Genomic DNA, 53,342 nt, shown 5'->3' with positions numbered 1-53,342 from the left:
TGATAAAGGTAGCTGTAAAACACAAACTAACTGACGCAGCACGTTCAAATTTTGACAGGAGTCAACTGACAGATGCCTGTTGACAGGAGCAGTATTTCTTTTTCAGTAAAGAGGTAAGAAATACAAAAAGTCACGGACTTATTGGTCCGCCCTCGTATGTATATATATTTATATATATAGTTGGCGCGTGAACACTATTTTTGGATATCTGGCCAAGCTCCTCATCCTATTTGTGGTGTGTGTCTTGATGTTCCAGAAATGGAGGGACCTACAGTTTCAAATCGACTCCAAACGGTAGATATTATTTGTGCGGAGCTTTTTCGTGGTAGAAATACAGTTGGAGGTTTGCCATTGCCTGCCGAGGGGCGACCGCTATTGGAAAAAACTGTTTCTTCATTTCGGTGTTTCACGGAGATTCGGACCTACATTCTTTCCGAATTCCGAATGGTAGTCATGCACCAATCCACTCGGCAACGGCGGTCGTATTCATTTGGGTCAGGACAATCCCTTCCAAAATCCTTTACGAGCTTTTTAAGAAACAAAATCAAAATCGGTCAAAAACTGCCTTCTCTAAAAATTTTTCAAAAAATCCTCTTTGTAAGGGGGTTTGAAATTTCGGTTTAACATATAAAAAGTGGGCATCGCTTTTATCCGATCTCAGTAATAGTTGGAGTTACATACGTCCAGCAGCGCCAAAAATGAGCTAAAAGAAAAACTGTTTTTAGAAGGGATAATAACAGAAATAAATGTAAAAAAATTTTATATGTTGTTTACGGGTTGGTGTCGAAATTCTGTATGTACAAAATTATAAAAACAAAATTCTGCTTTTTAAAATTCTGCTTTTTAAAATTCTGCTTTTTTAAAATTCTGCTTTTTTTAAATTCTGCTTTCTAAAATTCTGTATTACAAAATTCTGTATTAAAATATAATGTTAACAATGTTAAAGAGGGAATGTAATTATTTAATTTATTATTATTATTATTTTTTATTATTATTCGAGATATTAAATAAAAAAAAAAAATAATAATTTTTCCTTCAGTTTCGATAGAATCCACAGTATTTTTGCGTAGAACTTCTTTTCGCGTGGGCGGCCTTCGGCCCGCTTCAAAAAAATAACCCTCATCAGTCCAACTCCGGCTACGCAATACACAGTATTTTTGCGTAGAACTCTTCTGGAATAAATGTTTATTTTGTTACTTCTTGTATGACGAAAATCACAAAACTTAAATAAAACCGAATTTTTCGCGTTAAACATGCAGAATTTTGAAAAAGCAGAATTTTAGAAAGCAGAATTTTAAAAATCAGAATTTTAAAAAAGCAGAATTTTAAAAAGCAGGATTTTTTTGCAACTTACAGAATTTTGTCACCCAGAATTTTGTAATACAGAATAATGACACGCTCCCGTTGTTTACTAGTACTTAAACTTTATACAAAAATTTATTTGAATTTTTCTGTACAAAAATTAGTATATAAAAAATCACATGACACAAAGTACAATGAAAAAAAAGTACAATGAAAAAACTTTCTCTACGGTCTCCATTATTTCTCATTGAAATGTTGATCGATCTGTAAACATTAAAAAAATTCTTGTAAAATAAACTTGTAGTTATCGTTGTCGAGCCAGATTTTTGAATTTCGAAAAATTTAGCAATTTACGGCATTTTAAAAAAGTTTTCGTTTTACATCGTAAATGTGGCACTTTAGTTATGTTTATAAAATTTAATAATACAAATATCAGAAATCAAATCTATAGAGGAAATACTTTCGAATATTTAAAAAAACCGCATCAAAAAATATTATGACTTATCATGGAAATCGTGCCGGAAAAAGTAGTTTCGAGAAATACGAGTTTTAAGTTTTAAGTACAGGAGTGCGCGGATAGTTCACAGTATATTCCTAAGATATCGATTTTTTTGAAAATTCTGGACGCATGTAACCCCTGAAGTTCAATTTATATTAAAAACTTTACGACTAAGTTTGCGAGTAATGCATCTACTGCTCGTGTACTTCCACTCGAGAATTCATTAACCAATTCCGGCTGGCTTGATGTCCCTTTATCTAGATTTAGTTCTGCAAAAAAAATTTAAATTTAGTTGCTGAATATTTTATTCATAGTTATTGCTTATATTGCAGTTGTCAATTTTTGTTGGTTTTTTCTTCCCAATTTTGTCCAGTCGGTAAGGTGATTCGTACTGTAGATTATTAAAATGAAATAATTAAATTTATTTGGCCCCGATGAATTCAAGCAATTATATCTTGAAACTGTTTCTCCTTTTAAATCAGCCTGTTATTTACTGACGGATCTACAACCGATACCTGTACTTCATTTGCCGTAACAAACGAAATAGGTACCACTATAACCGTTGGAGCTTTACTAAGTTACTACTCAATTTTCCCAGCCGAAACTGCTGCGTTACTTGAAGCGATGCACTTCGTTTCCCAAAAAAACCATCAATATATAATATGCAGTGACAGCAAATCAACAATTGAGGCTATTCTGAACCCAGCTAATAACTCTCCAGCAATCACAAAAATGCGCAACATGCTCACACAAAAAAAAGGTTCAATCAAACTTATGTGGGTCCCGGGTAACAGTAGCATCAAAGGTAACGAATAGTAGAGCTAAGGAGGCAACGAGAGAGGCATTGTACATGTTCGTATACACTCTTCCAGAAGATATAAACAAGCTGGTACGGCGTACCAATTATAAAAGTTCCCTGAACAAATGGAACCAGTACCAACATCACTGCAAATCCTTCAATCTCTCGAGATCGAAAAAACAATACCCGCCAAATTCAGCATGCCGGAATATTAAGACCATTGTTCGTCTGAGAATTGGACATACAATTTCAACCCACTCGTTGTTGTTGTTGTTGATGTTGAAGTGGTTGAACATTTCTTAGCTGAAACGCTCCTAATTAGTGACCAGCACCGTTTTAACACCACTATCTCGTGAAATGATGAGTTTTTTTTTTTTTTTTTTTTTTTTTTTTTTTTGTTTTGTTTTTTTTTGGTGTTTCCGAGTCAGATCCATTTAGTGAGGTCCAAGTATAGAAGCAAATCCTTTATCTCGATGACTGAGATCTCCTTAATTTGCTGTAGGAAAGGCTTACCGAAGGATCGGAGTCGTGCCCTGGCTAGTCCCGGACATTCACATAAATAGTGGAACAGACTTTCCTTCACCCCTTCCGCTTGACAGCTTCTACAGATAGGATTGAAGGGTAGGTTGAGTCTAGCTGCATGATCCCCTACTTTCCAATGTCCTGTAAAGGTTGCAGTGATACGTGAAATGTTTGGCCGAGAACATCCTAACAGGTCATTCGTCCTTTGGATTTTATATGACGGCCATGTGTTTTTTGTTCTGATACATGTAGGTATTTGCTTCCATCTTCTTTCGGCTAAAGCATGATAGTGTGAAGCAATAGTTGCTTTTAGTGTGTTCAGTGGGGTGGAAACTGCCACCGCCTCTGCTATTTCTAGTGTCGAGCCTTTTCTTGCTAGCTCATCCCTATCTCATTAGCCCGTATGTTCCTATGACTGGGAACCCATATCAGGGTAATTTCAAGCCAATGGCTGAGCAGTTTCAGCTTCTCTCTACACTGTAGGACCAGTTTGGATGAAATGTAGTTGGAGTCTAAGGCCTTAATAGCTGCTTGACTGTCTGAGAAGATAGCTACTCTTGCACCAACTACCTTGTAGAGTTCTAGGGATTTGCATGCTTCTCTGATCGCTAAAAGTTCTGCCTGGAACACGGTGGCATAATCAGGAAGACGAATTGATTGAGATATATTACGTTGAGTGGCTCCGAATGGAAGCCAGCTCCCACACCACAGTTCATCTTAGAACCATCGGTATAAATTTCGATGTCGTGTCTTCCAATCACCTCTCCTTTGCTCCACTCGGCTCTCGGTGGAAAACGTACCGTAAAGCCTTTCTTGAAGTTGAGGTCGGGGACTGTGTAGTCTGATCCGTTTTTGAGCAGCGGGGGTCCCTGTAGGAGGATCTTGCTGTGACCGTACGACCTTGTTGTCCAGCTTCCTATGTCTCTGAGTCTCACCGCGCTGCAAGTAGCTATTGTTTTAATGTGTAAATCTAATGGCAATAGATGTGTTAGTACATTGAGCGCTTCAGTAGGACTGGTGCTAAGCGCTCCTGTAGTCAAGATACACGCTGTTCTTTGTATCTTGTTCAGCTTAGTTTTGTTGTATTTCCTTTCTGTTGCAGGCCACCAAACTAGTGCCGCATATGTTAGTATTGGCACAATGGCTGTGTAGGACCAGTTGGATAATTTTGGTTGGATACCCCATTTTTTTCCCAACATTCGCTTACATGTGTAAAGTGCTATGTTCGCTTTCTTTACCCTGTACTCTACGTTGGACTTCCAGCTGAGTTTGGGGTCCAGGATAACCCCTAGGTATTTTGCCTGTTTGGTTAGCGTGAGGTTGACGCCGTTTAGTTTTGGGAGATTAAAGTTTGGCACCTTGGTTTTCTTGGTGAATAGCATCAGTTCCGTTTTACTCGGGTTTACACTTAAACTACAGTCCGTGGCCCAATTGCTGAGTAATACCAGAGCTCCTTCCATAATCTCACTGATTGTGGTTGGAAACATTCCTGAAACCCTAAGTACTATGTCGTCCGCGTACGCCACCACTTTAATTCCTTTTTGGTTAAATTTGGTGAGGATGTTGTTGGCGACTAGTAACCATAACAGAGGGGATAAGACTCCTCCCTGAGGGGTTCCCCTGTTGACAGAGCGTTTTATCGTGCTGCTGCCTACCTCACCGATGATTATTCTAGTTTTGAGCATATTCTCTATCCATTCGTTGAGACCCATGTCTATGCCTAACATGTTAAGAGCCTCAATTATAGATCTTGTGGTAACATTGTTGAAGGCCCCCTCTATGTCGAGAAAAGCGACTAGTGAGTATTGCTTGTATTCTATGCTCCTCTCAATCTCACTTACAACCTCATGAAGAGCTGTCTCTGTAGATTTTCCTTTGAGATAGGCATGTTGAGATGGTGAAATCGTTGAGTTTGTAATCTTTTCCCTGAGATATACATCCAACAATCGCTCGAGAGTTTTGAGGATGAAGGAGGATAAGCTGATGGGTCTGAAATCTTTCGCTGTATCATGACCGCGTCTACCAGCTTTAGGGATAAAGATTACCTTAACCCTCCTCCAGCTTTTTGGTATGTGCCCCAGCGTAAGGCTTTTCCTGAAAAAGACCTCCAGCCAAGGAATCGTCGTTTCTCGAGTGTTCCACAGCATGGCTGGGAATATCCCATCTGGACCGGCTGCCTTATATGGTTCAAAGTTTTTTATCGCCCATAATATTCTATCTTGGGATACGATGTGGTTGATTATAATGGGTGATATTTTGGATGTTTGAACACTGTCAGTATTGTTCTCAATGTATTCTGTGTTGCCTGGGAAGTGTGTATTTATAAGATGTTCTAGTGTGTCGGCCGATGATTTTGTCCACTCTCCGGTGTCTTTCTTCAAGAAGGAACCCACTCGTATTTGCTAAATGGTTTGTCGAAACCCTCGTGCCCGTTTTGTGGATTCAGCGAGTTCACTTGTTTACCAAGTTTGGGTGAGTTTTATTAAATAGTTTACAATTACCTAAAACACGGTGTGTTACCTTCCTTTTTTAAGACATTGTTTTCATTTTTTCCGAGCTTATTATTTGTACTAAAATTATTAATTTTGCTTCATTTATATTAGAGACATCGCATTATTTTTATTTCTGATAACTACCGTTATGTGGGAGTGGTTATTAATCTACTGTGTTCACTTCCCATTCATACAACAATTCATTGGCAAAGAGCAATTTGTGCACCAAGTAGATATCATATTTAAATTTTTGATGGAGTTATCGTGCGCACATATGGGCAGACATGGCTAAATCGACTTCAATGTGTATATCTATATAAATTATTTTATGCTGTTACATACAGCTGTTATGTGACTAAATTTTAATGCCCATGGGTAGAAGTGTGCGTGGGTATAAAAACGCTATGTAGTAGTGATATTCTTGGTGTCTGGTACATCATAAACGAAATAAAATAAGCAAAATATGTTTTTTTCGGTATATTATATCTGTAGCTGAAAGGGTTTGTGAGTGATTGTAAATGAAACAGAAAACTTTTCTAATAGCGGCTATCTCTCGGCAGGCAATAGCAAGCCCACGAATGAATTTCTGCCATGGAAAAGTTCCGCATAAAAAACCATCGACATAAATCAGTAGACTCTGTCATTTAGGGAATAACATTGAGACACGTGCCACAACATTTTGAAATGTTGAATATTTACTTCGAAAGTTCATCTTGTTTTGTCTAAGTAGTGCGAGTTTCAACAAATTTTTGCACCCATCGCGCCTTTCAAACAAATTTGTAAAAAAAAATTGATGAGATTAGCTTACTATTTGACTCCAAAAGCTGATGTTTCTCAAAGGATTCAAGCACTCAAACGCGATATTTTTCACTATATTGTTTATATAAGAAGCAAAATCAGCTTTAAAAAATGTTCTGCATTTGTTATATGGAGAAAAAGCACAACACCATCACGGAAAAAATTATAAAATACGGTGTTTAGGATTATTTCAACAGAAATTTAAAATTTGCGCTTTATTGCACTAAAATTTAATACGATATATTATAAAACTGGATAACACAATTGTTTTTAAGAAATTCTAATTAAAAACCGTATAGCTTGGAGGGAAAGTTTGTCGAATTTTTCTAGTTTAACATTTAAAAATTGGATTAATAAGGTTAGGGGTAGTAAGAATTTTCAAAAAATTAGATTTTTTGTGCATTTTCTTAAAGTATAAAAGCTTAAAAATATTGTGTGAAAAATTGAAGTAAGCCCGACAAATACTTTTCGAGTTATTCAACAATCAACAAAGGGCGCTCGGGCGCTCCGGAGCAAAACTTTAACCTTTAAATGCATTTTTCTCAAAACTATGTTTTTGAACTGGTGATCACTGTAACTTAAAGGCCGCTTGGTAGATTTCAATAAAATTTATACAGATTTTGAAAAATATAAAAAACTCGTGCCCGATTGAAGGTTTTTTTCAAAAGTTCGATTTTTTTAAACAATTAATTGTCGGTTTTTTCATCGAAAATCTGAAAAATATTTCCGGAGGCCGCCTTCGAATTTCCAAGGGCTTGTGATGACTACCGCAAGGGAAGAATCGGGCTCCACACAAACAGCGATAACTTTTACAATTATTAATGATTTTTGAAATTTTGCTAAGGTCAAGTCGAAACATGATGTACTAATCTTATGTATTTATTTTTGTAAAATAAACTAATTGACTAGCAAAAAAAAATTGTTGAAAATCTTCATTCATCAATTATCAAAGAGTGAATTGGCCTTGTTTCATTATGTGCTAACAACCACATTGACTCGGCGAAACAAAAAACAAAAAAAGAATCAGCTGATTTACCGATACCACCTTTAATTGATTCCCCTGGAATTATGTAGTTATTTATTGCCATAGTTTATTAGACAATGAGGTATAAAAATTATCAAAACTTCCAAAAATGTTGTTGTGCTATCGTTTGTAGCAAACTGTTCGTACTTGTACTACAAATAATCCGAAGATTTACTCTTCCTATTAATAAACTAATAAAGAGTAAAATCACTGAAAAATATTGAACTGTTTTTTGTAGCATTTGAAAAAGGAATTAGTCGATTAAACACCCTTTAGAACTCGATGTGTCTTCTTAATATCACTTAATTTATATTCATTTTAAGGGTTGCTTACTTACGGCTTGGTTTAAAAAATTGAATTTAAATGGACTATAGATAGGAAGTGCAAGGCTTCACACTCACTGAATTTACAAATTTAATTATTAATTTTCTGATTACATAAGCAGGATAAATCAGGAAAAATCGAGAAAGAGAATGGAAAAATTTCACAGGAGGAGTGAGAATTATTTACATTGCCAGCAGAATTAATTGAAAAACTTTGCACCGAACGCCAATATTACAGTTAAATCAATAAAGTGACCAAAAGAAGGGAATAAAAGTTGCTTACTTGTGTGGAGATACTAAAGGGTTTTCCAATAAGATGTGTTATTTTGATATTCAAAGAAAAATGCCAATTTTTAATATAAATGATCGGATGTTTATTTTATTATAAGGAAGAAGGTATGCCGTTAATAGTGAAAAATAACATCAGGAATATGACCACCACGACCACGCGTCCAGGACAATATCATTTTCATGAAATTTTCCATAACCGAATTCCAAGGTGGCTGCCCCATGCCCTCGATAGCCTCATGAATTCCATATTTGAAGTCTTGAATTGACCCGGGGATGTTGCTGTTGGCGTAGACCTTCTCTTTCACGTGGCCCCAAATAAAAAAGTTACAAGGTATTAAATCACAAGATCTCGGTGGCCAATTCTGATCCCCTCTTCGAGAGATAATACGTCACGGTAACTTTTCTCGTAAAAGATCAATGGTTTCGTTGCTTGTGTGGCACGTAGCGCCGTCTTGTTGAAAATAAACGTTGTCCAGATCAATGCCATCCAATTCCGGCCATAAAAAATCGTTAATCATCTCATCCAAAATAACACCTGCTATTGGAAACCCCTTTATAAACAAAAGGAAAACGGAAAAATAAAAGGTTAGCTGCTTCAACTTTTGCTTTAGTACCAAACGATTTTGCTTCAGAAAACAATAGCAAAGGCTGATAAGTGGACAAAAAGGAGTATAAAAAAAGAATCAAAAATCGATATAAAGGGTATTTCAAAAGAATTCCCGTACGGTACCTTTTTATATGTCATCTATGACATTTCTCTAGTAGGTGTGCAAGTTGTTTTTTTTTCTGATTATTTTATTAACGCATCTTATACAATTCGCAGAGACAAGCAATTTGAATTTAATTTTTTTTAATTTTAAGTAGGAGCCTTTTATATTTTAAATACTTGTACAAACGACATGTAAGTTAAAAATAATATTTATTCTACTCGCACCTGTTATGCGCTTTAGCCGTAGTGAAGTCAGATGAGCCTGGATGCAGCCTCGTTGCCATGGTTTTGCAGGCGCTGTTAGAGAGCTAAAGTTCGTCGCATCAGTGACAGTTAACATGCCAAGATCACAGTGAGTATCACTGTCTCCTATGTAGTTTGCCTGGCGTTGAATAGAAAAGGAGTTCCCGCTAAGGTAATCCGCCTCATCAGAGCCTTTTACGAGAACTCTGAACTGGCAGTCCTTCACAATGGAACATCAGCGACCCATTCACCACCAACGCATGCGTAGAGCAAGGTTGTTCCCTGTCGCCCATTCTCTTCGGCATCGTCATAGACGACGTTATGAGCTAATTGAATCTGCACAAAAGAGGCATCGCATGAAATTTCATCAGACATCTTGAGAACCTGGACTTTGCCGACGACAGCTGGCTCCTCTCTCTAACGATCTCACTGACATGCAAGTGAGGGCGGACAGACAAGTCACGGTGTAATGCACTGTCGGGGTGGAGGTCAACATCGCTAAGGCAAAGAATATGATGTCAACCACAATAAAGTAAGACCTATACTGCTTGACGGGTGTCTGGTCGAAATTTGTCGTTAGCTTCTGCTACCTCGGCTGCACTATTACGACAGACGATGGAGCAGATGAAGATGTGATCTGCAGGCTAAACAAAGCAAGAGCGGCATTCGAGCGCATGCATACAGTATGGGCTGGTTCGCAAATCTCCAGGCGGAGTAAACTGCAAATATTCAGCTCATGTGTGAAGTGTTTATTGTTGTACGGAAGTGAAACAGGGCTGGTCTCCAACGTCATCACACAGAGGCTACAATCTTTCGTTGCCTCCGCTTCATCTGCAGAATATTCTGACCGAACACCATCAGCAACGACGCGCTCTGGAGATCAACGAATGAGGAATCCATCTTATGGCAAATCAAACGCAGAAAGTGGCGATGGATAGGTGACACGTTGAGAAAACCACCAGATAACATCACGAAAACGCCACTGAGCTGGAACTCGAAAGGCAGCAGAGGTCACGATCGGCCAGGGATCACTTGGCGAAGGTCGATGTTGCGCGATCTAGCAGATGCCAACATCACATGGGACGGCCCAAAAACAACAGCCCAGAACCATGTATGATGAAAAAGTCTTGTCCAGGCCCTATGCTCTCGAGCGGAGTAAGCAAGGACATATAAAAATGGCGCATTTACCATGTTCCGAAAATTTTTTTTTTGTAGGCGTTGAGTGGAAGTTGTGTACTTTCTGCTGGCACATCCCTAGAATTGGATGCCATAGGTCCAGACAGGCTTTAAAATTTGTTTGTAGATAAGTAATTTATTGAAAGTTGATAATTTAGAGCACCGTTCAATTGGGTAATGTAGTTTTTTGAGTTTCAAATCGAACTCGTCACATTTTTGTTTTCACGTACGCTTTCCTGCGCATTGTAGCCTCGAGTGCAATACCTAAGTATTTTGCTTCATTGACCTATGAAATCGTCGATTCATCCGAAAAGATTGCTTTGTATTGTGTATTTTTCAGAGAAGAAACTATGTAGGCTGGTTTAATCTTATTTATTACACTTTTGGGGACATGAGGCAACCTGGTTGACAGCATCTTGCAGCTTTGTGACAACACCTTGAATTCTATCGTAGCGCAGTGCCATCCGCAAATGTTGCAGTTACACACTGGTTTGCCGATGGTAGGTCTTGTGGGTGCTTGTGGGACGTCAAGAAAAACGTCGGACCATACCTACAACGATGGTTTTGAGTGGTTTTTTTTTTAACCAAATTGATGAAAGGAATTAAATGATTGTTTTCGATAACACGGTGCTACAGTGAATCAGAACTTTTGAAGTGACATAATGAGCACTGTAAATCTAGCCGAGAACGACGCGGAACCGTGTTTAAAAAATTTTTAATACCCTCAAATGTTATCGTTTATCGTATATTTATCGTTAAAAAACCGATCTTGGGTGTTTTCCGACACTTAAAAATTCGTAGCTCGTCTGCATTTTATCTAATTTCTAATCATGAAACAGTTTTTTTGAGGTAAATATTAGTCCTTCTGACGTATGTCTTCTATTTTTCACGCTAAGTAAAAATAACCCCTGATTTTTCAACACAAAACTTAAATTGTAGTCAATTTTTCCAATTTTTCCAATTTTTCCAAGTTTAATGAGATGTTGTCGATAATATTGAAATGAAAAGTTTATTTATTAGTAGAAAGTCTTATAGCTGTGTCTATTCCGAATGCAAAAAGCATTTAATTTCAAAAATCGATCAAAATGTGTCGAAGTAACGGATTTTTTTGTAAGACAAAAAAATCAGTAATCTGCAAGTTTTCTTCACTACTTTCATATTTGCAAATTTAATGCGGTTCTCCGTGTTATAAATCGCGAAATACGTGTAGAATTAAGTATATTTACTCATACCTGTGTCCATTCCGAATCTAGCAAGCATTATTTCATTAAAATTGATAAAAAATTTTCCAAGTGAAGAACGTCTTTGTAGAAATAATATAAAAACTGAACATTATCGAGCTGAACAGAGACCGTAGAAGAATATTATAACATAAAAAAAAAACAAAAATAATGCAAAACGTAACGCAATTTGCTGACTTACTTCTACAATTTTCTGACTTACCCGGACGTAGTATTACCTAACTAAACCTTACCTAACCTAACGTTATCGAAATCAATCCAACCGTACACAATGTGAGACAATCGAACCCATTGTGCTGCTTTTCTGCATTGCAATTGCAATTAGTTTGCAATGCCAACATATCCAAACTCGAATTAACCTTGAATAACTTATCCTAATCCCACTTCACTAAATAGAACCCTACGTAACACAATTGAACCGATTGCATTGTACTTCTATGTGTACTCGATTCAAAACATTTACAAATAAACGTAACGTATCTTTACCTAGCATAACACTGAATAACATAACCTTACAGGAAATTCGTAACTAAAATCAACCTAACCAAACTTCATTAACCTGAACGAATCTAACGCAACCTGAGTTGAGTTTTTTCCATGCAATACAAGAGTGGCTAATTTGAACATAAAATACTGTTAAAAAATTAAACATTTTTGAATTAAATGGTTTTATTAAAATTTACATTTTTAATTCAAAAATTAAAATTACAATCTCAGAAATGTTTACTTGATCGTCTACGTTTGTGAGACGTATCATTTATTTCACGTACAAGTGACCAGCAGTAATTTGACAACATTCTAATTTGGCTTTTTCCTTCGAAACGCTTTGCCATTGCCAATATCTCTTGGTGAAATCTTTCTCCCTGTTAGGTGTTTTTGTAGGTTTGGATACGAAAATGTTATATCTGGGTTGAATTTGGTGCGCATCAATCAATGTGGGGTTTTTCACACTCATTAAATTGTACAAGCAAATTGCAAGCTTCGGTTAACCAGTTTGGATTAGGTAAGCTTGGGTTATAATGAGTTTTGATATGTTAGATGTATTCATAGTTATGTGAACTTATTGCTGTCTTTCAAAATTAGCCACAATGAGCTGTAAAGCACTATCGGTCATGCGGTATTCTCTCGCAGTCTCGGTTCAGCTGGATTTTTAAAAATGTGGGAAAAACCTTTTTTAAAAAAAATCGTAACTTTTACAGTTTTCAATGTATGAAGATAAAAAAATAGCTTTATTCGAGCACATTTTATTGGAGTTTAAAAATGTGTATATATTTGTGGTGCTCGTTGGAGAATAGTGGCCAAAAAATTGCATCACATTATCACATTTAAAAAAACGTTATTGAAAATTTCTTTTGAACGTCAATCGTTCAATCTTAGAATTATATACATTCACAACGCACACTCTTCAACGTACACTCTCCTTCCCAAGACCATATTGAAATAATTAATTAGGTATGTATTTTTACTTCATCAAAAGCACCATAAATCGATTTTTTAACAATAAATAAAAAATTTGAGGGTGTTTTGAATTTTCTAAACACAGTTTTGTGTTGTACTGGTCTTGACCTAAAACGTGCACTATATCACTTGAAGATTTCTTTCGATTTTTTTTATTTTGTAGCACCGTGTAATTGGCAATAACCGCGCCAGTAGTATTTTTTCAAATAGTTTTAACATTATTGTTAGCAGCGATATAGGTCTAAATGAAGAGGCTTCGCAAGGAGACTTTCCAGGCTGGGATATCATTATAATTTCCTCGAATTTTGGGTATATTGGCACATATCTTAAGCTCAAGTGTTTAATAAGTTTATTAAGTAAGCTGGTCAAGTAAATTACCCATTTGGGAGATTTCGTAGCACTTCAACGGTTATTAAATCAAAACCAGGACTTTTTCAACTTCATTTTATTGATTTATTTGTCAATTCCTTTTGGTATAGCTGAAGTAATGTGAACATCGCATTCATGCAAGCTTTTTGTTCCTTCGATTACGACTTTGTTTGGGCCAGAAGTTTTCTCAAGATGCTCAGCAACTATTTTCGCTTTTTGCTAACTCGTTTTGGCCCAGTGCCTTTCGTTAATTTTAATCGGAACATAGTGGAGTAAAGCGGATGGATGTAAAAGTTTCTAAAACCTTGTTCTGGCGGGGATAGAAAAATGACTGGCAGACCAAAAACTGTACATTCTGTTGAGAATTCCGTTGTTGTAGCGCAAAGTGTCGCTGAATAACCTTCACATCGATATCTCATTGTTTTCAACGAGCAAGCTTTAATGAATAGACTCTGCCAGATTTTACCTGTGGACGCTGATGGTGAGCATTTTAATGGTGTGACTTTTCCATTTAATTGTTAAGCGTCGTATTTGGTATTTTGAATAAAAATAACGAAACCTGAAAGAATCTAAATTTTTATGTATTCTATTTTAAAACAACATCTAGATGCGTCTTTTGAAGGACCCTTTACTTATACAATGATGGTGATTTATTTTATTATTTGGCTTAGGTCTTCGTAGCTGAAGTTATATGCTTAAATTTTTCTTCGATGAGGAATAAAAAAAAATGTATAATTGACACGAATTTCCGGCTGCTGCTCAAAGCTGTAATGTTGCAGTTAATTAAGTCCAAAAAGAAACAAGTACCAAAACAATTTACGAAAATGGCTTATAATTTATTTATACAAAGTACATACAAACAAATGGGTATAATAAATAATTAAGCTACGGCTAGTGGGATATGCACTCAATGCAACACTTAGAAATTGAGCAATTAAATTATATACAAATCCAACTGTCGATGAAAACACGCACAAGCGTACAACAAATTCAATGAAAATAACAAAAACTGATAATAAATAAAAAACAAAAACAGAATCAAAAACACCTGCACACTCTCCGAACAGGCGTGCGGGTAAGATGGCAACGACTTCTCCTTCAACTTTTGCCTTAACTCTTCTGCTCACTCTGTATATCCTTGCCGGTACTGCGGCCATAATATCCCGAATAAGCCGCTTGATGAGCATCACCAAAGCTCACTGAGTTACTAACACCGCCACCACCTCCACTAGCACTTGTTTGGTAATTTTTGCTGTAATAATCTGTGTATGGCTTCGAAAAGGCAGGATCCTGCCGATAAAATGGTGAACTACCAGCGCCGTCGTAGTGCTCATGATGATGATAGTAAGTGGCTGAGCCCACACCTTGTGGCGAGTATTCGGGAATGGTGTTCTTGCTGCCAAAGAGGCCAGAGAAAGCGCCACCGCCAAAGCCGGGACCACCTGGTGGGCGACACAGTTTGAAATAGGCGAATAAGCCGGGCAATATAATCGCAGCCAAGCCAAGTATTTTCTTAAGACCAGCAATGCCGAGGATGAAAGGCAGAAAGAGCAACAATTTCAGCTTGAAGATTTTCAATACCAACAGCAGGGGGATGATCATCTTCTTCAACTTCTTGCGTGCTATTTTTTTTGTTTGGGAAATGTAAAAAATGTACCATTAATTTCAATTCCAATTTGGATAATATAAAAACGATTTGAAAAAGTATTTACATGTTTTGGAGCGCGACTTACTGAAGAGGGGCGCATGCTTGTCCTCAATGACATCCAATTCGCTATCAATGTCGTTTCCTATGAAGCGCGCCGAATAACGGCCCGCTTCGGTGAGCTCCTCGGGCACATCAACTTCCAAAGCTGTGGACTTGACGAAACTGCAAGAGAGGCAAAGGGTGAGAAAAGATTATGAGTTGTAGAATGAGAAAATGAAAGAAGGTGCAATAAACTAAAATCGATTTTTTTAAGAGAAAGAAAATTAGGAAATTTCACAAGGAAGGTAAAAGATCAGCGTGAGCAAATATCTATAGAAATAAATCATAACTTTTAAGGAGATAAAGGGGTAGTCGAGTCCTGTAAATCCAGGCTGAACTATATCGGTAGACATAATAGCCTGATGCTAACGTGGGTCCCGGGACACATGGATAAGGTAGGCATCTCAGGCAATCCACTCTGCCCAGCTTCCTGTGCGTCTGCCTCGCCATCGCTCGAATCAGGCTGAGATCTTTGGCACTGATATGTTAAGAAGCGAACACCTTGACTCCATAGCACCACAAGATCTACTCAGATTTCGTCGGAGGTCGGGTAGATTTAAAGATAATTAAAAGGGAATCCGAGTGCAGTACAATGGACTTAATTGCATCTGAGTGCTGTACTTGATAGTTGTCCCGACCAAAAAATCAAAGATACATTTACGGCGGGTCACCGAAGACGAAAAGCTCTTACGGGTTAAGATAATTGTGTTGCGAACACTTATCACATTGCATAGCACTCGGCTGAGTATTGCACAAAATCAATATTTTTTAAGAGATTGAGTAAAAATTAATATTAAAATTTTTCCGATTCCGATGAGGCCTCGAATTTCGAAATTAGGGCTTTAGTAAAAAATTATTATTATGTATTTAAGTAACTTAAACAAAAAAAAAAAAAAAATTGGTCGTGATTTGCCCGTTTCAATCTCTTAAAAAATTTGTTTGGTGTAATACCCAGAAATAAAGTGGATTTTACAGGATAGCGTTACGATATCTAAATAGTGATAAATTCACGGTAAAAAGTTTAGAGTTGTGGAGTTTTTAGTTCTTGATAAAAATCATCCAAAATAGCAATGAAAAACTGCCTTCACGTGGTACGATCCAACTAAGAATGATTTTAAAACGCAATAATTTTATGTATAAGTACTCCCAATTCTACATACAAGTGGGTCACTTTTGAGGCCACATATGATGATTTTATTTTATGAATAAGTGAATGATTCTATTATCCAAGTGAACTATTGTCCTTATGTCCTTATCTGTGTGTTCGTTCAAGTGAAGTTCTAATAGCTATGACTTTGAAAAAAATACTTCTCAGGCTCGTAAGAATATATCACTTTGAAATAACTACTTTCTTAATCTCATATGACGTGTTAAGTAGCCCAGATTGTGACCAAACGTTTTTAAATTTTTGCTTGTCTCTCTGAGTCTATTGTTTATATTTTTCGAAACAGAAATTTCGCTGGCATAGATATATAAATACATAGATTACTTATCAAAGCCTGCTATCCGTTTTTGCATAAAATGTTAACAACCTTTAACCATCTCATTTTTTTATGCAATGTTGAGCATTCTTTCCATACAAAAGACTACTGCACGTAAGCGGCATATGAAGGAAAATAGTCAGTATCGTATGCAAAAAAAATTTCAAAAACCAACTCAATTTTTAAGCAACTTCAGTCCTACACTTTGAAAACAAATTGAATGAGCTACAAAACTGCATACTGCTTCTAAAAATTCTGATAAAAAATTGTAAATTCTATAAGAATTTTTTTTTATGAAAGAAGTATATTGAATTTTTGAGAATTTCGAAATCTTAATCTACGCGCCTAATTATATAGTAAGAACTAAATTTTTATAATTTTAATTTTACTAGAACCTATCCCCGAACTGTAGCTTGAGTGACTCCTAAAATTCGCGAACAGTACGAACATCTTGAGTGCTACATATTTTTGCTAAAGAACACAAAAAAAGGATTCTAATCTGGTATCGTTATGGACTAAAATGCGAGGGTTCGGCCAGCCAATGTAATTTAATCTTACCTATATTTTTATATGTGATAGAAAACGTTTTCTGTAGACTCTGCAAAGAGGCCCAAGAAACAGCAGAACCTGTTCTGTGGACTGCCCAGCAAGGGGCTATAGATCCAAACCTCCTAGCGGAAATTAAGCCTATACCAGTTTTAGGATTTATTAACTGCCTAAAACTGTTCGAGTAGGCTACATGGCTGCACAATAGATCTCTTCAGGTCACAGTGCACAAGCAGCCAATCAATAATAATACTAAAAGAAGCTTGACCGCCATAACTTGGAAACTATTTGACCAATTTGATTCTAACTGCATTGCATGGGATTTTAATATTTAATATACGCAATAAAATTTATATTCATCATCGTTAGCTATAATGGCTTCACATCATCGAGTCATACTTTGTGTTAATCTCTACTCAAGTGGTGGAGGTAATCGGCTACATATTAGCAGAATTGGTTTTGATAACCTCTTTACCATCTGTATTTATTTCCCTTTGAGTTTTTGTTTAACTCTTGCCCTAACATTTTCAATAGGGTTGGCATCAGGCGAACATTTCAATTCCATTTTGCAGTTTCCACTCTAGACACCTTCGGTTTCGATGCTTGGGATCTTTTTCTTCAATTCAAGGATGGCTTTCACATGACACCGACCCAACTAGGAACGATTTTATGATTGAGTAATTTTATGCACACACACAAATCACTTTGGAGCTCGTTTATCAACATTTTTTTTTTTTTTTAACAAATGAGTGCTTTTCTAATTCAAGTGAACTGCTGCACGCTTAACGATTGTCTACATATACGTTCAAGTGAAATGAAAATACCTATGATTTGGAAACAATTGCTTTCTTAAGCTCATATGACCTGGTATGCAGCCCAAAACGTAAGGGAGGTTTTTTAAATTTATCTGCGCAACTGACGGTAATAATGCGTTTTGGTAAATTTTATTCATGATAACTGCATTATTGAGGGTAAACACAAATAAACGGCCAAATTATTATTGTAGAAACAGCTCCAAACTTGGTATTTAAGTGAATTAACAATTAAGGCCTGTAATATTATCCATAGTGCATTCTGAGCTACAGGTATTAAATCCCTTTAGGTATTGATAATTTAATAATTTATTTATCTAAGGATTACTATGGGTTACCTTTCAATGATTACTAAGAATGTTTAAAAAACTCACTCTTTCGTTAAAATCATTCAGTAAAGAACCATCGTTAATTAAAATCCCTCGCTGCTACCCACCTGTAGTAAATACCTAAGTATGTATATATGTAAGTACGCACTAAATATTCTCTTAAATGTAAAATTTTTCCCACATTCTACCCCTGTGTATCTCTCACATTCTCTACTCAGACTCACCGTTCGGCCCGCCTCAATGCGTATTTAACCAATTGATCCCAATCGCTGTCCTCGTTAAGCGGCTCCTGCGAGTACTCGAATGGCTCTTGTAAGAGCGAACGTTGTTGCGTTTCGGGCAAACGAATGACGCGTGCAAAATCAGACAAGCTACAATAACAGCAACAATAACAAAATATTAAATTAATGCAAACGAATGCAAATGAATTTAAAGTGGATTTTGCCAGAAGAAAAGTATATGAAAATAATATTCATTTGCCGCTTACGCGTATTGATCACGATAAAAAATTTCATCAAAGCTGGTTAGCGCCTGTGTCTTGAAACACTCTGATAAATCGCCGCTCACACAGTTTTGATTGGTGCGCGCCAGATAGGGGTCGTTGTCCTGCTGCAGACCAATTAAGCTTAAGAAAGCGGAGCCCAGGCCGCGCTCCTGGCCATAATTTACAGCAGGCGATTGCTGCGGCACCTGCTGTTGTTGTTGTTGTGGTTGCTGTTGTTGCAATTGTGGTTGTTGTGGCACGAAAATCTGTTGAACATTTTGTTGCTGCTGCGGCTGTTGCTGCTGCTGTTGTTGGGGTTGCTGGTCGGGCAAACGTAAACCCTGGCCAGCCACAACTGCCAAGCAGCAGGTCCAGGTGAGTAAAAGCGTAGGCCAAGTGGATTGTTGATGTTTTCGAGTGCGTGCTGCCATCGCTTGAAATGAAAAAGAAAACAAAGTAAAATAAGTAAATGGCAAAAGAAATAAGTTTGTTTGAAAAATGTTGATTGGCACGATTGGGGGTAAATAAAATTCTTCAATATTTGCATACATTTCACAAACAAATTTCACACTCTCTCTTTACGCGCGTACTTTTATCGAAAACAGCATCAACTCTGAAGACTGGAAACACTTGTCAAGCACGCACGATTTTCCCGCGCAATATCAACTTTATTGCTCGCAAATAAATAAACAACAGATGTACTCTGCACGTATGGACATACATATATTGAAGCCAAAACTCGCTTGCACAAATATTGATTTCGAGCCGCTGCAGTCGCGCAACGCTTTGACCAAAAATTGCTAGTAGCTTAAAACATACGCAGCCGGCAACAGCTAACGCCGATGCTGCTACCAACGCAAAGCAGCCTTTTCACTTTACGGTGACTGAGTACACTCGGCTACATCACAGTTTGAGTGTTGCGAAAATACAACAATAATGAATAAAAAAAATCAACGAAAAAAGCTGCAAAAAATCACAGCATGAAAGCTTTTCGAAAAAACTAATAAAGCGAAAAACTATTGCTGTGAGCAGAGTTCAATTTTAACAGTTTTTCACTTTTAGACTTTTTCACGAATACAATACAATTTTGACGGCTTTGTTACGATTAAATGTAGCGCCATTACAACGGCCAATGGCATTTCGCCTTCCGGCTGTGTTGAGTTGATGACCGCATTTAACTTTATGTACATCGCGGGCAGAGTGGAAATTGTGTAGTGGAATCGCTCTGACATCTGACATACTTTTGGGAGCCGCGCCAATTGCGACAAGATTAACTGCAGCAGCGATAGCAGCCGGAATGTAAATGCGTGAATGCGCCATTAGTGCGCATGCGCAGCAGCCAGCACATAAGTAAGCGCATGCGTACGCGACAAAGCAGCCCGATGAGCCAAATATACATTCTGTCCAAAAAGTACCGATAGTTGATCTTTTAAAAGAGGTATTTGAAGGAATTTTTAAAATTCATTCGCCTGACTTATTTAATTTTTTTTAATACTCAAATTACTACGTCAATGCTTCTGCTTTCAGTCGATTGCTAAAGTAGAGAGATATCGGAATTGATGCCGGAAAATGTGTTCGAAAAACTTTCAATAATTTGGAAGAGAAAAAAGCTCAATTTGAAGGCGATACAAAAAATTTATTTAAAATAAAAAATATATATTTTATATTTTTATTTAAAATAAAAAATAAATATTTTATACTTTTATTTAAAATAAATAAATATTTAATATTTCTATATTGTCCTTTTCTCGATACTTTTTTGACAAGTAGCTGTTACAGTTGTTTCAATTTTTACTTTTTTTGGTTTACTAACAATGCACTCATTACACTTGTTGTTTTTTTTTCTTTTGCTGTTATTTAGCTGCACTTTGAAACTGCGCTTTCTGCTGTTCACCTTTGCTGGTGCAGATCCCTCTCTCCGAAACACTGCCATCGGCCAGCCAGTTAAGCAGCGTTTCATTTCGATTTAAAATGCGGGACAAACCATAAATAAAACAAAAGTAAATTTCACTTTGATGTGAGTTGTTTGTTGTTTGCCACTTTTGTTGTCATTGTTTTGCTTTTGTTATTGCTGTAAAACTTGTAGGCGCTGCGCTATGGAAGCGCACGCTTGCTATTCATACAAACATGTAAACACACATAGATACACACATACACACATACATATATGCTATGAAAATCTGGCGATGCTCTGCTTCAGCGCTCGCTTGACTGGTTTTTGCCTGCTTTGCTGCCTCTTGCCGCCACTTTGTTTGGGTTAGTGTGCGTGCTTTTGATTTTTACTTATTTGTCTTTAATTTTCTATTCAAATTTGGTGTAAAATATGACTAATAAAGTCCAAGTCATTATGTGGATAGAAATTGGTGGGGTAGATAAAATTTTGAATGGACGATCCCTTGGTGGCCATTGCCAATAAAATAAAATGTGAATTATGTCTTGGAAAATTATTTGAAGCTTTGATTAAATTGTTTCAGTAGATGTTTAGGTTTGAGTATAATGTGAAGTTAAGTTGAAAGATAATTCGCTTTTTTAGTCGCTTACTTTGATTCATAACAGAAGCTACGTCAAAAAATCATTACTTTCTCGACACACGAGCTATTTTTCCGTCGGTATGTTAAACTACAACAATAAAGTTCACGACGCTTTAAGCCTCTTTTGAAAATGGATAGAGGGTTTCAGCCGCATTTAAGGTACTACATAGGCACTTTTGCTCTATCCTGCGCAAAACTGCATGTGAATTCTTTGGAGGGATCATGGCACCTGATTGTAAATATCTTTTGATGGAGTTTAGAAATCATGCGAATCAAAATTCATATACGCGAACATTTGCTATAAAATGGTTTTTATTTCATTCAATGAGATTCACTACGTACAGAGGTTCGTGCAAGCTACTGGGCAGCGCTAGCTTTGTAAAGAGAGAGTGATGCGCTGGTGCGCATGCGTGCATTTGATTTGCGTGGGACCCGCTAGTAGCTACATAAGTAAGTATATGAAGTGAAATGAATAAATAGATAGCAGGCATTTATGTGAAAACTTTATATAATTGCAAGCAATTCTTTGGCTGAACGCGCTTAAAGGAAAATTTTATATTAATAAAAAAAATTAAAAAAAAAAAAATTAAAAGAAAAACAAATAAAAAAAAATTTTTTAAAGAAAAAAAAATTAAAAAAAAAGAAAAATTACAAGCAAAAAAAAATGGGATAAAAAAAAAACGTTAATAACATGAAACTATTTGCACATTAGACGCATAGAGGTAAAAATTAAAAAAAATTAATTTGGAGCAAACAAAATAATAAATAAAAATTGTATAATGGAAATTTATAATAGATGCTAAATTATATATATATACACCCTTTTTTTGGGTATTTTGCCTCCTATTTGTTGTGTGCGTCTTGATTTTGTTCCATAAATGGAGGGACCTGCAGTTTCAAGCCGACTCCGAACGGCTGATATTTTTTTTATGAGGAGGTTTTTCATGGCAGAAATACACTTGGAGGTGTGTCTTTGCCTGTCGAGGGACGACCGCTAATTATCTAAATGAAGTATTGTATAAAGATTTCAAATTAGAAAAAGAGGGCAAATGATGTAACCACAGCTTTTAAAATACGGGCAATTCAAATATAAAATATTAAATTGTCAAGTCTTCTTCTTCTCCTTCATCATTTATAGTAAAACATGATAAACAAATATATGACAAAAAAACCAGCTGCCGAAATTATTGAATTATTGAGCAATTATGAAAAAAATTAAAACTTTTTAACGCCGCTAAATCAGATATGCCAAATAAATAATTATTCCACTATTTTCATTTTCTAATGATTTTTATCTCGCATAAATTTTTGTTTTGGTTTTTGCTCAAAACACTTTCGAATTCCTACACAAATGCACTAATCACGTCTGTCGAAAATATTCGTTTTCACTTCTTTGTGCATATACATACACAGGCACATACATATAAATCCACTATTTTATCTTCGTGTATCTTTTTTTTTAAATACATTGCGACTAAAAACTATGTATGGCGACGAATATTTTGTATGAATATTTCACTATTTTGGTCCTTCACCTGAACAGGCGGCCGCACCTTTGTGCCGCATTTTCACAAACGAAACTCAGCCAATGTTTGGCGGGCACATTTCTCTTTTACGCTTGCCATTGACTTTTGGCGCTCAACTGAATGCCGCAGCGCCGACAAACAACGGGACGATAAACAGCCCAGCTAAGGCAAAGTAAAGAAACAAAAAACCAACTACAATCTGTGGTCTGGCTTTAGTTGTTACTGATGCTGTTATTGTTGCTTGCGTTGCTGCTGCGCTGTCGCCGTTGGCCGTGGCTTACTGTGGCTATGGCTTGTGTGCGCAAACTCACGGCACTCATTGCTATTTCGCGTTGCTGGCTAAGGCAAGAGCAGCCAAGTAAAATACCTAACCATTGAATTATTTATTGAATAACTGAAATTTAGGCAGAGTGCAAGTATTGAAATAAATAAAACAAATTTTAATTGTCATTCAATTGTGCGTAAATTGTGATAATTCGCGGTAATTAATTTGTTTAATTTCACAGAATTTATTTCAGGAGCTGGAATAATTTGAAGCATGAAATATATAATTTTATTTTACTCAAAATATTTTTATTTTTATTTAATTTTGTCATAGATATGACTAGTCTGATATCCATTGCTATTGTAATATTTAATAATAATTTAATAAACTTTTTCGTATAAAAATTTATTTTACTAAAAAAAAAATGTTTCATAAAAATATAATACATAATTAATTTTAATAAAAAAAAGAAAATTATTGGCATACAAATTTCCAGCTTCTACTCGCTTGAACAATGCTAGCAATCATATTTTTTTATGCTTCAGATAATTTTCATACTCAAAGTCAGATTTTATTTTTTAAATATCATCATCGGACATGTCACTGGACTAATCCAGGAACCAAAAGACGTTTGTACGAGAAGTGTACTTATAAGGCGAGTTTCAGCCCTTGGTAAAGTTCAACGGATGTTTCCGATATTAAAAAAAAAAAATAGGAAAAACTGAATTTTTATGTCATTATAACAGCAATAATGAAGCCTTTCTGAGAAATATATTTCAAGCAAAATTCTTCTGCTTAAAGATCAACGAAAACAAAACGAAGTACCTCACAAGACTTAACACGTGGCGAAAAGCGCCAGATCTTAGAATTGGCGGTCATGAATTGGAAAGCGTGGATAAAATTAAACACCTCGGACTGCTGCTCAGTAGAACAGATGATAAAATGATTGGTATCCAAGACCGTGAACAGACTGCAAACATACCATATTTTTCCCACGTTAAACTGTTAAAAGCAAGCTCTTGAGTAGGAGAAAGAAAAAAAGGGTAAAACACTAATTCGACTAGTGGCAACGAAGGGATGCGAAGCGGGGACACTGAAAGAGGATACAATTAATGCAAATGTCTTTAGCAATAGCTTTGCAGACTTGTGAGCTACTTATTTTTTTTTTTTAAGAAAATTGTAAGAGTCGCGAATAAAAAATGCCGTAATGAAGCCACCTGCAGGATCGCCCCACAACAGGCCACTATCAATGTTAAACGCACAGAATCTTTGCTAGGCCAAAATAAGCAGGTGGCAGGGCATACAAGCACTTGACTCTGCAGCAGCTATCTAAGTAAGGAAGATGAGACTGCCTTCCACCTTTTATGCCATTGTATTGCACTAGTAAGACGTAGATTCACACTTAAGGTAGACAATGTTTTAATGAATTCGAAGAATTTAGTATCGTGAAATCAGGGGTTTTCTAAAATTTGTGAAAATCTCCACGCGACAACACAATGGGCTATGAGCCTGAGTGTGTTCATTAGGGGAGAACTGCTTCAACCTAACCTAATCTACCCACATTCAGGTGAACCCATAGAACAACAATTGTTGGCATTTTAATTTCAAATTGAATTTCAAATTTTGAATTTTTTATAAAAATATGGCTCATTTGTTAATAAAACCCGTATGAGTGAGTATGCTAAACTTTGCACAAAATGCAAAAAGATTTAGTAAATTTTCAGCAAAATTTCTGATGTTTTAATCAACATTTTTAGACCAATTTTGAGTATGCAGTTGTTTTCAAGAAATAAAGTGAAAGTTTGAAGTGCCTCAAATCCGCGTTGGATTAAAAAAATACTTTTTGGTTGATGGTATTATGCAAATATGCTTATAAAACACGTATACAACACTCAACACCGTAAGTAAAAAAAAATTAAAATTGTTCAAAACAAAAGCAACTAAAGCGTTTTTCAGTAAGAGCGCTTCAACTTTTTTTTTTGAATAAAACACAATCGGTTTGACTTTTTTAACTAATTTTTTTTTTATTATCGAGTTTGAACATATACATTTAAGTATGAAATTCGATTTCTTTTGCATGACCACCGCGTGCACGTTTTACGAAGTCCAATCGTTGAACCCAATTTTCGACCACTTTTGCATAAATCGGCCGAAATTCCAGCAATTTCGCGTTCAATCTTGGCTCTGAGCTCACAAATCGTCGCCGGCTTGTTACTGTAGACCAATGACTTCACATAACCCCAAAGAAAATAGTCTAGAGGCGCCAAATCACACGAGCGCGGCGGGCATTCGACCGGTCCATTTCTGGAAATAATGCGCTCATCGAACTTACTCTTCAACTAATCAATTGTAGCGTGTGCTGTGTGACTTGTGGCCCCGTCCTGTTGAAACCACATGTCGTCTAAGTCCATACCATTCAATTGCGGCCAAAAATAATCGTTTATCATGTCGCGGTATCGATTTCCATTCACAGTAACATGGCGATCGTTCTCGTCAACGAAAAAATATGGGCCAATTACGCCGCCGGCATGTAAACCGCACCAAACAGTGATTTTTTCGGGATGCAACGGTGCCTCATGAATCACGTGTGGATTGCTTTCTGCCCAGTAACGCATATTTTGCTTGTTGACAAAGCCATTGAGCCAAAAGTGAGCTTCATCACTGAAGATGATTTTTCGACTTTAAACTTTCTTAACAGAACACGCATTTTTATAATAAAATTCAATGATTTGCAAGCGTTGCTCAAGTGTGTAGCGTTCCATGATGAAATGTATACTAATGAAGTTTACAAATGACAAGCGAAAAATAAAAAATATTGCGTCGTTCGCCCTCCCTATCGGAAAAAAGTTGAAGCGCACCTATTGAAAAACGCTTTACTTGCTTAAATTACCTGCTTTCTAGAAACTCTAATTAAAAAGTGGTGCCCAAAAACAAAAGCTGACTTGTCAGATCAAGCAGCTGCTCACTAGAATGGTCCATAAAATAAAGCGAGCGTAAATAGGTTCATTACGTACAATATGGTTTAGAGCGTAAAATACAAGATGGCACAAAATTAGTCACCTTATCGGAAGATTTATAATTTTTGCAAATATCGTCGTTCATCAATCACATTTGGCACTTGTGAACTGAACAGCTGCAGTATACAAACAGACAAGCGTTGGAGCGCGTGAAGGTAAAAATAAAGATTTTCATCACCAAAATAATTTTTATTATTTAGTACGAAAACATTTTTTTTTACTAAAATAATTTTTTTATTTAGTAAAAAATTATTCTTTTTGGTAAAAAAGTTATTTGAAAACAAATTTGGATGATTAATTTTGCACATACAGCAAACATATTAGTTTTATTTTTAAGCTTAACATTTCAGATTATCTTCGACAATGCCGCATATTTTAATTTCCACTATATTCCGTAGTTGTTTTTTTTTATTCCTGTCCGAGTACACTTGAAGCTTTTTAGGCATTTTGAATAAATCAAAGTTAGACATAGAGAAATTCGGCCATACTTCATTCACCCAAATTGAACTCTCAAATGAAATGCTTCAATCCATAATTATAAAGTGCCACTCCAACTTCACTCCACTTTATGATACAGGAAAATTCTATTTAATTTAAAAATTTATATTCAGATATTTCAGCATTTCATTATTTTTCCCTTATTAAAGTAACGCATAATTAAATTTGATGCGTTGTGACAGAAATAGGAAAATGGTTTCTATGATTAAACAAGAAATGTTCCTTTCCTTTTATTCGCAGTCGGCTTTAGTTGAAAAAATACCACAGCTATCAACTTTGCTGCTTCTGTGCCAAATCTAGCTGGTGTTCGTTTCAATTGCTTTGTGCTTTGAGATGCCCCCAACAGTTAAGCAATGCTCACTTTTATTTATGACATGGGCGTGGATTCTCTTCTCCCTCTCCTTTTTTTCCTTAATAAAAATGACCATTAAGTTACTTGAATGAATAATATTTTTCTATGTTTTGTCTTCTGCTTTTTGCCTTCTAAATATATAATAAGTAGGGTGTCTTTCGTTATATTTTACAGCGTCAGCTACTTAAAACTAGGTAGTATTGACAAGTGAAAAAATAAAAAAAAAAATTATAAAAATGAAAAAGAAATGAGGATAAAAAGCAAAAACAGAGAAATTTTAATAAATGTACGCGATTTGTTTTATGTTCGCGTGGTTTTTGCTTTCGTTTAGCTGTCTGGAGCAATTCACGTTTTTATTGGCTCTATAAAGTTCGACTCCAAGGATGCTTTCATTTCGCGTTTTCTTCTAATTGCACTTTTTTAGGTTTAATTTAATTTTCTTGCTGATACTTTTTGGTGGATTAAGTTTCCATTATTTTTTTATTTTTTTTTAAGATTATTAACACTTGCAGAAAAATTTTGAAGTTTCTACTGAAATTTTTGTATTCATGTCTGAAATTTCAGTTTCGGACAGCTAAGCGAGTTAGTAAGTCTCTACGCTTTAAAAATTGCGGCTAAGGCCAATTCATGGGCAATTTCATTTCCTTGAACCCCGCGCCGGCCTGGCTGTCTGTTTGTATACTGCAGTTCTCTACTTCACAAGTGACAAATATGAGAGACATACAACGCTATTGCAAAAATTATAAATCTTCCGGTAGGGTGATTAATTTTGTGCCACCTTGGATTATATATAATTGGTGCTTACATTATTTTTGGGTGTTTAGACGAGGTGTGCGTTTTCGTGTTGTTCCGCAAATGGAGGGACCTACAGATTTACGGCGACTCTAAACGGCAGAAGATTTTTTATGAGAAGCTTTTTCATGGCAGAAATACACATTAGAAATGTTATAAGTAGAAGTAATCGGATTTATAACTTTAGCGAAAATTATTTGGAAACATTTACAGATATCAACCGACAATTTGCTTCTGATGCTCCATTTGGATAGATTGGCTGAATCAATTTGTAATAGCGAAATATCCGAGTTTCAGGTAGTCCCGCTGAAAATTTAGGATCATCAGCATAGAGCAGAAATTTAGAATGACTAAAATAAACACGAAAGTTGTTGATAAAAAGCACAAATAATGTATGTATATTTATCAGTTTGCAGTTATTATTTCAAAATGCCAAAATCAAAAAGCTCGATATTTCAAATACTAAACGCGAGATAAAGTGGTATAATCGTACTCTTATCAGCTGTGGTTGATACTGAGGATGGATTGAAATGATGGGTGATACTGGTTAGCACAGCTTAGCAAAAGCTATTTTTTCACATTAAACTTTTCAATGAAGTTCTTCAAATCGTTTTCAACAAAGCCTGCTTACTTAAATAGTTCCTATGTTCTCCAGTGCCTTACAAACTCAGACTAACTCTCACTACCTACAGCCTAGTTTTCTGTTGCAATGGTTATCCTGCATTGAGTAGGAGCTACTTTCTCACAAGTACCTCGTTTAATACAATTTTATTTAAAGTTTTAGAGTATTTGTATTGGCAAAAAATAATTTTGTGCTTGAGTGAAGAAACTGCGAACTGAAATCTTAACTAATTGCATTATCCAACATTATCCTGTTGAAGACATCGCCTTCAGCCTATGTACCTAGCGCTGCGCTCTCTAATTCGTATGACAATTTTGTTTTTATTACTGAGTTTTGTTAAATTAAAAACTGAATATCGCCTTCAAATTACACACAAAACCAAAGTAAAAGGTATCTTTAAGCCATAATGGCTACCTGAGTATCAATGCTTTTGGCTACTAACTTAGAAAATTACGCCAAGATTTTAGGTGTGATTTGTTTGAAATTACACAAATTAACAAATTACTCTCATTTGCACAGTTGTAGGGTTGGATATCTGTATTATTTTCCTCATAAATTAGGGTGCCTGTCAGCATATACGAGTATAACTGTTATTTATGAAAGCAGGGTAGGCTGGAAGCGCTTCGACTAAAGAGTCAGAGGAAATTGTGTTTCGCAAGAAAAGCGCGCTGAGCGGTAAGTTGTGGGAAGTTCGGTCAGCAAAGAAAGCAATACCTTGATAGATGTGGAAAATTGGAATGAGTTGGCAAGTTAAAGCAGATATTTGTAGCATTTTTAAGCCATAAGTTGGTGAATTATGTTTCAAAAAGCTTATTTTGCCTGGTTAATTATTTTTCTGGGTTGGTTAGTGAACTCGACAAAAGTGGAGTAAAATGTTTGTGCTGTAAAATTTACTGATGCTCATAAAACTACGAGCGCTGACAGGTAATATTTTATAATAAGGAACTTTTTATTCTTTATTAACCCTTTTAGAGCCTGATGAATCAATTGTACTTGTTGGTTAAATTTGATATAAAGGGTCTTTCGAAATTTACGCATAGATGTCGTTTTAAAGTATTATAAAATATGCAAAAATTCAGATTTTTCACGTTTTTGAAGTAGACAGCTTTAGTATACAAATAGACAAACAACGGAGCGCATAAAAGTCAAAATAAAGATTTCCATCACTCAAAATCATATTTTTTTTATTTAGTAAAAAATTTATTCAGAAACGAAATTGGCGGATGAATAATTTTTCGCCACCTGTTATTACAAGTAAAATTTCCAGAAAATTTTTTTTGGTGTTTTCTCTTTATTGAAAGAAATTGTAGTTTCGCGTGAATTTTCATAAAATGAGCCAATTTTATTAATTCTCTAAAATAATGAAGGACCTATTGTGGACCCAATTCAGAGTATAATAATGCTTTAGGCAAATAGAAAAAATTTAACTTGTAAAATTTTCACAATTTTTTTTTTTAAATATGGGTCTGACGGTTAATAATTAAAAGAGTATTGCTTTGGTAAAATGTTCACCACATAAAAATACAGTCCATACCGCATAGGAAAAGGCAAGAAATATACTCGTATATTAAAAAAAATGGTTAAGAGAATTTCAAGAGAATTTTTCTGAGCCAAATTTTTATGAATAAATTTTTAGACAAATTTTCTAGAGATGATTCACGCGGCTCAAGAAATTAACTACGCTTTCTACTAACTTATTTTGCAAGTTTATAGAGAATAGTCAAGAAAGAGACTCTGATTCGGCATGTTACTGCTATTCGATACGAGCCGGGATCTCGAAGATCGTCTGCGGACGTGAAACATGAATTAATAGAAAAATACTTTTTATATTTAATTGCTGTCCCCTCTCGGCAGGCAACGGCAAACCTACGAGTATGTTTTTGCCAGGAAAAAAGCTTCTCATAAAAAAAAATTATCTGCTGTACGAAGGCGACATACAACTGCAGGTTCCTTCAACATCAAGACGCGCACCACAAATTAAAGTAGGAACTCGACTAAGCGTGGAACGCTTTGATGTGCGCGCTAACTTTATATAGCACAGTGTTACGTATGTTAGCTGGACACCTCCCTTGAGTGAAAATTTGTTTCTGTACAAAATGCCATGTGTCGGCAGGAGTTACCTTCTTATGAGTGAACACCGCTCTTGGACGGATAAAAGCTAATTGACTGTGAATGTCCGCCTAAGGGAGATTTCACTGTAATACGAATTTCGGTAAATAAATGTTGCCAGATTAACAAATATTTTAAAATTAAAAAAAATATATATTCCTTATTTTTTGGAAAAAAGTTACAGTTTCTTTATTTAAAAATATTTATGATATTTTTCGTGGTTTTTGTTTTGTTTTTGGTTTTGGTTTTTTTTTTTTTATTTATTTATTTACCTACAAATATTTTTTTTTTTTGTGGTTTTTGTTTTTTTATTTATTTATTTATTTTTTGTTTTTGAGAGAGAAATATATCTTGTGAAAGTTATATCTATTGCAGATTTATTATAAATTATAAAATTATTATACTTTTTTCAAAGCGAGTATACTCATACTCAGCATAGCTTTCCCCTCTATGGCAGCCCAATATTATAAGTAATTGCCTATGTTAGGTTAAGTTAACTAAACTGATCAACAATGATCCCACATACACTACAACTGGTCTCTAGTCTACCCAAAATAGTCCATGGATGCATAGGTTTCAGATCCTGCTCGTGATATACTCCTGAGGCTTGCAAAGCTTAAGTAAAATTCCATAAAAAATGCAATTCATATTTGAGTACAGTTTGAAAAATAGTGTTTTTTGTTATTTTTGTTTTTTATGAATGCATATTTCTACTATGGATATTGGTATTTTATTCAATAATCAATAAAATTTGGTGTTTAATGCACCCAGATTAGTTATAAATGTTTATTTTTTCCTAACTCCACATGCATTTACTTGTTTCAATCAATGAGTGACTGAGAAATTAGCAACAACATCCACATGGATCAGCGCATCAACAACTTCATCATCCTTTATCTGCGAGTATCTGCTTTTCGAGACTTTGAATGCTGCTTTTGTTGTTAAATACTCTTCACATCACACCGATGCCTGCATGCAATTTTCCCCTGAGCACATTCAAGTGCAGCCAGCGGCATCAACAGCACTGTGAGTATCCGCTTACAACGGTCACGAACCGAACGTTGTTCAATAGGCTTTAGAAAAGATAAAATAAAAGTGAGCTTGAAAGTGTTTTGTTGGCGTATCTTGAAAGCAGCAGTGATTTTGCGTCAAAACGCTGGACAATACAGCTATTGTTTGGCGGTTCCACCAATGGCACACATTCTCTTGGCTATATGTATATATCTATATATATATATATATGTGTGTGTGTGGATGTTTGCGCGTAAGATAACTTTTACTTTCATTTTGCTTTGCTTGCCTAGCGCGTTTGAATGTGACTTAAGTTTCATGTTTTCACATTTTTTCTTTCTGATAATTTCATTTCTCCATCGCTATGACATGACCACAGCTTTGCTTTCGCCACTCTTCATCTCGGATCGTGCATATAGAGATATGCACAGATACATATACATAAGCACATTCACATAAATATCTACGTATAGTTTTTTACAATGATTTGTATGCCATTGAACTCCACAGCAACTGCTTGTATACATCCACAGCCTCCGTGGAGATTTCTGAAAAAGCTGGTTTTGTATTGAACTTTGAGCTGCTGTTCACTGCAGTTGAGCAGAGCCCGATGCTAGACTAAGTTAGGTAGGGACCGTTGATGGTTGTTGTATCAACACATAAATATGGCCATCTTCTGCTTGTTAAAACAGTTTGTGCAGTTAACTTACTTGAGCAACACACAGATTTTAAACTTTGCTGTAGCGCCCAATTCACTTCAAAATGTTGTCCCAAGCTTTGAAGGACTTTACCAAAAATAAATTATGTTTTTTTTTTATTTAGTAACTATCATTTTCAAAAGTAGTAACGAGCTTGCTTTAGTTTTTGGCAACTTTAATTTAATTTCACTTTTATATATGTAGAGTAAACGTCAAAAAAGTGTACACCAAATATTGACAAGTTTCGACTATTTATCTTTTTATTGTAATTTGAATTATTTTTTTATAAAAAAATATAGTTCATAGAACAACAAAAACTATATAAATCAGAGGTTCGAATTTTGTGTAAAAATTAAAAAAAAATTCTCAAATTTTCATTAAAATTTCAAACTATTTACTCAGAATTTTTGAAAACATTTCAGGTGTGCAGTTTTGTAAGTCAGTAAATTTTAGTACATAAAGTTAAAGTTTCGAGTATATCAAACCTCACACTGATTTTTAAGATTTTTTGTTTTGTTCGCGGTCTTTTCTCTATTTAACTCCACTTCACATTTTTTTATATGGAAGTAAACACCCAACCAACCATCAGCAGAAAAATTTGTCAAAAATCAACGCAATTTCTGAAACACTTGAAACTGGCACTTTATTGTAACAAAACTCAATGATCTATATACATAACTGCTTACCCGAAATTTGTCTAAAAAGTCTGACTAAAAAAATTGAAATTTTGATGAAATTTATTAAATTTCACACAAAGTTCGAAACTTTGTTTTATATATTTTTTGTTGTAGCATTAACTATATTTTTTATAAAAAAATAGTTCTAATTATATAATAAATAAAAAAAGTCAAAACTCATCAACGTGTGGCCTACACTTTCTTTTGACGCTCACAGAACAAACATACTGGTGACCGCCGTAGCCGAATTAGTTGGTCCGTGACTACCATTCGGCATGAGACTCCAAATGTTAGCAATTTTTTTTCTAATAGCGGTCATTCCTCGGCCTACAATGGTAAACCGCCGAGTGTATTCCTGCCATAAAAAAAGCTTCTCATAATACAACCATCTGCCGCTTGGAGTTGACATAAAACTTTAGGTCCATCCATTTGTGGAAAACATCACGGCGTACACCTCAAATAGTTGGAGGAGCTCGGCTAAAAGCCAAATAAAAAGGTGAAGCGCCAATTATTAGTGTTCCAAAAGGTCATTTTTTTGAGAATTAATTTCGCATTTTCTCATCTCTCTTTTTCTTTCTCATGCGCCAATCAACATCTGCCAAATTGCAGCTAATTTAGTTCTTTTCTATTTAGCCGTTGACGAAAGCGCCGCAAAAAAGTGTAAAAGTACGTTCACATATATTAAGAGGACACACGCTTTTTTTCTGTTATATGAATGCATAATGATCTATTACACAGAAAACACAGGGTTGTATGTCAAAAAGTATGGTTATTATCTAGGATTATTTTATAATCTCAGCTTTTGGGAGAGAAATTTTTGTATAGGAAATCTCGCTTTTTCATTACGGATCGGGAGTTCAGCACGAAAAAGTCGATCATCTACTCATACGTGAACATATTATAAAATAAATTGTATATGATTTTTGCTATTGCATTGCAAAATTTATTGATCTCAATAGAGTTTTAAGCTTTTGATTAATAAATACGTTACTTGATGTATTTACTGAGTGGTTAAGAATTCGAGCGTAGGTAAAAGGTTCTAACTGCGCGTCACACTGCCGTCGTCAACAAATGGTTGAAATTTTTATTTTTAATTTTTTATTTACATATACATATGTTGAAATATAAATCAATTTTTTTTAATGAATGGAAATTTTAGAATTGTGCAGAATCCGTAAAACTGTGTGAAATTTATTGTACATAAGGTTTTAAGTGAATCGCTGAACATATTTACTTCTTCTCCTTCATATTTAATTGCTATATTATAAATATTTTGTTGTTATAGTAATATATAATACAGAATATTTTAGAACAGTACAGCGTAGCACAACTTTCAAATTTAGATTTTTAAGAGTTTAATTAAATTTTCTGTCTAAACACAATTTTTCCCACCTAAGATTAATAAAGTCTAACATAGTGGGAAAAATTAACATCATTGCTCGCATGTGATACGAAATTTATGAAATTTATTTCAGCTCTGCTATTTCCATAAGCACACAAATGCATCCACAACAAAAGCTGCAATAGCAAAGCGCCGGTAAGTATGCCACAACATTCATCTATACACAAAATTAATTTGGTAAGTTGACGCACGCATGCGCTTACCACTTACCGCCTTTTGAAGGCATAATAGCCTAAAATTATGCAAGCTTAAATAAAATCGACATTTTGGACGTACATATAATGAAATTCACAACGCATATTCGCTCTCTGCAGCACTACACAGTGAATAGTAGTAAAATAGTGATACTCAAATATTGGTATATGCCCTCGATGTGGTCGTAATGGTTATATGTACAATTCGCATTTTTTTTAGTAAATTTTTAGTGCATTTTTATAGTAAATTTTGTGTGCATCTTTTCTCCGTTTTACGTACTGTTAGTTTGGTAATCTTTTTAAAAATGTAAATTGGGTTTTCTTTCACTTTTTCCTTAGAAAAAAAAAAAAACAAATCTGTTCGCGAAGCTCCAACTTTCGTTCGTTTCATTCATTCTCAACGTGTTGGCCTTTGTTCTTCGGAAATTGTACGTAATCTTCATATACTGTGTGCCTATTAAATACATTTCGTGCAACAATTAAAGTTAAATGACTATCGTTTGCGTCGCATTTTTGCTGATTTGGAGAAATGTAGGTAAAAATGGACTGATCGAATAGACGCTGTCATGCATGCACGTATGTGTTTATTAATTTTAATATAATGAAATGAGTAATAATCCAAGAATTGTGATATAATTACTTCCAAGTAACTTATAATATCCAAGACGTACACTGAATTTAAAATTATCTGAACTTAATTGGAAATTTCAGATTTCCAATTGTAGTTATGAAGTCGAAATGGAAATTCTGAATACGAAATTGAAGTTCTGAATCTGAAATTCAAATTTTGAATATGAAATTGAAATACTGAATATAGATTGCACCTTTCTGAACTAAAACTGAAAATGATGTAGTGTTTTTCACTTCAATTTATTTGCATCAAAAGTAACCTCAAAAAGTAGGCTACCAAATATGTGTAAATTTCTCTCACAAAAGTATATTATTAACCTTAATAAGTTTCAATGCCAAATGCAAAAGTTGACGTCTTTCTTCTGAACAAATTGGCAATTATGAATATTTTGCTTCACTTTCTCATACAAAAATTGCCAACCTGTTTTTCATACGACACTTTGTATGCATATTACAAATTAACACTCGCACGCATTCGGAGTATCAAAAACGAAGGTCAGCATACGATTATGCATATTTATGTCATACTCAAATACAGTAAATTTGTATATGTAGTACTCATTCACGCACACATGCACATACATGCATATATTTCCATTTCTTTCGTACGGCATTTGCATACTGAAACACTTTCATTGCGCAATCTTTGGTGACGCGACAGCAAGCAATAAAGCCGGCTGCCATTCACATGTACACACGCACACGAATTGAGTATTTAGTATGAGTACCGCAATTAGCACCAAATAATAGGACACACTAAAACATGTTTGCATACACACGAGTGTATTCACCTAAACACACTCGAAACTTTAGTGATGTGACTCACTTCTTTACGATTTTATTTAGTATTTGTACAAAGCGCACATTTATTTCTATCGCTTACTTGCTTGTATTTTGACTATAGTTTGCATTTACCCTGCACAAAATGCGACTTTGCCCGAGTGTGTTCGGGAACGTGCGACAACTGACAGTTGTAATCTCTCTCTCACTTTCGTTGGAGCTGCGAAAAGACTAATTGTACCCGAATGGGTATGAAATGAGACTCGTACGTCTTGAAATTGGAAATGCATATCTATGGCCCACTCATCTATTGGCAACGCAATAGCGGGTGGATCATAGCATTGATGTACCACACTTGAGGACTGGAGTTCAAATCTTGGTACGGGCAAAAAAAAACTCTGTTAGTTATTTTTTGCTTTCTAAATGTTTTGTAAATTCTAGCACTGAAGTTTTTTTTGTTTAATTCAAATATTGTATTATAAGTAATTTTATATTTAATCTGAAAAATTCAAAAACCCCAGAATGGACGTAAGGCACAGCCTTCAGAATCTCAAGTTGTACTTCTCATATTATACCAATGTCGCTCATATTATATGTACATTTTCCTCTCAGTCTTATTACTTTCAAAATTCAAAGAAGTTTTTCGACTTTGTCGAATTACTACCCAATTGCCCCCCCATGGAACTAGTCCCGAAATACTCTTTTCAGAGTTTAATCTCACAATTTTTCGCAGGGTAGTTACCTACACATACATACACATATACATTTGCACGTATCTCCTTCTTTGTGCTTTCGTTTTCATTGCCAATAATCGCTGAAATAATTATCGTTTCTGTTTATTTTTCCCATTCTCACATACAATTTTTTTTGTTTGTATTCGCTTGCAAGATTTCATCTCTTTCACTTACGTTCGACCCTTTTTCGCAATTTCACGGGATTACAGCAGCGAAATAAGCTTTTAAATTAATTTTTATATTTAATGATGGCAAATGTGGTGATAATAGTGAAGCATAACAATGTAAGTAATGCCTCTTGACTGGCGCTGTTATACAACTCTTCGAACTACATACATACACACACATATGGATTCATGGTGATTAATATTTACCAATTCTGGTTCAGATTGAGCAATGCGTATTTAAAGAAATGGAAAATTTGGAAAATTTAACGGAAAATTCTGTATATAGGAGTATATATGGGTGCCAAGAACAGTCGTTTCACTTTTTCTAAGGAACGGAAAATATGGAACGACAAAATTTCAGTATCTATGCAAGTCTGCTGCTTCAAGTTCACTTTCGGATTTTTGAATTTTTCAGATTAAATATAACGGGACTAGTAATATTTGAGTTCAAAAATACTTAAATATTAGGATTCACAAAATGTTGAGAAAGCAAAAATAACACTTTTTTTTTCTTTTGCCCGTACCAAAATTTAAGCTCTGGACCTGCAGTGTGGTACATCAATGACGTAATCCGCCAGTTATGGCGTTGCCAACAGATAAGTGGGCCATCGATATGCATTTCGAATTTCAGACTAGTCTGATTAGTCTTATTTTATCCCATTCGGGTAAAAAATGGTACAATTATCATTTCTTTCCTCCAATATCCAATATTATTAGCTACAGATTGCAGTAAGTTGATTGTGACTCAACTGACTGGACTGATGACTGATGATGGCAAGATGCATTCGCAAAGTGTTAGCTTGTACAAGGAACGAACTTGAAATCTTTGAAAATAAAACTGTTGTTATCTCGTAGATTTTGGCACATGTGCCACAGAAAATTGGTGAAAGGACAAATTATTGAACGAAAATTGCAACAAAAAATGTGCATCAAGCGCACCTTCAGACTGAAAGTGGAGATGTTACATATAATCTGTACCTATAACCTTTTTTGGACTTTCTACTAGGAAAAATAGATTTCTGAATACTTTAGGTACATATCTACTTTTCATGACCAATATTATTTCATACCCTTCCAATAAGATCTATATATGTATATCCTTTAGCAAAATTATACACACACAACTACATTTTTTTATGAAAAACTAGTTCATAGAACAACAACAGCCATATAATGCTTTGAATAAAACTTTGAAAAAATTTCATAACACTTTTAACTCTTTACCAACTGGCAAACAAGTTGGTAACGAAGATGTGGCAACAAAATGGTGCGGAAGCGCTAGTTGGATTCTGGAAGAATCACCACTTAAACCAACAACCACTGCCTATGCAGTTTATACAACCCTGAATTTTGGTACAACAAAGTGCAAGTTTCAGGGGACTGCAAAATTCTGTTGACATTTAAATTTTTTTTTTCGCTGTGATACCTTTCTTCTTTCACACAAATAGTGGATTCCTACGAAAATGAGAATTTTTGGTACGCCAAGCCATAATATTTTCAAAATAAAAAAATTATCGTAGTGCTATCATATAATCAAATTTAGTACAAGTGTAATAATAAAATTTTTTAAATTTCAAAATTTCATTTTCAAGAGCTGGGGCTATACTTAGTATGAATTTTGCATAGAATGTTACATCCATTCCTCGATAGTTGATAATTTGTATTGTTGTTGGTTTAAGTGGTGATTCTTCCAGAATCCAACTAGCGCTTTCGCACCATTTTGTTAATTTGTGTTATATTGAGGGATATAGACAATAGTTGCTGAGCAAATGGAACAAAAGGGAACTTTAATTTCTTGAAATGTCAGGTCTTTCTTGAGCCGATTTTGTCTTGACCTATTAAAAACTAATGGTAAAAAAAATAATTCTTTAACAAAAATATGAAAAATAGGAAATAAGAAGAATAAAAATCGATAAAAATGTATTACAATTTATATTCGATTATAACGATGTTTTAACGTTACGATTAAAATCCAGAGAAGTTGTTGATCCACAATTCTATCGCATGCTCCCAATTAGCTGCAGTTCTCTCCTTTTTGCAACTTTCGATCCACGTTGAGCAAAAACAATGTACTCAATAAATAATTCTAAGCATTGTATTATGAAGATTTTATGGTCTAGATATGGTTGAGCCGTTGCTTTGCCAATTCATGGTTGCGAAAAAAAAATATATATATATAATTGGCGCGTACTTCCTTTTTGGGTGTTTGGCTGAGCTTCTCCTCCTATTTGTGGCGTGCGTCTTGATGTTGTTCCACAAATGGAGGAACCTACAGTTTTAAGCCGACTCCGAATGGCAGATATTTTTTATGAGGAGGTTTTTCATGGCAGAAATACACTCGGAGGTTTGCCATTGCCTGCCGAGGGGCGACCGCTATTAGAAAAATGTGTTTCTTAATTTTGGTGTTTCACCGAGATTCGAACCTACGTTGTTTCTGTGAATTCCGAATGGTAGTCACGCACCAATCCATTTGGCTACGGCGACGAACATTTATACTCTTTATTTAATTATCCCATATGCAATAAATAGCCTTGTGAAAATAAATTTGAATTTACCAAATTTAAGAAATACGAAATTTACTCATTTGAAAGATTTTATGGAGGCCTTAAGTAATAAGGTAAGTAAGTAATAATTAGTCATGAACCCCCGAAGGCAGTATCGGCATTGATTATGAAAATATAATTTCAGAATATTACTCCCAAAATAGGAATATTTTGAATAAATTAGAAGAGCATAATGAAATATATAATATATGGTAACCAGTCCTCCAGCAGGTTTGTAGGCTAAAATTTAGCCTGAAATCGATAATTTGGATTTGGAAATATTCGGAATGGACCGCAGTACTTAATATATCACAGCAGTTCAATTTTTTAATAACTTGCGGGGCAAACCCTTGGTACTTAATAACAACCAAATACGATCAGTCATGGCAGCTGCCGTTCTCTTCAGCCTTGAAATAGCAAGGTAGTTATTGGCATCGCTTGAGCCATTTGTTGAAAAATTTGAAGAAATTTAATTAAAAGAACAGATAGACTGAAGAAATACCTTTTTTAGATGAAAAAAATAAGAAAAATTACAATAAAATATGTACCTATAAAGGGTTGACCGGAAAGTCCTCGTAGATAAAAAATTCTAAGAAAATATGGAGATAAGATCAGGGAAAGTCGTCCTGGTTGCTCAAGAACAAAATTATTTAAGTAATTTCTGATTAATTTGGTTATTTGAGATGATAATCAAAACTTAACTGTTTTCGAGATATTTGATTTTAAGAAAATGTTTCCGCTGTCCATTCTTATGTCCACTATTTTTCAAAGTTAGTTCAAAGGTTCGATTCCTTTCTGTTTTTAGTTAAAGGGCATGTTGCTAATGAAAACTGTTAATAAAAGGTTAATCCATGAATTAATAGCTAAAAGTGATGATAAGATCTCTATGCGTCGGACATCTTGAGATACCTAATAAGTATGTGATGCCCTATTGGAAAAATTTTTTTTTATTTTGGAGCAACTTCTAAAGAAAAAGGAATCAAAAGCCTAAAAATTAAAATTTTACTAAACAATTTAGCATTTTTGCGCCACCAAACGTGGACAAAAGAGGCCGTTAAGTTTGTTCATGTCGCAGAAGACGAAATGAAACGAAAACATTGGGTAAAATCGTGCGTGACTTCTTTGAAAATAAGTTAAAAAGTTTCCGTGTTTAACTTTTCGGTAAAAGACTTCAATATCAGAATAGGGCAAAGTTGGCTAGTGATGTTCTTCCGAAGCCTATCGAGATTTTGTATAGCTTGAATGAGCCCGAGACAGCCCTCCTTTGGTTAACGCTTCTACGCAAACAGAGTAATTTCTTTTTTATTTAAAGGAGCTTGGTTTAGATGATATAATGACTGTCGTGTGTTTCACCTGGAGAAAGAATTGGCCCATCTTAAAGAACGACTTGTGAAACTGGATAAATTCAAATCAAATGCCAGGCAAATAGTTTCTGAGGGACAGATTAAAAAGTTGGAAGAATCAACCAAAATAATTGGGACAATATCCAAAATTCATACATGGTTGACCAACGGTCTTCTGAGAATGAAGAAAAATATCATTTTTAATACAAAACGTTTAGCTTTTAAAGCGTAGGTTCCCAAACCTTTTGTGAAACATACCGAAAGTTGCAGAAATTGTTAAAATGCAATTATTAAGTAGGAAATACTAAGTTATGCTGTATTTTATAACTGTATGATTTTGGTTACCACAATTGTTTGTAGAACCACAAGCTTCTAAATTTAGGATATTCTACTTTCTAAAACCTGAACAAATTCTTAGCAAATATGGGAGGCATTACTAAACTATATCTTTACAAAAATATCATAAGAAATAGTATAAGTACATGAAGAACTCGGTAGCTAGGCACCAATAGATGCCAATCCCATGCATTATCAATATACTTGTATGTGTGACTAACGTACAGAAATGGTCCAATTAAAAATATAAAAAATTATTAATAAAATAACGTAAAATTATTCTATGGTTCACATTTTTTGCAAGCTTTTCCTTTACTTTCAAATTGCATCAACGGGTTAAGTAGCATCCCAAATCAGTTGTCAAACTTTACGCCACCCACATTTTTTTATTATTGAATCATGATTTGAACCAAATGGCTGCTTGACGATTTTTTACTAGGTGTCTTCTACTTCACAGCATAAACAAATTTTTTTGTAAGCAAACTATCTTGCAAATTATTTAAAAAACTAGCATGCCCTAGAGTGGTATTTTGGCCTATAATACCATAATAAAGCCAATATGGGCACTCAAGCATCCTCAGAAACTTTGAGTTCATCCCCTCGTCGACGGATCAGTGCATGCCTTCGCTTAGTCCAAACGGAACTTTCTGCACCCATATTCCATCAAGGGAGGAGTGGACCAGGCGACAGGACCTCGTTAACCTGGTCACGGATGGCTCGAAGTTGGACGGTAGGGTTGGAGGAGGAGTATTCTGCAAAGAGCTCCCCATCAAACTCAAATTCTGGGTACCGGATCACTGCAGTGTGCTCCAAGCAGAGGTGGCCGCAATCAAAGAAGCAGCTGACTGGCTGCTCACTTACGTAATAAGTGTTAAGAAGGTAAATATTTATTCCGATAGCCAAGCAGCAATTAAAGCTCTTTGCTCTATTGTGATGCCCTCGAAATTGGTCAGGGAATGCCTGGTCGCTCTCTCGATTGTATCAGAATTCTTCGATATAGAGATAATTTGGGTACCTGGTTACAGTGTCATTGCTGGAAACTGCGAAGTCGACTAGCTGGCTAGACAAGGGACTTGTGAGGCGGTGTGCCCGCGAAAGGAGAGGATCGGGATCTCCTTGACAACCTGCGCTCTACTCCTGGAAGGATGGGCTTTGCACCAACTCAGCGAGCGCTGCGTAAGTACACGAACGTGTAAGGTCGCGAAGTCCATCGGGGCACGTTCGGATAGGAGGTGTTCGAGGGATATTCTGAGGATGACGAAATATCATCTCTCAAATTTCGTGGGCAACCTCACGGGGCACTGCCCGCCGGGTACACATGCCATGAGACTCGGAATTACTTTGAGTCCTTTTTGCGTCAGCTGTATGGAGGATGAGGTGGAATGAATCATCTCAGCACCTGCTCCTTAGCTGCCCAGCTCTCGCGGGACTAAGATTTAAGCATCTTGCTTCTCACTTCTTTTCTGCGTCTGCTGATATAGCAGGCCTTAATAACAAAAATCTGATGAACTTCATCAGCAGCATAAAGAGGCTAACACAACCGCAGACTAGTCACCGTTCATAGTCCACGAACACTCCACCCTCCCCACACATTTCCCTTTTGTCCTATCGTCCTTTTCCTTCACCTCTTTTCCTCTCTTGCAATGGTATCACTAAGGATGATCCGAACTTCTTTCGTCCAAGTGCGCCCACTCTCTGGGCAACCATCACTACCTAACCTAACCCAACCTTGTTGCTATACGAATTAATCAGAAATGGTTTAAATAATATTGCCCTTAAGCAACTAGGTTGGTTTTTCCTGTAATCCTGTATAATTGTATAGAAAGAAGCGGAGTGCATTAATTTTGTTTCAATTAGTGAGGCACCTTTAAGCCAATGGTAGGTTGCGTAAATAATTGAACAACAGCGGAAGTATACAACAGCGAAGCGCCTTTATTTTCCCGCATACTGAATAACGCGCCCAGCTTGAAGCTGTTGGTGAAGCTTCTATTAACTAAGTCACTTATAACGGTTACTTAACCGCTAAATGAGCCAACATTGAGACATTCACTTTATGTTGCACATTTCACACACACACACACACACACATATACATGTTGCATGATAGCCTTTGTATTTTACGATCCTTTTATGCACTCTTCCTACATAAGATTGCGAAGATTTTGCGATACAAAACTCAGCACACAATGCAAACACAAGAAATCCAGAAATATATCTTTTTAACTGCTCACCTTTTGTTGTTGCTTGTAAACTTTTAAGTGTTTTCATAAAATGTCCTTTCGACGGTGGCTCGCGTCTACCACTACTTAACACCACTGCCTTTTGAAATGAACTGTGCCAACGCCAATCGGAAACAAGCCATTTATATGAAAACTAAAAATTTAATGGATCTCAATGCGAGTGAGTTGTGGCCCCAAAGCAAAATAAAGAAGCTGAGTTGTAAAGTTGGTAAAACCGTAACAGAAGACGAAGAAATTATGCACAGACCAGAGAGTAGGAAATGTTCAAGAAAAAAAAAAAACACAAACAAAAGCAAAAACAGTCAAGTGAAGGCGCAAAACAAATCAAAATAAGTCAGGGAGTTGACACAGTAAGGAAACCAAAATAAACAAAATATTAGACCTGAGACCGAAAAAACGCGCAAAAAGCGGCATGGCGCTACACTGATGAGTGCTAATGGTCTTATGGTGAACGAGAAACAAAACAACAATAGTTGAAAAAAATAAACAACACCAACACCATTACATTTTTTGGCTCATGTTTGCTTTAATTGCTTTCTTATTATTTTTCGTTGATAGCTTTTACATCAATTTTCGTTCCTCTCTAATGCGAAGCGAGTCTGCAGACTGACGTTAAGCCCTACTGCAGTGACGCGTGTGCCCAGCGCGCACCTTCAGAAATCCCCAACATTCGTCAGTTGGTAGGCAAACATACTCAGGTCTAGCCTTGATGCTTCGTTATTCGATATTGTCAAAGTTATAAGCGAAGAAGTTGGTAGGCCGCATTCAATGGAAATATGAATTTGGCCACAACAAACACATGCAAAGCGTGTGAGTGAGTCATCGTTGAGTGGGAAAATACCGAGATGCACAGAAAACAAGCACAAAGCAGCGACTGCTAACCTATCACATACCCGTGTAACTATAGGAAATAGCGCTGCTGCTTTGTATATTAAACCATTTACTGGCTGTTTGTGCCATTGCACGCACAACATGCGAAATTATGCAATCCATTCAAGTCAATTCCGTTTACTCTTTGCCATTCATTCAACTGAAGCCGTACAACTCATTGTTATTTGCCTACCTGGGGTGAGTGGTCATCACTTAATCCCTGCTGGAAAAGGCATTAATGGGCCATTGAATGGTCTGTTTTCTGGGAATTTAGTACTAGTTCGCGTTCATTTGCTTTTTCATTGTGTAAGTAATAGAGCAATGTACTAGGGAGTGAGTGTGTCGGTGGTAGCTTAGCACTGGTGCTGAATTGAGAAGACCACAGCCGCATACATTTTTCGATAGTCGCCATTCTGTGCTGAGTTTGATGAAATATGGTATCTGAGGAAAGCAAAACGGTGTTGCTGCTCGCGTTGCTATCTCGCACGTAATAGTCCATAGCGCAGGTTAGGACTACAAATTTAAGTTATCATCGGAGGGCGACGCAGTTGTAAGGTTTAAAATGTGGTTCCTCCATGGTCATTCCGATGATATTTTTTATAGAAAAGAAGAAAAGTGTTAGTGTCTAGTTGCTTTCATCTTTTATTGATATTTAGATGTAGAAATGTATATATGTATATGTATATCATATGATACAATGTATATAAGGGGTGGTTAAATTGTAAGGGCCGATGTTGAATGTGAACCACACCTAAGCGTCAAGCTCTTTTCTGAATTTGATTTAACATTTTTTAATTTCAGACTAACTCAATTTGAACCATAGAAAGATACACAATCGAGCAACGCGTTAAGTTATTCAGCTTTATTATGAAAACGGCGTTCAAATCAAAATGCATATCGCGCACTTCATGATTTTTTCAGTCAATCTAATCGTCCAAATGTGCTTACATCGAAAAAATTGTGTAAAAGTTTGAGCAAACCGGGTCTTTAGGAGATGTAAAAACACCAGTTCATGCTCGTACAGCTCGTACTGCAGAAAATATTGCAGCTGTTCCCGATAGTATGGTTGAAGAGCCGTCCACCTCAACTCGTCGTCCTGCTCAACAATGGCACCTCTCACGCACGTCGTTGATGAAAATTATTCATAAAGACTTGCATTTACACGCTCACAAAGTGCAATTGACTCAAGGACTAAAGCCTCTTGGTCCATTTCAAGCGTCGTCAATGTTCAGAATGGTGGCAGGAAATGGCAACAGTGAATGACCAATTTTCGAAGAAAATCATCTTCAGTGATGAGGCACATTTTCACCTTAGTGGATTCGTCAATAAGCAGAATTGCCGCACTTGGGCGAATGATAATCCAACAGTGATTATCGAAAAACCAATGCACCCACAAAGAGTGACTGTTTGGTGCAGTTTATGGGCTGGCGGCATCATTGAGCCGTATTTTTCCCAAAATGAGCCCGGTCAGGCAGTTACTGTGAATAGTGTTCGCTATTGTGAGGGGATAACGAACTTTTTATGGGCCGAATTGGAAGATATGGATGTGGACGACATGTGGTTTCAACAGGACGGTGCCACTTGTCACACAGCTAACGAAACAATGGCTATTTTGCGCGAAAAATTTGATGGCCGAATAATCTCACGTCGCGGCGATGTCAGTTGGCCGCCAAGATCATGTCATTTGTGTACGTCCATAAGCCAGCAACAATTCAAGAGCTAAAGGATGAGATAGTTCGGCACATTAACGGCATAGAACCTCAATTATGCCTTAGCGTGATAGAAAATTTGGACCATCGGATGGAGGTGTGCCGCCGAAGCCGCGGTGGCCATTTCGCCAATATTTTGTTCCATAAGTAATTGAATCATACCGATAGTATCATAATAAAGAGAAATGACAATAATTTCCTAAAAAAAGTATATTTTATTCAAAATTAACACCGGCCCTTAAAACTTAACCACTTAACTTAAAACAACGAAAATTCATTTATTATTTTTGTGTAGAACATTTAAAGATAATTCCTTTCAAATGTTGACCAAAATTCGGCCATCCGTAAACACTAATTTCGTATGACTCGCGACTCGCTGGAGGACTTCGGTCGGTATCTCGTGAATAGCTTTAGTTGGCTGAATGTTGGTTTCCAATGCCTCAATCGAAGCTGGTGTGACCACAAAACATTTAGACTTTACATACCCACACAAATAAAAGTGCAAAGGTCTGATATTACACGATCGTGGATGCCAATCGACTCTTTCGAGGCGAGGGATAAACGAAGCGATGACGTAGTAATCCCATTGTTTCACGGGCTATATGGTAAGTAGCGCTGCCCGCTGTCTTTTTGGAACCAAATGTTGTGCATATCACGGGCTTCAATTTCCCAACTTCCGACATGAAAAAGTAGTTTATCATCAGCGTTCGCCATGCACTGTTATATTGGCGCCAGCCTCGCCTTTGACGAAATATGGGCCGATGATTCCACCAGCCTGTAGGCCGCGCCAAACAGTTGTTTTCAATGGATGTAGTGGCTGTTTCTTGCCCCTCGAATAGCTTCGGGTTGCTCTTCAGCCCAAATACGGCAATTTTGCTTATTGACGTAGCCAGTAAGTCAAAAATGGGCCTCATCGCAGAGCTGCTATAAATTCGAGTCCTGAGCGCACGATGAACACTTTTCTCAGAGCGTCGATTTTCGTAATATAATTGCACAAATTGTAAACGTTGTTCAGACGTAAGTCCTTCCATGATAAAATTTCAATGAATACTGAAAAAAAGTATGTATTTATTTATGTAATTTGACGGTAAAGCGATCTGCAAAAAGTATCTCCAATCTGATCACCCTTTTCAAATTTAATTATTTTCGAGTACTGAGCGAGGTAACAGTTAGACATGAAAAACCATCATAACCAACACAATTTATTTGGTTAATCCGCTTCGTGTGTTCTACAACTTGTATCTGTTGCTGTTCAAATAATAAAAAAGAGAGAAGACGTAATTTATTTTTTTTTTTGCCATACGAGTTTCAAAAAGTTGTCGGCCTTCCAAAAATGGTATTCCAAAAAAAAGGTATGTCGCTAGCGACACGGATTCCGGGACTCACAGGTGTCTGAAATCAAAAAGACAGAACGGTTCTTCTTCAGTATAAAGGTCGTTATTGTCTGTACTAGGATCTTTAAAATGAAACAAAAAAAATTTGATAAAATGGCGGACGTTCAAAGATGAAAACGCGTTTTTTTACCCTTTTGTTAATTTTAAAGGTCCGAAAGAAATACTAAAATTTTTTTCCCCGAATGATCGTAGTTCACACGATAACGGCAACAACGTCCTTTAAATTTTATTTTATCAAAATCGGTACAGTAGAATCTGATATATCTGTGTCCACTGTCCATGTGAAGACCATTTTTTGAAGGCTGAACAAACCTTGTATGGACAAAGAAAAATTTTGCTTTTTAAAAATAGGTTAAAAAATAATATGCTGAAAACAAAAATAAATTTTTCTTCGTTTCCGTTTTATTCGCTTTTAAAGAAACACCCAAAAAACACCATTTCAAATGAGGCGAGGGCCTTAAATAACTTAGTTTTACATTTATATTTAACATACTTTATAGTTTGCACAAGATAAAAAATACTAGAATATTGAAAAATATGGTACCTCCGTGAGGATGCACATGATTGTTATTCGGTATAGCCCCGACCTTAGGTTAGGTCAGGTTATGGTGGTCTTAGGTATGTACAACTAACTCACTTAGACTATACAGGTCCATTGTGATATCATTTTGCGGCACAGGAACCTCATTTATGTTTCTTCGTGGAACCATTTTGTGGCTCTTATGGCCCGACCTTCATTGGTATTAGAGGATAAGCCGGTGTTTCTAACAGCGGTCGCTTCTCGGCGTGTGATTATAGGCCTCTAAGTGCCTTTCTATCACGAAAAAGCTGCTCGTATGTACGACTGCATCAAGTTGAACACCACAATTTATAGGAAATGTTCAGTCAATGAGCTGGTAACAAATTTATGCGCAAATTACATACTTTTGTATGCACCTATGGAGGCCGAACTCGAGCCAGTACCTTTGAAGAAGTAGTGAGCACTCTAGGTGACGGCCATAATAACCGCGAATGGCCATTATTTCTGAGTACCACTTCTGCTTTTTCACTATCAAACTTGTTACCCGCAACATGAGTTACGAAGTAGTTTGCAATCAGCTCAATCGTACCAGTTCTGAAACAGATCGTACTAACTCATATTTTTCCTGCAGGGCAGTTGCTGTGTGAAGACAGACTCACTCATACACGCAAAATCTCAGCTACAAATTGTGTGCTTGGTAGTTATTTAAAATTATGCCACATTTACTTATCCATTTATACACACATACATACATACTTTTGCCACAGACATTTGGGTTCATTATTTCCTTTGGCCTCTACTTACTTCATGCAGCCAGTTGGCTTTCTGCTTTCCACTTCGTTTCGCATGCGACGAGATAAATGCGCTCTGTCTGTAGCTGAATCTGCTACTCTTGATTGCAAGTGGTTTGTCACAGCTGTTGCAACACACCCACTCACTGGATTTCTTATTTATGTCATTTGCAAGTGGGTTTTCACCGCCGTCCGAGTGGGTCCACTTAAACGATATTCATTGATTTAAACACACACACTTACATACAATATTTGAATTTAATAAAAAGTTTATAAGTTTTGTGCGACAGTTGTTGTTGGCGTGACATTCAAATTCGGATGCGATTGAACTTTATTTCGGTCGACTGTGGTTCAAAGTTATTAGAAGATATTAAGAGATGATATTAAGCAAATCTGAGGTGTATGCAAATGTGTTGTGCATATAAATATACCCACATATATGTATGTATGTGTGTATGCACAAATAAAGCTTTTGATTTCTAAGATTTACGATTTGCATCTTTTTGAAATAAATTGAGATTTCGGTAGTATATCAGAATAACTTATTTATTACTAAGAAAAAATGTGTCCAATGAAAAATAAGTAACCAATGAAACATTTAATGTTCGCATATTTACATGTTTAACAGCTCAGCTCTCGCAAGTTTTGGGCATTTTTTCGGTTTACTACGACAATGAAGTTAGCTACGCACTTTTAGCTACGATTATTCTACTTAGGTAAAACCTTCGCAATGGAATAATCTTCATGATTTTCATTATTTGATGAACATAACCGACGACTGGCCTACCGAAAAATAATCGCTGGAACTCCCACTTATCTATTGCTTTCGATATTGTTTTAGGCCTTTAAAGGGAGGATCTCTAAGGCAATTAAGGTATATAAACTCTTTTGCGCCTTTTCTTTCTATTATTCTATCCCGAGAATTTTACGCCAAAATGCAAAGAGTGTAAAGAATTTTTACTAAGTTTGCCTTATCAAAACTTCATTGGCCAAATGGTTGTCCCGATTATTTGGGTAGGCGGAAACTGTTAAGCTTACAGTGCTTATCTGATAGAATAACTCACTTTTCAATAATATTTATAAACAATGCCCTTCACCCTTTGCGGACCTCTCTGGCTAACCGGCGCCAATTGGACATACCAACCCAAGCTAAGTCCTTCTCAACCTGATCTTTTCAGCTGGTACCGCATCGAATACTTTCTTAGCCACAGCGTTTCTTGTTTGCGATTCGCACTTATTTCGTCAATCCCTAATTTCGGTGATTTCATCCATAAAGGCATTCCTTTTCTATTCGTCATTACCATTCCCGTGCGTTAACAATAACTTTAAAAATGCTTTATCGTTCTGCTACGACTACGTTGTCTTTGAAAAGCCTTTATTTTCATGGCCTATTTCAGATATGCTGCAATGTAGGTCTTATCTCATTTAGATTAAGATTGAAATATAGTCGAACCACAGAGGGATAATGGCTTAATATATTGTAGTGAAATTTACATTTTGCTAAACATCCATTATCCTAAATGTGAATTAAGGCAGGTTAAAATTTTTACGGTCGCTGTACATGAAACTGGCCATGCATATAATGAGTCGGTATTTAGATGCATACGACTGTGGAACACTTACTGCGAAGTTATATAGTAAATTTTAATTTAAATTCATTAAACTTTAAGTAAAATTTATTTGCAAAGTTAATGTAGTGTGAAAGAATATCTGTAGATGAATAAATTAATAAATAAATAGTAAATAAATAAATAATTAAGTAGATATATTTCAATAAATAATCGACTTAAAATGGACGAAGTTATTAATATTTGAGTGCCTGTTGCCCTAAATCGGATTTCTCTACTTACTCGACCGAGGCGAATGTATTGAACTTTGTTTTTACTCTTGGCTTTCAGATTATCAAACCAAGCCTATTATTTTTACGCCGGATGAATTAATTTCGACAGAAATGATTTATTTTCAGGGGTTTGCTTATGATTGAATTGAATAGGTAGATGGATGCATTATGAGATATACGAGAAATGTGTATGGCTGGAAGGGAAAATTATGCGAAAAATTACTTACAAGCGCCTCCTCAACTAACGGGTGATTTTTCGTTTCGTGTTTTATTTCACTGTCAAACATCTTCAGTTTGGTCTATAATTTAACCATGAATCGTCTTACTAACGAACAACGCTTGCAAATCATTGATTTTTATTTTCAAAATGCGTGTTCTGTTAAGAAAGTTTAAAGTCGAAAAATTATGTTCAGCCATGAAGCTCATTTTTGGATCAATGGGTACGTAAATAAGCAGAATTGTCGATTTTGGAGTGAAGATCAGCCAGAAGAATTGCAAGAGCTATCAATGTATCCAGAAGAGGTCACAGTTTGGTGCGGTTTATGGGCTGGAGGTATTATTGGACCATACTTCTTCAAAGATGCTGCGAATCGTAACGTAACTGTGAATGGTGCGCTATACCGGGAATGATATCCAACTTTTTTTTGCCCAAAATGCAAGAGCTTGACTTGCATGACATGTGGTTTCAGCTAGACGGTGCCACATGCCACACAGCACGCGTAACAATGGACTTATTGAGAGGCGAGTTCGCTGAACATTTTATTTCACGTTCGGGACCTGTCGATCTGTCAATTGGCCACCCAGATCGTGCGATATAACGCCTTTAGATTATTTTTTGTGGCGCCATGTTAAGAAAATGCGTATATGTGGCTCTAACTTCCCGAAACCATTATTTTCATTTTTGGTATTTTGCAGATAAGATATGGATAACTGCAACTTAACTCCAGAAATGAAAAAACCTGCAGTTATCGTCGCTAAATATGCAAATCACACCGATTTAGAAATCTCTAATTTTCTTAAGAGCGCCCGATCATTCGTTCATAATACTCACCGTGGATAGGATGCACCAGGCGGCGATGCATCTGTTGTAAAACGCAACTAACAGGAGGATCATTTTGACGCTGTACGATCTGCAGAATTTATTCAACCAATGAAAGCACTCATTGACTAGGGCCTTTCAAACCCAATGAAGGCTCTTGCGAAGGAGCTTAAAGTTTCCGATGGTCTTATTCGTCGAGTTGTCCATGAAGATCTCCGGTATAAGCCTTATGTTATGCGCAGAAGTGGCTTTATGTATTAGCAAACACTAGGATAAGGAGTTATTCGATTAAAATGCGTTATAAATAATATTAAACACTCTGTAGCGCCTGGGATGTCATGTTTTTCTTTGAAGAAAAAAATTCTTACGAAGACCAAAAGACCAACTGCAGCAATGACCAGAATTATTGATGATTATGTTCTAATCCCACAGAGGTTCTTGTTGTCACATACACGAAGTTTCGAACAACTGTTGCGGTTTTAGATCATGTGAGCAACAAAGGACATTTCATGCCACAACAAGTATTTGGAGTGAATTCTGCTGCATATTTCGAGGTTCTAGAGAATGTAGTGAAGCCCTAGAATGATGATGTATGCGGTGACAGCCCATACTTCTTTCAGCAAATTTCTTGCAGTTCGATAAGAGTGGGCATTGCTAATAGCCTATTTTTTTTGTTATGTTGATGCACTCTTCATATGGACGTATGCTAAGTTTCATTTTCTACAATGAAAAAATCAAGAATCTGCTCCTTCACACAAATCGATGGCGACTCAAGATTGGATGGCTGAAAATTTCCATAACCACATAACACTGAACTTATGGCCACCGAAATTCCCAACCTCTTATCCTCTGGATTACTATGTATGGCGCGTGGTTGAGCGTGAAACCAATAAGCATCTTTGTAAAACCATTTCTTCTCTGAAGGCTGCAATTGAAACCATTAGGGCCGGCAGGAATAAGAAGCATTGATTCGGACATGCAATCCTTTCCCACACCAGATCGAGGAGATTATTGTAGGAAATTTTGGAGGGACCTACATTGTTGAGCCGACTCCGAGCGGCAGATTTTTTTTTTGTTATGAGCAGCAGAAATGCACTCGTAGATTTGCCATTGCCCCCCGATGGGCGATCGCTATTAGAAAAAACGTTTTCTTCCTTTTTGCTCTTTCACCGATACTCGAACCTACGTTCTCTCTGAATGCCGAATGGTAGCCACGCACCAATCCATTCGGCTACGGGGTCCGCCAATACTTACTTACTTACTTTTCTCAATGCTGCCTCAACCATTTGCTGATTCAACTTCCCACATTCCTTATCGATTGTCACACTATTTCTCTCACTGTTCTGCATTTTTGTCACTTTTTAGCGTCAATTCGAATGTCAGGGAGAGCATCGTTGGGACGTCGTTAATGACGAGTGAATGACAATTTTATCGATTTCTACAGAAACAGGCTACAGATGTTCGCTAAACGGCACTAAATGAAGTTTTCAGTTTCTTTTACTACTCGCACTCGATATCCCCACTAAAAACGTAAGCTGAGTGGAATATATTGGAAAATGTTGAAATACTTGCATGTTAAAACACCAGAAATTTTTTCACATACAATCATATTTGCTATGGCCCACTATTTTTTGCGCTTTATAAAATCATCTTTCTTTTTTTTTGTCTTTTCAGCAGCTGCGTACATCGATTCCCTGAATTCCCTACAAAGCAATCGGTGTTAAAAGTGGCTCAGTATAAATATGTTGTATATATGTATATGTCATATTCTTGTATGTACCCAGTAGTAAAAATTAAAGACTTCAAAAATAAAGCAATTAAAAATACCTTGGCAAAATTACATGTGTTTGTAAACTATTGAGTTATACCAGTTTTGTGGGTTATAGCCACACTCACTAGCGGCGAATCTTGCTCGATACCTTTGCAGACCAGAGAGATAGCGAGCAGAGAATTGGTGAATAGAAGAGGCCTCTTATGCAGTGTCTGATTATAGCAATGTAACTAGGCAGGAGCTTTCCACGGCATCAATGGAGAGTCTTCTAGAACTCACATCTCTGCACATTCATA

The 53,342-nt window shown here is 36.1% G+C and overlaps 1 protein-coding gene across 1 annotated transcript; it reads right to left on the bottom strand.

Annotated features, from left to right (window-relative positions):
• Positions 1 to 14,356: 14,356 nt before the first annotated feature.
• On the bottom strand, positions 14,357 to 52,624 carry LOC129237822 (uncharacterized). The gene is made up of 6 exons (XM_054872773.1): positions 52,538 to 52,624; positions 19,267 to 19,348; positions 18,649 to 19,078; positions 18,386 to 18,532; positions 14,959 to 15,116; positions 14,357 to 14,868 (listed from the first exon to the last, which is right to left on the bottom strand). Exons 1-6 carry the CDS (start codon positions 52,622 to 52,624, stop codon positions 14,357 to 14,359), a joined length of 1,416 nt encoding a protein of 471 aa, XP_054728748.1.
• Positions 52,625 to 53,342: the final 718 nt, after the last annotated feature.

This window comes from Anastrepha obliqua, chromosome 1, assembly GCF_027943255.1.
Source record: "Anastrepha obliqua isolate idAnaObli1 chromosome 1, idAnaObli1_1.0, whole genome shotgun sequence".
NCBI lineage: Eukaryota > Metazoa > Arthropoda > Insecta > Diptera > Tephritidae > Anastrepha > Anastrepha obliqua.
Note: the sequence above shows the minus strand (reverse complement) of the source record. Positions and strands in the feature narration are given on the sequence as shown.

Coding starts and splice junctions, on each gene's coding strand:
- LOC129237822 (XM_054872773.1), bottom strand. CDS start 52,624: ATGCAGAACAGTGAGAGAAATAGTGTGACAATCGATAAGGAATGTGGG. Junction 19,079..19,266: donor GTGCTTGACAAGTGTTTCCA/GTCTTCAGAGTT, acceptor TTTCATTTCAAG/CGATGGCAGCACGCACTCGA. Junction 14,869..14,958: donor TAAGTCGCGCTCCAAAACAT/GTAAATACTTTT, acceptor CAAAAAAAATAG/CACGCAAGAAGTTGAAGAAG.